Source organism: Triticum aestivum, chromosome 4D (genome assembly GCF_018294505.1).
Source record: "Triticum aestivum cultivar Chinese Spring chromosome 4D, IWGSC CS RefSeq v2.1, whole genome shotgun sequence".
Taxonomy (NCBI): Eukaryota; Viridiplantae; Streptophyta; class Magnoliopsida; order Poales; family Poaceae; genus Triticum; species Triticum aestivum.
In genome coordinates this window covers 175,338,853-175,410,941 of record NC_057805.1, presented here as the reverse complement: position 1 = coordinate 175,410,941, position 72,089 = coordinate 175,338,853, and the positions used below count along the sequence as shown (strand labels likewise).

General features: G+C 46.0%; 2 protein-coding genes across 2 annotated transcripts; both read left to right on the top strand.

Annotated features, from left to right (window-relative positions):
- The first annotated feature begins 25,058 nt into the window (after positions 1 to 25,058).
- LOC123097129 (inositol monophosphatase 3) lies at positions 25,059 to 55,100 on the top strand. Its single transcript, XM_044518879.1, has 10 exons — positions 25,059 to 25,290; positions 25,423 to 25,473; positions 25,590 to 25,777; positions 32,726 to 32,810; positions 32,930 to 32,984; positions 33,113 to 33,156; positions 54,231 to 54,299; positions 54,474 to 54,574; positions 54,660 to 54,716; positions 54,835 to 55,100. Exons 1-10 carry the CDS (start codon positions 25,234 to 25,236, stop codon positions 54,929 to 54,931), a joined length of 804 nt encoding a protein of 267 aa, XP_044374814.1. The 5' UTR covers positions 25,059 to 25,233; the 3' UTR covers positions 54,932 to 55,100.
- On the top strand, positions 51,858 to 53,584 carry LOC123097128 (uncharacterized). The gene is made up of 2 exons (XM_044518878.1): positions 51,858 to 52,527; positions 52,588 to 53,584. The coding sequence occupies exons 1-2, from the start codon at positions 52,314 to 52,316 to the stop codon at positions 53,094 to 53,096; spliced, it is 723 nt and encodes a 240-aa protein (XP_044374813.1). The 5' UTR covers positions 51,858 to 52,313; the 3' UTR covers positions 53,097 to 53,584.
- Positions 55,101 to 72,089: the final 16,989 nt, after the last annotated feature.

Sequence of the window (72,089 nt, the reverse complement as noted above, 5' to 3'; positions counted from 1 at the left end):
TGACACTCCCACTATTCCGAGTGAGAAGAATTTTGCTTATGTGGAGAGTAATAAAATTTCTATGCTTGTAGATCATGAAAAGAATGCTTCATGTGATAGTTATATTGTTGAATTCATTCATGATGCTACTGAAAATTATTATGAGGGAGGAACATATGCTTGTAGGAGTTGCAATAATATCAAGTTTCCTCTCTATGTGCTTAAAGTTTTAAAGTTATGCTTGTTTTGCCTTCCTATGCTAGTTGATTATTGTTCCCATAAGTTATTTGCTCACAAAATCCCTATGCATAGGAAGTGGGTTAGACTTAAATGTGCTAGTCATATTCTTCCTGATGCTCTCTTTGTGTTTCAATTCTTATCTTTTATGTGAGCATCATTGAAATCATCATGCCTAGCTAGGGGCGTTAAACGATAGCGCTTGTTGGGAGACAACCCAATTTTATTTTTGTTCTTTGCTTTTTGCTCCTGTTTAGTAATAAATAATTCATCTAGCCTCTGTTTATATGTGGTTTTATGTTTTAATTAGTGTTTGTGCCAAGTAGAACCATTGGGAAGACTTGGGTGAAGTCATTATGATCTTGCTATAAAAAACAGAAACTTCAGCGCTCACGAGATTAGCTGCCATTTTTTACAGAAGAGTGATTTTAAGTTGATTCTTTTTGCAGAAGATTAATAGACAAATTCCTCAGGTCCACCAATTTATTTTAGAATTTTTGGAGTTCCATAAGTATACGTTTGATACAGATTACTACAGACTGTTCTGTTTTTGACAGATTCTGTTTTCTATGTGTTGTTTGCTTATTTTGGTGAATCTATGAGTAGTATCGGAGGGTATGAACCATATATAAGTTGGAATACAGTAAATATTACACCAATATGAATTTAGAATGAGTTCATGACAGTACCTAAGTGGTGATTTATTTTCTTATACTAAAGGAGCTTACGAGTTTTCTGTTAAGTTTTGTGTTGTGAAGTTTTCAAGTTTTGGGTAAAGATTCGATGGACTATGGAATAAGGAGTGGCAAGAGCCTAAGCTTGGGGATGACCAAGGCACCCCAAGGTAATATTCAAGGACAACCAAGATCCTAAGCTTGGGGATGCCCCGGATGGCATCCCCTCTTTCGTCTTCGTTCATCGGTAACTTTACTTGGAGCTATATTTTTATTCACCACATGATATGTGTTTTGCTTGGAGCGTCATTTTATTTTGTTAGTATTTGCTTGCTGCTATTTAGAATAATGTTTTGCATTTCTATTTTCAATAAAAATGTCAAGGATAGCCTTTACCATGCTTATTTTGCAAGTATACATGTTGCTGTTTCAAAACAGAAAGTTTACCGCTGTTGCAAAAATTCCCTAGAAAAGTCAGAATATGATAAAATGTTGAAACTTTTTGCATATTGAGCTCTGTTAAATTTTATACAGTGTGGTAGAATTTCATAATGTTTGGAGTTAGGGAAGTATGATGAATCTTGCATTCTTTACAGACTGTACTGTTTTGGCAGATTGCTGTTATGTTTGCTTGTTTAATGATTCTATTTGAGGATAGGAGTATTAAATATGCCGAGGCATTTAGTATGCAATGTTGAATAATAATATTAGTGATTTGTTACAGTAGAAAATGATAAGGTTTTTGCATTGGTTTATACTAACTTATCTCACGAGTTCTTGTTGAGTTTGGTGTGGATGAAGCTTTCGAGATTTAGGAAACAGTGATATAAAAGGAATTAAGGAGACGCAAAAGTTCAAGCTTGGGGATTCCCAAGGCACCCCAAGATAATATTTCAAGAAGTCTCAAGCATCTAAGCTTGGGGATGCCCCGATAGGCATCCCACCTTTCTTCTTCAACAATTATCGGTTAGTATCGGTTGAGCCTAAGTTTTTGCTTCTTGACATGATGAGTGCTATCCTTGAAATGTCGTTTTATTTTGTTTTGCTTGTTGTTTGAATAATATCCCAAGATCTGAAATTCTTAAATGAGAGAGAGTCTTCACAAAGCTACATAATTATTTGACTACTGATTGATCTTCACTTATATCTTTTTGGAGTAGTTTGTCATTTACTCGTGTGCTTCACTTATATCCTATGAGTAAATGGTTGAATGATTTGAATATCATAAATCTGAAATTATATATGTTTCATATGCTTATCCCATGGGGAGTAATGACTTCACATATAAGAAGTAGATGTGGTAAATTTATTGAAGGTTAGCAAACATTGTATTGGTCACTTGAACAATTCATGAAAGAATATTGAAGGAAGAGAGATTTCACATATAAATATACTATCTTGGACATCTTCTCTGATTGTGAGCCCCATTAATTATTTTCAAACCTTAGCAAATTAGTTGAAGTTGGACAAGGAAGACAACATAATGAGTTATGCTTGGGTATATTTGTATAGAAGTTATATTGTTATGGATCCTCTAACATGTGGTGCTTGCTATTTAGAATCCTTTGCTAGCCAAAATATCTGTACTAAGCGGGAATACTGCTTGTGCATCCAAATTCCTTGAACCAAGTTTCTTCCATGAGTGTCCACCATATCTACCTATATGCGGTATTTACCTACCGTTCCAAGTAAATTTGCATGTGTCAAACTCTAAACCTTCAAATAATAATATGTTTTGTATGCCCAAATCGCTCATGTAGCGACTAGGGGTTGTCAGTATCTTCCATGCTAGGTGGGTTATTCTCACGATGAGTGGACTCTGCTCATCATTCACGAGAAAATGGCTGGTAACTGGGATGCCCAGTCCTATGATCAAAAGATCAAAAAACAAATTCACAAATAATTTAAACAAACTCCCCCAAGATTGTTGATAGTTGGACGGCACCCGTTGTTTCGGACAAGCCGTGGAGTGTGATTGTTGGTGGAGGGGGAGTAAAATCTTTACCTTTCTGTTTGGGAACCGCCTATAATGTATCTAGTATGGAAGATATTGCGAACTCTTGGTCGTTATGTTGACAATGAAAGCATACCTCTCAAAATTATTTTCATCTCTATTTTAGCTTCGAGCTCTGGCACCTCTGCAAATCCCTGCTTCCCTCTGCGGAGGGTCTATCTTTTACTTTTATGCAAGAGTTAGTAGTATTCCTTCTCATTCCAACCTACTTTTTAGTTGGCAAGCATCATGTGGTGGAGAAAGATCTAAGCATATATGGACATTCAAATATATTTGATCATGAATTATTATTGTTGACATTACCCTTAGGTAAAAGGTTGGGAGGCGAAACATTAAGCCCCTATCTTTCTCTGTGTTCGATGAATACTATTTGTTCTAAAAATATGCTTTGAGTGGTAGCAATCATGGAAGACTATATGATAGTTGAGTATGTGGGATTTTCTAAATCAAAGCTCTTACATAGACCCTTCCTGAAAATAAGATGAATTGCAATTGTTTGATGACTGAGAACTGTTTGTTAGTTTTCAAGAAAGTTTATGATCTATACTTTAACATGTGAATAGCTTGTTACTTGATCATGAAAAGTTTTATGAGTTGTTATTACATATAATGATGCTAGAAAAGGTGATTGAAATTATCATTGATCAAACTTGTGCACCTGCTAGCATTCACACTTCATAAATTATTTCTTTTATCATTTACCTACTCGAGGACGAGCAGGAATTAAGCTTGGGGATGCTGATACGTCTCCAACGTATCTATAATTTATGAAGTATTCATGCTATTATATTATCTGTTTTAGATGTTTATGGGCTTTACTAAACACTTTTATATTATTTTTGGGACTAACCTATTAACCAGAGGCCCAGCCCAAATTGTTGTTTTATTGCCTATTTCAGTGTTTCAAAGAAAAGTAATATCAAACGGAATCCAAACGGCATGAAACCTTCGGGAGAGTTATTTTTGGAAGGGAAGCAATCCAGGAGACTTGGAGTAGACGTCAGGGAAGCTTCGAGGAAGCCACGAGGCAGGGAGGCGTGCCCTACCCCCTGGGCGCGCCCCCCACCCTCGTGGGCCCCTCGTGGCTCCCCTGACCGACTTCTTTCGCCTATATATGTCCATATACCCTAAAAACATCAGAGAGCACAATCGATCAGGAGTTCCGCCACCGCAAGCCTCTGTAGCCACCAAAACCCAATCGAGACCCTGTTCCGGCACCCTGTCGGAGGGGGGAACCCTCACCGGTGGCCATCTTCATCATCCCGGCGCTCTCCATGACGAGGAGGGAGTAGTTCACCCTCGGGGCTGAGGGTATGTACCAGTAGCCATGTGTTTGATCTCTCTCTCGCGCGTTCTTGATTTGGCACGATCTTGATGTATCGCGAGCTTTGCTATTATAGTTGGATCTTATGATGTTTCTCCCCCTCTACTCTCTTGTAATGGATTGAGTTTTCCCTTTGAAGTTATCTTATCAGATTGAATCTTTAAGGATTTGAGAACACTTGATGTATGTCTTGCATGTGCTTATCTATGGTGACAATGGGATATCACGTGATCTACTTGATGTATGTTTTGGTGATCAACTTGCGGGTTCTGTGACCTCGTGAACTTATGCATAGGGGTTGGCACACGTTTTCGTCTTGACTCTCCGGTAGAAACTTTGGGGCACTCTTTGAAGTACTTTATGTTGGTTTGAATAGATGAATCTGAGATTGTGTGATGCATATCGTATAATCATACCCATGGATACTTGAGGTGACATTGGAGTATCTAGGTGACATTAGGGTTTTGGTTGATTTGTGTCTTAAGGTGTTATTCTAGTACGAACTCTTGAATAGATCGATCAGAAAGAATAACTTTGAGGTGGTTTCGTACCCTACCATAATCTCTTCGTTTGTTCTCCGCTATTAGTGACTTTGGAGTGACTCTTTGTTGCATGTTGAGGGTTAGTTATATGATCCAATTATGTTATTATTGTTGAGAGAACTTGCACTAGTGAAAGTATGAACCCTAGGCCTTGTTTCCTAGCATTGCAATACCGTTTGTGCTCACGTTTATTACTTGTTACCTTGCTGTTTTTATATTTTTAGATTACAAAAACCTATATCTACCATCCATATTGCACTTGTATCACCATCTCTTCGCCGAACTAGTGCACCTATACAATTTACCATTGTATTGGGTGTGTTGGGGACACAAGAGACTCTTTGTTATTTGGTTGCAGGGTTGTTTGAGAGAGACCATCTTCATCCTACGCCTCCCACGGATTGATAAACCTTAGGTCATCCACTTGAGGGAAATTTGCTACTGTCCTACAAACCTCTGCACTTGGAGGCCCAACAACGTCTACAAGAAGAAGGTTGTGTAGTAGACATCAAGCCCCCCCCCCCCCCCCCAAAAAAAGAGAAAACAAAAAAATGAGATAAAAAGAGAGAAGGGGCAATGCTACTATCCTTTTACCACACTTGTGCTTCAAAGTAGCACCATGATCTTCATAATAGAGAGTCTCCTGTGTTGTCACTTTCATATACTAGTGGGAATTTTCCATCATATAACTTGGCTTATATATTCCAACAATGGGCTTCCTCAAATGCCCTAGGTCTTCATCAGCAAGCAAGTTGGATGCACACCCATTTAGTTTCTTTTTGAGCTTTCATACACTTATAGCTCTAGTGCATCCGTTGCATGGCAATCCCTACTCACTCACATTGATATCTTTTGATGGGAATCTCCATAGCCCGTTGATATGCCTAGTTGATGTGAGACTATCTCCTTCTTTTTGTCTTCTCCACAACCACCATTCTATTCCACCTATAGTGTTATGTCCATGGCTCACGCTCATGTATTGCGTGAAAGTTGAAAAAGTTTGAGAATACTAAAGTATGAAACAATTGTTTGGCTGAAACCGGGGTTGTGCATGATTTAAATATTTTGTGTGATGAAGATAGAGTATAGCCAAACTATATAATTTTGTAGGGATAGCTTTCTTTGGCCATGTTATTTTGAGAAGACATGATTGCTTTGTTAGTATGCTTGAAGTATTATTATTTTTATGTCAATATTAAGCTTTTGTTTTCAATCTTATGGATCTGAATATTGTTGCCACTATAAAGAGAATTACATGGATAAATATGTTAGGTAGCATTCCACATCAAAAATTCTGTTTTTATCATTTACCTACTCGAGGACGAGTAGGAATTAATCTTGGGGATGCTTGATACGTCTTCAACGTATCTATAATTTTTTATTGTTCCATGCTATTATATTATCCATCTAGGATGTTTTATATGCATTTATATGCTATTTTATATGATTTTTGGTACTAACCTATTAACCTAGAGCCCAGTGCCAGTTTCTATTTTTTCCTTGTTTTTGAGTTTTACAGAAAAGGAATACCAAACGGAGTCCAATTGACGTGCCAATTTTTGATGATTTTTATGGACCAAAAGAAGCCCCCGAAGTAAAATAGTTGGGCCAGAAGAGTCCTGAGCCATCCACGAGGGTGGAGGGCGCGCCCTACCCCCTAGGCGCCCCCCTGCCTCGTGGATGACTCGGAGACCCTCCTGACATGAGACCGACGCCAAAAATTCCTATAAATACAGAAACCCCCGAAAAGAAACCTAGATCGGGAGTTCTGCCGCCGCAAGCCTCTGTAGCCACCAAAAACCAATCGGGACCCTGTTCCGGCACCCTGCCCGAGGGGGGAATCATCACCGGTGGACATCTTCATCATCCCGGCGCTCTCCATGACGAGGAGGGAGTAGTTCAACCTCGGGGCTGAGGGTATGTACCAGTAGCTATGTGTTTGATCTCTCTCTCTCTCTCGTGTTCTTGATTTGGCATGATGTTGATGTATCGTGAGCTTTGCTATTATAGTTGGATCTTATGATGTTTCTCCCCCTCTATCTCTTGTAATGGATTGAGTTTTCCCTTTGAAGTTATCTTATCGGATTGAGTCTTTAAGGATTTGAGAACACTTGATGTATGTCTTGCATGGGATACCCGTGGTGACAATGGGGTATTCTATTGATTCACTTGTTGTATGTTTTGGTGATGAACTTGCGGGTTTCGTGACCTTGGGAATCTATGCATAGGGGTTGGCACACGTTTTCGTCTTGACTCTCCGGTAGAAACTTTGGGGCACTCTTTGAAGTTCTTTGTGTTGGTTGAATAGATGAATCTGAGATTGTGTGATGCATATCGTATAATCATACCCGCGGATACTTGAGGTGACATTGGAGTATCTAGGTGACATTAGGGTTTTGGTTGATTTGTGTCTTAAGGTGTTATTTTACTATGAACTCTAGGGTTGTTTGTGACAATTATAGGAATAGCCCAATGGGTTGATCGGAAAGAATAACTCTGAGGTGGCTTCGTACCCTACAATAATCTCTTCGTTTGTTCTCCGCTATTAGTGACTTTGGAGTGACTCTTTGTTGCATGTTGAGGTATAGTTATATGATCCAATTATGTTAGTATTGTTGAGAGAACTTGCACTAGTGAAAGCATGAACCCTAGGCCTTGTTTCAACGCATTGCAATACCGTTTTCGCTCACTTTTATCATTAGTTACCTTGCTGTTTTTATATTTTCAGATTACAAAAACCTATATCTACCATCCATATTGCACTTGTATCACCATCTCTTCGCCGAATTAGTGCACCTATACAATTTACCATTGTATTGGGTGTGTTGGGGACACAAGAGACTCTTTGCTATTTGGTTGCAGGGTTGTTTGAGAGAGACCATCTTCATCCTACGCCTCCCACGGATTGATAAACCTTAGGTCATCCACTTGAGGGAAATTTGCTACTGTCCTACAAACCTCTGCACTTGGAGGCCCAACAACGTCTACAAAATGAAGGTTGCGTAGTAGACATCAAAGATCAATAAGGATAAATTCGTAGGCATGGGATCAGTGACTTGTTGGATGATATTCATCATGTGACAGTTATAACCTAGGGCGATACGGCACTAGCTCCAGTTCATCGATATAATGTAGGCATGTATTCCGTAAATAGTCATACGTGCTTTATTAAAAGAACTTGCATGACATCTTTTGTCCTACCCTCCCGTGGCAGCGGGGTCCATTTTGGAAACTAAGGGATATTAAGGCCCCTTTTAATAGAGAACCGGAACAAAGCATTAACACATAGTGAATACATGAACTCCTCAAACTACGATCATCACCAGGAGTGGGCCCGGTTGTTGTCACTCTGGGGTTGCCGGATCATAACACGTAGTAGGTGACTATAACTTGCAAGATCAGATCTAAAACATGGATATAATGATGAATTCATAAACGATTCAGATCTGAGTTCATGGCACCCGGGCCCAAAGTGACAAGCATTAAGCATAGCAAAGTCATAGCAACATCAATCTAAGAACATAGTGGATACTAGGGATCAAGCCCTAACAAAACTAACTCGATTAAATGATGAATCTGATCCAACTCCTCACTGACCAGCGAGCCTACGAAGGAATTACTCACTCCCAGTGGGGAACATCATGGAATTGGCGATGGAGATGGGTTGGTGATGATGAAGAACGAAGATTCCCCTCTCCGGAGCCCCAAACGGACTCCAGATCTGCCCTCTCGAGGAAGAACAGGGCTTGGCGGCGGCTCCGTCTCGTGGATCACGATAATTCTTTCTCCCTGATTTTTTCTGGAATAATGTGAAATTATAGTATCAGGGGGGGTCGTCATCGGGGCCACCAGGTGGGTACAACCCACCTGGGCGCGCCAGGAGAGGGGGGCGCGCCCTGGTGGGTTGTGCCCAACCAGGGGCCCCTCTCTAGTGGGTCTTGGCTCCAGAAATTCTTATTATTGCTATAAAAAAATCCTCACAAAGTTTCGTTCCATTCCGAGACCTTTTATTTCTGCACAAAAACTACACCATGGTAGTTCTGCTGAAAACAGCGTCAGTCCGGGGTTAGTTTCATTCAAATCATGCAAATTAGAGTCCAAAACAAGAGGAGAAGTGTGAGAAAAAGTAGATACATTGGAGACGTATCAACATCCATTTGCCAAATTTCATAATCATAAAATGCGGCAATTGCTAACATGATTCAGACAGACTTAAGCATCGCTACGGGTGAGAAGGTCTCATCGTAGTCAACTCCTTGAACTTGTCGAAAACCTTTTGCAACAAGTCGAGCTTTGTAGACAGTAACATTAATGTCAGCGTCAGTCTTCTTCTTGAAGATCCATTTATTCTCTATGGCTTGCCGATCATCGGGTAAGTCAACCAAAGTCCATACTTTGTTCTCTTACATGGATCCCATCTCAGATTTCATGGCCTTAAGACATTTCGCGGAATCTGGGCTCATCATCGCTTCCTCATAGTTCGTAGGTTCGTCATGGTCAAGTAACATGACCTCCAGAACAGGATTACCATACCACTCTGGTGCAGATCTTACTCTGGTTGACCTACGAGGTTCGGTAGTAACTTGATCAGAAGTTTCATGATCATCATCATTAGCTTCCTCACTAATTGGTGTAGGAATCACTGGAACTGACTTCTGTGATGAACTACTTTCCAATTCGGGAGAAGGTACAATTACCTCATCAAGTTCTACTTTCCTCCCACTCACTTCTTTCGAGAGAAACTTCTTCTCTAGAAAGGATCCATTCTTAGCAACGAATATCTTGCCTTCGGATCTATGATAGAAGGTGTACCCAACAGTCTCCTTTGGGTAGCCTATGAAGACATATTTCTCTGATTTGAGTTCGAGCTTATCAGGTTGAAGTTTTTTCACATAAACATCGCAGCCCCAAACTTTAAGAAACGACAACTTGGGTTTCTTGCCAAACCACAGTTCATATGGTGTCGTCTCAACGGACTTAGATGGTGCCCTATTTAACGTGAATGCAGCGGTCTCTAAAGTATAACCCCAAAACGATAGCGGTAAATCAATAAGAGACATCATAGATCGCACCATATCCAATAAAGTACGGTTACGACATTCAGACACACCATTACGCTGTGGTGTTCTAGGTGGCGTGAGTTGCGAAACTATTCCACATTGTTTCAAATGAAGACCAAACTCATAACTCAAATATTCACCTCCATGATCAGATCGTAGAAACTTTATTTTCTTGTTACGATGATTTTCCACTTCACTCTGAAATTCTTTGAACTTTTCGAATGTTTCAGACTTATGTTTCATTAAGTAAATATACCCATATCTGCTCAAATCATCTGTGAAGGTCGGAAAATAACGATACCCGCCGCGAGCCTCAACACTCATTGGACCGCATACATCATTATGTATTATTCCCAACAAGTCTGTTGCTCGCTCCGTTGTTCCGGAGAACGGAGTCTTAGTCATCTTGCCCATGAGGAATGGTTCGCAAGCATCAAGTGATTCCAAAAGCCCATCAGCATGGAGTTTCTTCATGCGCTTTACACCAATATGACCTGAACGACAGTGCCACAAATAAGTTACACTATCATTATTAACCTTGCGTCTTTTGGTTTCAATATTATGAATATGTGTATCACTACTATCGAGATTCAACAAAAATAGACAACTCATCAAGGGTGCAGGACCATAAAAGATATTACTCATATAAATAGAACAACCATTATTCTCTGATTTAAATGAATAACCATCTCACATCAAACAAGATCCAGATATAATGTTCATGCTTAATGCTGGAACCAAATAACAATTATTCAGGTCTAAAACTAATCCCGAAGGTAGATGTAGAGGTAGCCTGCCGACGGCGATCACATTGACTTTGGAACCATTTTCCACGCGCATCGTCACCTCGTCCTTAGCCAATCTTTGTTTAATCCGTAGCCCCTGTTTCGAGTTGCAAATATGAGCAATAGAACCAGTATCAAAAACCCAGGCGCTACTACGAGCATTAGTAAGGTACACATCAATAACATGTATATCAAATATACCTTTCACTTTGCCATCCTTCTTATCCGCCAAATACTTGGGGCAGTTCCGCTTCCAGTGACCAGTCCCTTTGCAGTAGAAGCACTCAGTCTCAGGCTTAGGTCCAGACTTGGGCTTCTTCACTTGAGCAGCAACTTGCTTGCCGTTCTTCTTGAAGTTCCCCTTCTTCCCTTTGCCGCCCTTCTTGGAACTAGTGGTTTTGTTAACCATCAACACTTGATGCTCCTTCTTGATTTCTACCCCCGCGGCCTTTAGCATCGCGAAGAGCTCGGGAATTGTCTTATCCATCCCTTGCATATTATAGTTCATCACGAAGCTTTTGTAGCTTGGTGGCAGTGATTGAAGAACTCTGTCAATTACACTATCATCAGGAAGATTAACTCCCAGTTGAGTCAAGTGATTGTGGTACCCAGACATTCTGAGTATATGTTAACTGACAGAACTATTCTCCTCTATCTTGTAGCTGTAGAACTTATTGGAGACTTCATATCTCTCAATCCGGGCATTTGCTTGAAATATTAACTTCAACTCCTCGAACATCTCATATGCTCCATGACATTCAAAACGTCGTTGAAGTCCCGATTCTAAGCCGTAAAGCATGGCAGGCTGAATTATCGAGTAGTCATCAGCTTTGCTCTGCCATACGTTCATAACATCTGGAGTTGCTCCTGCAGCGGGTCTCGCACCTAGCGGTGCTTCCAGGACGTAATTCTTTTGTGCAGCAATGAGGATAATCCTCAAGTTACGGACCCAATCCGTGTAGTTGCTACCATCATCTTTCAACTTAGTTTTCTCTAGGAACGCATTAAAATACAAAGGAACGGTAGCACGGGCCATTGATCTACAACAACATAGACCTCCAAAATACTATCAGGTACTAAGTTCATGATAAATTAAGGTTCAATTAATCATATTACTTCAGAACTCCCACTTAGATAGACATCCCTCTAGTCATCTAAATGATCACGTGATCCAAATCAACTAAACCATGTCCGATCATCACGTGAGATGGAGTAGTTTTCAATGGTGAACATCACTATGTTGATCATATCAGTTATATGATTCACGTTCGACCTTTCGGTCTCAGTGTTCCGAGGCCATATCTGCATATGCTAGGCTCGTCAAGTTTAACCCAAGTATTCTGCGTGTGCAAAACTGGCTTGCACCCGTTGTATGTGAATGTAGAGCTTATCATACCCGATCATCGCGTGGTGTCTCGGCACGACGAACTGTAGCAACGGTGCATACTCAGGAAGAACACTTATACCTTGAAATTTAGTGAGAGATCATCTTATAATGCTACCGCCGTACTAAGCAAAATAAGATGCATAAAGGATAAACATCACATGCAATCAAAATAAGTGATATGATATGGCCATCATCATCTTGTGCCTTTGATCTCCATCTCCAAAGCACTATCATGATCACCATCATCACCGGCTTGACACCTTGATCTCCATCGAAGCATCGTTGTCGTCTCGCCAACTATTGCTTCTACAACTATCGCTACTGCTTAGTGATAAAGTAAAGAAATTCCATGGCGATTGCATTTCATACAATAAAGCGACAACCATATGGCTCCTGCCAGTTGCCGATAACTGTTACAAAACACGATCATCTCATACAATAATTTATATCTCATCATGTATTGACCATATCACATCATAGCAAGCCCTGCAAAAACAAGTTTGACGTCCTCTACTTTGTTGTTGCAAGTTTTACGTGGCTGCTACGGGCTTCTAGCAAGAACCGTTCTTACCTACGCATCAAAACCACAACGATTTTTCGTCAAGTGTGTTGTTTTAACCTTCAACAAGGGTCGGGCGTAGTCAAACTCGATTCAACTAAAGTTGGAGAAACAGACACCCGCCAGCCACCTGTGTGCGAAGCACATTGGTAGAACCAGTCTCATGAACGCGGTCATGTAATGTCGGTCCGGGCCGCTTCATCCAACAATACCGCCGAATCAAAGTAAGACGTTGCTGGTAAGCAGTATGACTATTATCGCCCACAACTCTTTGTGTTCTACTCGTGCATATAACATCTACGCATAGACCTGGCTCGGATGCCACTGTTGGGGAACGTAGTATTTCAAAAAAATCCTATGATCACGCAAGATCTATCTAGGAGAAGCATAGCAACGAGCGGGGAGTGTGTGTCCACGTACCCTCGTAGACCGAAAGCGGAAGCGTTTAGTAACGCGGTTGATGTAGTCGAACGTCTTTGCGATCTAACCGATCCAAGCACCGAACGTACAACACCTCCGCGTTCAGCACACGTTCAGCTCGATGATGTCCCTCGAGCTCTTGATCTAGTTGAGGACGAGGGAGAGTTCCGTCAGCACGACGGCGTGGCGATGGTGATGATGATGTTACCGGCGCAGGGCTTCACCTAAGCACTACGACGATATGACCGAGGTGCGTAACAGTGAGGGAGGCACCGCACATGGCTAAGAGAAGACTTGGTGTGTCTTTGGGGTGCCCTCCTCCCACGTATATAAAGGAGGGGGAAGAGGAGGCCGGCCCAATGTAGCGATCCGACCTCAGACGGTCAAGTCTCTGTGCTTAAGTGTCATCCCTGGATCGGTATGCTGACACACACAGTACTCGAGGATTTATAACAGAGTAGCAATCACACACTTATTACATCGAATGTCTCAAGAGAGAGAACTTATTACAATAAATATGGCTTAAGGCCATCTAAATAAGATAATAGCGGAAGGCTTGGAAGATAAAGAGAGTCCATCAACTCCAACGGCATAGCTGAGTGCACGACAACGACCTAGCGCACCTTACTGTTCGTTTGAAAAGTCTGCAACATGATATGTTGCAGCCCGAAAACAGGTCAGCACATGGAATATGCTGGCAAGATAACACAGTAGAGCAATGATCAAGTAAAACTATCACTACATGCATATATGGCTGGTGGAGGCTCTATGGTTATAATATTTTGCGAAAAGCCAATTTTTCCCTACAGCAAAGGAATATATTTTATTTAACTATCATGGTGTTTGAACCATTGAGAAGGTTCCTCCAACTCAATCCCAATTAAAAAAATAGTTATCAACCCAACAAATTAATTTAGAGTGATGAGATCAAATCAATAATTCAAGTACTAGATACTCAAGATGTCCATAACCGGGGACACGGCTAACCATGATTAGTTTGTACACTCTGCAGAGGTTTGCACACTTTTCCCCACAAGACTCGATCTCCTCCGTTGAATTTCTCGCACTACATGGTGTTTGAGAAACGGATGACCGAGACACAGTCTTTCAGAAGCAATAACTCTAACCCTAGGTAGACAATACCAACCTACATCCCCTACATCTGCTAGCCTACCACTGGAAGAGGTCATGCAACATACTCAACTATGCTAGAGCCCATAATAGCTTGTGGCTGCACACGGAAGTTTCTAGCATGAATAATCTTATGATCCCTTTGAGCCTGGGTGGCGAGCCATAGGATGATCACACGGGTACTCCGGGATATCCTAGGACAACACTGGATTCTCCAGGTGCCCGCAACCAATCCACCCAGATGTGTATTTAAGTAGCCACCTTAAGTATACCATTAATTAACAATCTCACATCTGTCATGGATACACTCAAACCCAATCCACGTCTACGAGCATAGCATGGCAATATAAGCATAGCGTAGAAGTAACTCCCAAGGGTTTGGTAATGAAAGGGCAATAGGTTCTACCTCATCATCTAATTCCCCAAACCCACAAGTTAATCACATCCTAATCATGCAATGTTTGAGGATTGTATCTAATGCATAAAAACTGGGTATGAAAAGAGTATGATCAATTGTTACTTGCCTTGCTGATGATCCGCAAACCCTAGAGACTCGTAGTAGCACGCTTCGCACTCCGGGAATTCTACCGCAAACAAACAATAGCATACATAAGCACTCAAGCAATGATGCACGGGTAAAACTCAAATAAGAAGATCGAATCTGAAAGCTCAACTGAAGAGATTCGATCTGCAAAACTAATCAATCAAACCGGAGCTACGGAACTGAAACTACGGTCAAAAGAACTTCGAATTCAAATCTACTTGAAACCAAATTTTAAATTGTCAAAACCTTGTTCAAGTTGTTTTAATAGAAAGAGGGGCTCGAGACGAAGATTTTAGCGTTGGTTTCACTAGATTTGGACAAACGGTTGAAAAGTTACGAGGGTTTGAAGATCAGGGGGCTAATCTGTGATAAAAATAATCGGGGATAGGTCCCTGGCTGAAAAAAATAACAGAAAAAGAAAAAGCTAAAACGCGAACATTCGCTAAACAGATCTATAGGACGAAAATGTTCACTAAAACTTCCTAAACAGAAAGCGTTCATTAAATAACTAATCTAAAAAAACCGGGTTTCTAAACAAAAACCGAACCTTAAAAAAACCGTTCGGACCGGGTTTGGTTTATCTCCGGTTCAAGAGGGTTCGACGCCGGCGGCGGTTTACCACAGAGGTTGGAGTCCAGCGACGGGCGGCGGTGGAGCGGCAGTGGCGCGGATGAGGCGACGGCAACACGGCAGCGGCGCGGCGCAGGTGGCGAAGTGCGGTGGCGGCGCAGCAGCGACGCGGCGCAGTGGAGTGCGGTGGTGGCGTGCAGCGCAGCGGCGGCGGCGTCGATCTGCGGCGGTGGCGCGGCGAGGAGAGGCAAGGCGAGGAAAGAGAGGGGTCGGGGATGCGAGATTTATAGGAGGAGGGGGCGACGGTGGCGTGGAGGAGGGGCCAAGGCGGCGGGGTGGCCGGGTCGGTCACGGCGGCGAGGCGGCGTGCGGGCGGCGGACTCCCGCTGGAGCTCAGGGACGGGCGCGCGCGCGGCTGGGCTGGCTGGGCCGGCCCAGTCGGAGGAAGGTTTTTTTTTATAAAACATTTTTTACACAAAACCAAAAATAGAATAAACCATACAAAATAAAAATAAAATAGGCATATTATATATCAAAATTTTCAGAAAAAGATTTCCTACAACCTAAACATATTTATAGCATCAAATGAAATCCAAAAAATTCAAATAAAGCAAAGAGTGCTATAGCTCTAATAAAATCAAATAAAAATCATTTTAAAAAATACCAAAATGATTTCAAATTTATTTCTCTCCAATTTTCTAATGTAGTGAATCATTTTACCCTATTTTCCATATATTTTATTTTTGGTGAAAAATAATTTGAATAAAACCCAAATAACTCCAAATTGAAAATAATTTAAAAGGGACATTAAATTTGATTCTTTGAAACTCCCAACTCATATTTCATATGTTTTGAAAAAGTCATTTTATCTTCTCTCATGAAAATCATTGAGTTGCTTAAAGTTTCTGAATTTGAAATATTTCCAAATGAAATTCAAATATTTTCAAAAACCCTTTTCAAAATGGAAGAAGTCATGTCATCTTCTCTCTAGGGTTTTGTATTTGAAAAGAATTTGAATTCATGGAGATCATAAAAGCAAAAATGAAAGTTTGGGAAAGTCCTTTTATTCCCTCTCATTTAACTTTCAAAAAGTTTCAAATTTCACTCACTTTCAGTCAATCAATCACACAACAACCAAACAATCAATCAAAACTATCTATTTAATATAACATTCCAAAATTTAGAATTTTGGGATGTTACAAACCTACCACCCTTAAAATGAATCTCGTCCTCGAGATTCGGAGAGGCTAGAAAGAAATAGGGTAGGTTTGGGGGTCTTATCAAAATCCATCGACCGTCTCAGGGGTCTGGGGTGCTACCACCCTTAGAAGCATTGCTACGGTTCCATCAAAACTCATATACTCCATCCATTATTGTTGACAGTGTCGATCTTTTCAGATTTTCAGCAAAAATTTCCTTCTCTGGCTCTTCCAGTAGTGGCATAATCTTTTTCCTCAATTCTTCTATCCTTTCATCTTGGTAAGGTTATTCTGTGATCGGGTCTTCTGAGCTGACGGGTCTGGCGTCAATACTAAACAAATATCGATATCTCATGGTGGTCATCAATTTATGGTTTCTCCTGCAGGAAATGGGTCTGGGTTGAACCTCGCCGTATGACCTACGATTGGCAACAACTGCCTTGTATAAAAGGAAGATTGCTATACCATTCTAAGGTTCAAACAAGGTTTAATATCGCTGTCTCTCTACTATAGGCAAGTCACTCAGATTTACCATCCCACAAAGCAAGGAGAATAATAAGAGTAAGTCGGTATGGTGATCAATCCATCCCGCACCCAAATCATTACCTTGTATATGGTTTAGTGAATCTCGTATTCTAACACTCGGCCATCCTCACAAGCATTGCAGAATTTCTCTTGTCCACGAACTGGGTTCGGAAAAAATCCATTAATTCTGCAAGCCAAAGCAACATCTATCATTCCTTCACAACTCTCAGGTTTTGCGTTACTCCTATAAGATCATCTGTTGATAAAGTCGTATCTTCTTCCAGGGTTTTTCCTTTAGCAAGAGTGTGCTTGCTTCTTGGCAGGTCCCGGGGCCTGTGGGTTATGGCCCGTCTCGTCACTTGTAAACCTTGAACTCATCATCGGGGCCACTGATCATTATTCCAACATCCAGCTTCGTCTTCATAATCATCATCACTACCATCAGGGTCGGAGCCCGTGTCATCGATGATGATGTAGTCCTCAGGATGGTCGTCATCTCCTCCTGGCGCGGGGTCTCCCATGAATACTCCTAGCTTCCTTGTCAGGTCGTCATTCTTCTCCTATAGTATTGCGATTTCCTCCTCGTATCCGTCGCGTGTAGACTTGAGTTCCTCTTCTAGCTCCGTGTTCCTGGTCATCGCCTTCTTCAAGTCTATCATGCTCGCGCACATCGGTTCTCCCGACGACGAATATGCTGGTTTAACTCCTGGATAAAAGCTGCAATGGACCTGTCCCTCCTGGTGCTGATCATCTCCCATTGCTCATCTCGGTGCCCACATATCTGATAGATGGTATCCTTAAGCTCCTTGTGATAAACTTCGCCAATGCCTCCCATGGTGATGTGGGCTGCCATGCTCTTACCTAGACTCCAGGTTGGTGCATCGAAGGAAAATTCTATGGGCTCAGTGACTGGCGTGAATGTCCTTCCTAGAACTTGAACTCGAATCATCCAACGCTCCTCTTCTGGTAAAGTGGCGGTGTAGGCCCCGGTGAAGCTTGGTATTCCTATGTTCAGGTACCTAGTAACTTCCTTCAAGTGTCGTCCAAATGGTGTGTCTTCATCCAGTTGTGCAACTTGTTCCTTGAGTCTGCCATCCTAAAGAGTAGAAAATGGAGAGGAGTCAGAAATGAGTAGAGAAGAGTGACCTATGGCTCATCATAGTGGTCGTGTCCTACATTCAACGTGTGCTCTAATACCATCTTGTAGCGACCCGACCTCAGACGGTCAAGTCTCTGTGCTTAAGTGTCATCCCTGGATCGATATGCTGACACACATAGTACTCGAGGATTTATAACAGAGTAGCAATCACACACTTATTAAATTGAATGTCTCAAGAGAGAGAACTTATTACAATAAATATGGCTTAAGGCCATCTAAATAAGATAACAACGGAAGGCTTGGAAGATAAAGTGAGTCCCAACGGCATAGCTGAGTGCACGACAATGACCTAGCGCACCTTACTCTTCGTCTGAAAAGTCTGCAACATGATATGTTGTAGCCTGAAAACGGGTCAGCACATGGAATATGCTAGCAAGATAACACAGTAGAGCAATGATCAAGTAAAAGCTATCACTACATGCATATATGGCTGGTGGAGGCTCTATGGTTATAATATTTTGCGAAAAGCCAATTCTTCCCTACAGCAAAGGAATATATTTTATTTAACTATCATGGTGGTTGAAACATTGAGAAGGTTCCTCCAACTCAATCCCAATTAAAAAAATAGTTATCAACCCAACAAATTAATTTAGAGTGATGAGATCAAATCAATAATTCAAGTACTAGATACTCAAGATGTCCATAATCGGGGACACGACTAACCATGATTGGTTTGTACACTCTGCAGAGGTTTGCGCACTTTTCCCCACAAGACTCGATCTCCTCCGTTGAATTTCTCGCACTACATGGTGTTTGAGAAACGAATGACCGAGACACAGTCTTTCAGAAGCAATAACTCTAACCCTAGGTAGACAGTACCACCTACATCCCCTACATCTGCTAGCCTACCACTGGAAGAGGTCATGCAACATACTCAACTATGCTAGAGCCCATAATAGCTTGTGGCTGCACACGGAAGTTTCTAGCACGAATAATCTTATGATCCCTTTGAGCTTGGGTGGCGAGTCGTAGGATGATCACACGGGTCCTCCGGGATATCCTAGGACAACACTCGATTCTCCAGGTGCCCGCAACCAATCCATCCCAGATGTGTATTTAAGTAACCACCTTAAGTATACCATTAGTTAACAATCTCACATCTGTCATGGATACACTCAAACCCAATCCACGTCCACGAGCATAGCATGGCAATATAAGCATAGCGTAGAAGTAACTCCCAAGGGTTTGGTAATGAAAGGGCAATAGGTTCTACCTCATCATCTAATTCCCAAAACCCACAAGTTAATCACATCCTAATCATGCAATGTTTGAGGATTGTATCTAATGCATAAGAACTGGGTATGAAAAGAGTATGATCAATGTGTTACTTGCCTTGCTGATGATCCGCAAACCCTTCGCACTCCGGGAATTTTATCGCAAACAAACAATAGCATACATAAGCACTCAAGCAATGATGCACGGGTAAAACTCAAATAAGAAGATCGAATCTGAAAGCTCAACTGAAGAGATTCGATCTGCAAAAAGAATCAATCGAATCGGAGCTACGGAACTGAAACTACGGTCAAAAGAACTTTGAATTCAAATCTGCTTGAAACCAAATTTTAAATTGTCAAAACCTTGTTCAAGTTGTTTAAACAGAAAGAGGGGCTTGAGACGAAGATTTTGGCATTGGTTTCACAAGATTTGGACAAACGGTTGAAAAGTTACGAGGGTTGGAAGATCAGGGGCTAATCTGTGATAAAAATAATCGGGGATAGGTCCCTGGCTGAAAAAAATAACAGAAAAAGAAAAGGCTAAAACGCGAACGTTCGCTAAACAGATCTATAGGACGAAAACGTTCACTAAAACTTCCTAAACAGAAAGCGTTCATTAAATAACTAATTCTAAAAAAACGGGTTTGTAAACAAAAACCGAACCTTAAAAAACCGTTCGGACCGGGTTTGGTTTATCTCCGGTTCAAGAGGGTTCGACGCCGGCAGCGGTTTACCATGGCGGTTGGAGTCCGGCGACGGGCGGCGGTGGAGTGGCAGTGGCGCGGACGAGGCGACGACGACGCGGCAGCGGCGCGACGCGGGTGGCGAAGTGCGGTGGCGGCGCAGTAGCGGCGCGGTGCGGTGGAGTGCGGCGGTGGCGTGCAGCGCGGCGGCGGATGCAGCGGCGGCGGCGCGGCGAGGAAAGAGAGGGGTCGGGGATGCGGGATTTATAGGAGGGGGCGACGGTGGCGTGGAGGAGGGGCCAAGGCGGCGGGGTGGCCGGGTCGGTCACGGCGGCGCGGCGGCGTGCGGGCGGCGGACTCCCGCTGGAGCTTGGGGACGGGCACGCGCGCGGCTGGGCTTGGCCTGGCTCGGCTTGGCCGGCCGAGTCGGAGGAAGGGTTTTTTTATAAAAGATTTTCTTTTACAACAACCAAAAATAGAATAAACCATACAAAATAAAAAAATAATATAGGCATATTATATATCAAAAATTTCAGAAAAAGATTTCCTACAACCTGAACATATTTCTAGCATCAAATAAAATCCCAAAAAATTCAAATAAAGCAAAGAGTACTACAGCTCTAATAAAATCCAATAAAAATCATTTTAAAAAAAATACCAAAATGATTTCAAATTTATTTCTCTCCAATTTTCTAATGTAGGGAATCATTTTACCCTATTTTCCATATATTTTATTTTTGGAGAAAAATAATTTGAATACAACCCAAATAACTCCAAATTGAATATAATTTAAAAGGGACGTTAAATTTGATTCTTTGAAACTCCCAACTCATATTTCATATGTTTTGAAGAAGTCATTTTATCTTCTCTCGTGAAAATCATTGAGTTGCTTAAAGTTTCTGAATTTGAAATATTTCCAGATGACAAATATTTTCAAAAACCCTTTTCAAAATGGAAGAAGTCATGTCATCTTCTCTCTAGGGTTTTGTATTTGAAAAGAATCTGAATTCACGGAGATCATAAAAGAAAAAAAATGAAAGTTTGGGAAAGTCCTTTTATTCCCTCTCATTTGACTTTCAAAAAGTTTCAAATTTCACTCACTTTCAGTCAATCAATCACACAACAATCAAACAATCAATCAAAACTATCTATTTAATATAACATTCCAAAATATAGAATTTTGGGATGTTACACCCAAGGGGGGGGGGCGCCATAGGGGGGAGTCCTACTTGGACTCCTGGTCCAAGTAGGATTCGGTACCCCCTTTCCTATTCCAAGTAGGAGAAGGAGGGAAGGAGGAAGAGGAGAGAAGGAAGGAGGGGGCGCCGCCCCCACCCCTTGTCCAGTTCGGATTGCCAAGGGGGGCGTGCGCCACCTCCTGGCCGGCCCTCTCTCTTCTCCACTAAGGTCCATGGTGGCCCATTAACCTCCCGGGGGGTCTGTTAACCCCCGGTACTCCGGAACTTATCCGAAACGACCCGAACTATTCCGATGTCCGAATGTAACCTTCCAATATATGAATCTTTACCTCTCGACCATTTCGAGACTCCTCGTCACGTCTGTGATCTCATCTAGACTCTGAACAAACTTTGGTCATCAAATCACATAACTCATAATACAAATCGTCATCGGACGTTAAGCGTGCGGACCCTACGTGTTTGAGAACTATGTAGACATGACCGAGACTCATTTCCGGTCAATAACCAATAATGGAACATGGATGCTCATATTGGCTCCTACGTATTCTACGAAGATCTTTATCGGTCAAACCGCATAACAACATACGTTGTTCCCTTTGTCATCGGTATGTTACTTGCCCAAGATTCGATCGTCGGTATCATCATAACTAGCTCAATCTCGTTACCAGCAAGTCTCTTTACTCGTTCTGTAATGCATCATCGCGCAACTAACTCATTAGTCACATTGCTTGGAAGGCTTATAGTGATGAGCATTACCAAGAGGGCCCAGAGATACCTCTCCGAAACACGGAGTGACAAATCCTAATCTTGATCTATGCCAACCCAACAAACACCATCGGAGACACCTGTAGAGCATCTTTATAATCACCCAGTTACGTTGTGATGTTTGATAGCACACAAGGTGTTCCTCCAGTATTCGGGAGTTGCGTAATCTCATAGTTAGAGGAATATGTATAAGCCATGATGAAAGCAATAGCAATAAAACTAAACGATCATTAATGCTAAGCTAACAGATGGGTCTTGTCCATCACATCATTCTCTAATGATGTGATCCCGTTCATCAAATGACAACATGTATCTATGATTAGGAAACTTAACCATCTTTGATTAACGAGCTAGTCTTGTAGAGGCATACTAGGGGCACTCTGTTTGTCTATGTATCCACACATGTACTAAGTTTCTGGTTAATACAATTCTAGCATGAGTAATAAACATTTATCATGATATAAGGAAATATAAATAACAACTTTATTATTGCCTCTAGGGCATATTTCCTCCAGTATTACCTTGTCTTCCATGATATATGAGCTTGTGCACTTCCTTAGTAAATTTGTTGTGATCTTTCTTGATGGCATATTCATTCACCATGATCATATTGCCTACCATCAATTGCATGATAACTTATTCATATTGAGCATCCATTGCCATATTCATGCTATTGATAAACCGTCTCACTATGGCATCATTTTGCACCGTGGTTGCATTGATCATATTCACAACACAATTGTGTGCACAATGAATGCTTTTGCTCCCATGAACGCTTTGCATATCATTCTATATCATCTTAATAAGCTTCATGCGCTTTGCCACGAACAATCTTGCCGCACAGACTCATTCTTACATGATGGACACCTTGTGTGCGCTAACCATTGTATTTCCAAGTGTCGTTTGTGTTTGCTCTTTTTGCATGTGTACCACTCCGGAGACACCTTGGAGTACTTGGATTGCGCCATGTCTTCCACTTCGTCCAACTACAAGTCCGTCCACGACAACCGTTTCCATGGTGACGAGGTTTTTGATCCGAGGTCGGATATTTCCCAAGGGAGGGGAGATGATGCGGAGCATCCTACGATCATCCCCATGTACACTACGACTACTCTCCAAGCCCCAAGTGCCCACATGTTGAGACCTCAAGCATACGCCATTGGACCTAAGGTGAACTCGCTCCTTTCCAAATCTTCCCTTTCCGCATGTAAGACATGGATGCTACTTCAAGCGCGGACCATGTGCATACTCAGGTACACCCGAGGAGACCATGGAGAGCCCAAGGACCAAGGCCAAGTGTGCGCGGGAGCGAAGGAAGGAGAAGGAAGAAGAGCCAGCTGCTACAGCACCCGGACATCCGGACATGTCCCGGACATCCGGCCCCGGCCGGACATCCGGCCCCTGCCACGGAAATCCGGCATTAGCTATCTAGAGAGCACCGCAAAGGACCAGCGCAGCCTGGACATCCGGCCATCACCCCAGACATCTGGCTCCCCCCCGAAGCCTCGGACATCCAGCCCTGCCTATCCAGAGAGCACAGGAGCATGCAAGTCTAGCCCGGACATCCGGCTCCTCACGAGCCATCAGACATCCGGCCCCCAGCCCGGACATCCGGCGCCCCTACGCAGATGCAGGCCAAGAGCCCATGTAAACTCTCTCCCACTTACCCCTTCGTGGCCCTAGACTATATATACTCCCCCACCTCCTCCTAGTTAGGGTTAGCGTTGTGATAGCTCATATGTGAGATAGAGCCTCGCTCATCCATCCGGATCTACTCCACCGCGAGGGACCGACACCTCTTCGGAGAAGATCCACTTGGATTCAAGACCCCTTACGGGAAGACCTCAAGACCTCCTTACGGAGAAGAACCGGTTACCCTATGTATCGTCCTTTGCTGGATTCAGACCGTGTGATCTCTATGTGTACTCGGATCTAGCATATGTGTGACCTAATCTCGTTGGTTTGAGTGTTTCTCTTGTGTTTCCTTTCGTGATTTCCCCTTGTGTTCTTCGTGTTCATCGCGGTATCCGCTCCTTTCATGAAAAATTGGCCCTCTAGGGTTCCACCCTACATCAAGAAGGAGAAGAGAAGGCATCCAGCTTGTGTTCCCATCATCGTCTTACTCGTCGGCATCTCGTCGACCCTGTCGTCCTCAACCCACAAGGCCGCTCCCACCCGTCCTCCTCCTCCCCTTATATCTTATGAGTCTGGCCACCGCCGCCACCATAGTCGCGTCGTCCGCCTGCCTGTACGGCCACCCGCTGCTGCCGGCTTCTTGCCGCCATCGTCCTTTACTGCTGGTTCATGCAAGACAGGGCGCAGGGCCCCGCCACCGAGTAGCAGCGCGGCCGAGGGTGGCCTGCAGCTCGAACCAATGGCGGGGTGCGGACCTGTGGCTGCTTCCACCGGCGTGCACGAACGCCGAACTGAGGCACCCGTCGGCGTGCCTGTAGGCTAGGGTTTGTGAGGCCGTGGAATAACACTTTTCCTGCAGGAACTGGGACTCCGATCAGTATGGAAAGTTCTGACCTGTTCCATTAAAAGTCTACATTACTACCAACTGCTCCATTAAAAGTCTACATTACTAAATAACTTGCGTCAGTATGGAAAGTTCTGACCTGTTCAGATTTCTTTCGTTGTGTGAGGGAGTGACGTGAAAATAAACCGATGAAGTGGAGGGAGGGGACGAAAAAAGATCTACGAAAAAAACCAGCGGAGGTGGGAGGAGGTACCAAAAAAATCATGGAAGGTGGGATGAAAAAAACCTGGAAGCGATACTACCAACTGCTCCATTAAAAGTAGAGATTAATATTAAACTCTTAAAGTTAATGTGGCCACGTTGCAACGCACAAGCGTTCTTCTAGTAAAGATAAAGAATCAGAGGGAGGGTATCGAGGGGAACGATTAGGAAAGTCATTGTTCAGTAACATGCCGGTTTGTAACATGATTGATTAGGAAAGTTTGGAAAGATTAAGTAAGTTTTATTGCCCTTAAAATAAGGAAAACTTTTTATTGTGAGGGTAAAAAAATCAGTATGAGGAGATATGTGATGGGATGTGAGACGAAAATAAATAAATCAGAAGAAAAACCTAGACGCAATCCTACCACGTTGCGTGGGAGGCGCATTCAACGCGAATGATTGCTTCAACGGGACCACACACCGTGAGCGCTCCTTCACCTTGGCGCACCACCCAGCCGAGCGTTCCTGTACAGGTAACATCAAATTCCCTCTTCGTAGTCTGGAGGCGGGAGATTCGGAAGCCATGGCGGAGGAGCAGTTCCTGGCCGCAGCTGTGGGCGCCGCCAAGAGCGCCGGCGAGGTAATCCTCCTATACCATGAACTCGATCCTTCCCTCCATCCTCCTGCCGCAACTGTTTCTCAGGCCCACTGCTCGTGATGGATTCGCGATTTCCTGTTCGCTCATTCTGGGACCGATTTGTACCCTATGCAGATTATCCGCAAGAGCTTTTACCTAACCAAGAATGTGGAGCACAAGGGCCAGGTCTTTCCTATCGCCTCTTTCTTTTCCCCACGCATCTTGCCTCCTTTTGATACGCTGTCTGCCTTGATTGGATTGCGATCTAGTCGTCATGGCGCTATGGATTGTTGCTGCTGCAGGTGGATTTGGTGACGGAGACGGACAAGGCCTGCGAGGATCTCATCTTCAACCACCTCCGGATGCTCTACCCGGACCACAAGTTCATCGGCGAGGAGACGTCTGCAGCCCTCGGTTCCACCGATGACCTCACCTACGACCCCACCTGGATAGTCGACCCCCTCGATGGCACCACCAATTTCGTTCATGGGTAACGACGATGTTCTAGTATGCGCACTGTGTTGTGGACCCTTGTTTTCTTGCTTTTCTTAGAACAGAAGGCGCAAGGAGCGCTTGGCCTTATATAGTAGTACTATATAAAGTGCTCAAACAGTGGCAAAATAACATAAAGTCTTACAAACCAAAACACATACTCCTCGCACAAAGTGCAAATCAAGCACGCACCTCGCACAAAAGGACTAGAGGCTAAGCAGCTCCTGAATTGCCTAGGACGTTTCAGTTTGTAGCATGAAGATCTATAAGCCTCTGTAACCCATCCAATGAAGTTTCCTTGTCCTTCATTCTCCCTGGAGGCATCCAAAGCTGAAAGAAGGTCGAACATTTAAACACAGGATTGGATGGAAACATCATTTCAATGGCCATTTGTTACGAATATTCCATAAGGCTCAACACATGGTTGCAATGCAACGCCATGCGACTGTTCGTTGCATACCCCCAACACCCAGGACAAGCCCCAAGAGCTCAGAGCAACAGATTGGGTTCCAGGATCATCCCAGTCTCTCCCTCATAGAGTTCCACATGAATTTCTCCATTGGGCAAAATAATATATGATTTCTATCTTCTCGCTTACTTCACAAGGCATAGGAGCCATCACTCGGGCCGTTGTGTTTGAACTTTCAAGATATTGCAAGCCGAGCTAGTCTCCCCCTAATCAGCTGTCTGATGAAGACCTTAATCTTCATGTGCATGGCCGCTTGCCAAAGAAGTTTAGCATGCTGAACAACAGGGTCGGAAGAGAGTTTGGCGTATAAAGATTTCACCGACCAGTTGCTTCTAGGTCGCAGGAGATTTTGTTGGATGAGTTCAATAGCAGGACATTAATAACTTTGGCACCAAGGGCCTCCCATAAGTTTGCCTCAACCTGGTCAAAGGTATGATGAAACAACACGTTGAGCGACCCCTGTCTAATTGCTGAGCTGGCTAACATCTCTGGATCAGAGGCCATGATGAAGAGCCGGCGGTATCTGATGTGGGGCGGCGCCCACCAATCCAATTGTCCAACCAGAATCTGGTCGATTGTCTGTCCCATACAAGATGCTTTGCTCCTAAATCAAAGATTGGCTTGATGTCCTGGATTCCATCCCAGAAAGGGTCCTACGCCTAGTCGAGGTGAAGAAGTTGGACCTTCTAGTATCTGTCTTTGATGAGATCCAACTGTAGACCTAGAGAGTTTTGACTAATCTTCCATATAAATTTGCTTGGTAGAACAATGTCCATAAGTTGGGAGTTTAGCACTCCTAGACCCCCATGGTCTTTAGGTTTGCAAATAGATGCCCATTTCACTATGTATGGTATTTACGTTTGAGTGTATGTCTTTCCTAGAAAAAAATGAGCCTCACTTTGTTGAAACTTGTGTGCACATTGTTGGCTAACAGAAAGCGACCCATGGTGTAAGTTGGGACTGGCGGGAGACACACATTATTGAGAACCAATCTTCCTCCTAACACGAGAAAATTTGCCTTTCCAGGGCTTGGATACTTTATTGCATAACAGGTTTTTAGTCAAGGCATAAAACTTTCTCACTAATAGGAATATCGTGGTATGAGATCGAAAAATTGGCAGATTTGCAATTTACTCCCTCTGTTCCTAAATATAAGACATTTTAGAGATTTCATTATGGACTACATGTGGAGCAAAATGGATGAATCTACACTCTAAAATATGTCTATATACATCCGTATGTAGTTCATAATGGAATCTCTAAAAGGTCATATATTTGGGAATAGAGGGAGTAGAAGGTTAGCAACCCTTCTACTCCATGATCGACAGCCCCATAACAACAATCCCATATTCTTGAAAAATAATCTTCGTATAAGACATCACCTCAAAATAGAGTAGCAACCCTTTGCTACTGCACTATCGACACCCCCATAACAACAGTCTCACATTCTTAAAAAATAATCTTCATACAATACATCACCTCAAAATAGAGTACCAATTGGACCATGGCAATGCTTTGATTGCTAGGCTAAAAGGGAGCATGGTGTCATCCGCATATCTGCTTCATTGGTCCCGACTTCATTGGTCTGTTGCTAGACCAACCTCATTCGGAGGGGCATCGTGACCATGTTGAAAAACTATTGCCAGCGGTGGAGAAGTTTGTGAACTAGTTGGACATCGGTACTCCGGTCTAGATGTATCTTTTGAGTAGAGGGCTTTTGTACTCTCCTGAAAAGCACTATGGAAAAACTCCTTAGGTGTTTAATGATTTTGTGCAATAAAATTACCATTGAGCAAGTTGTTTTCGTCTCTAATGTTTATCTCCCGCCCCCGAGCTTGGTGAGGTCCTTGTGTGTCCTACAAGAGCTTTGCAAGTTTTAGTCTTGATCTGCAAAGAAGGGTCAGGACCCTGAGCGTTTTCTTCCCCTTCTCCAGTCCCTCCAACTGCGCCAGGGAGGCTTATTCAGGTGGGCACTTTGTTCTTGCAATCAAGAAAGTGGATCTCCCAGTTTTTTTATCTCGGGCCATACCTATAGGTAGCATACCTAGAGCGCTTCCGAAGAAACTTCCCCTAGAGATGAAAAAAGCGTCGGAAATGCTCAACCTTCTTTTCATTCATCGAGGAAGAAGTGCCGAGGTAATGCACTACACCATGGTTAGCTCCTATGAGGACCTGGAATGTTTTGCTCGGGCTGCACTTATGGGTCTCGTCGATCCATGGCTTCTCGGCAACCCCTTGACATTTATGTGTCCCTGGGGAAAGCATACGTGGGGTGGAGAGGCGATGACGGTCGCCATAATTCGTTCGTTACTTGAGGGGAGTCCATTGCTCCTGCTGAGCCAACATAGGAGTGCTTAAAGGCCATGACGGGTTCTGATGGAAAGGCGAAGCATAAAAGAGGATCATGTTCGAAAATAGTGAATACGGTCTTTATATTTTCCATATAGTAAGGTTATTGTGAACACGTTATTATGAAATAGGAACTTGCGTTGTTGACTGAAGGCATGGAATTGAGATCTTTCACCTTCGAGCCCCGAGCCAGATCTTCGACCTAGGCGAGACTCTTGGAACGTTCATAGAGTCGACAACGAGCCGTATCTCCCGACCAGTGCCGGGGAAGAGTAGCCTTTTATTTCTAGACAACCGTATCATCCTCTTTCGCGAGATTTATCCGATGGTCTGGTGGTCAAACTCTGGAGCAGTTACCCCTAGGTTCGGTTAGTAGGACGTTCCCCAGCTGGTACCCTTTCATGAGGTTATGGATGTCACTCATAACTTAATTAAGGATGTTTCTTGGGGTCAAGAGACCGCTCCAAGGGAACTCTTGACCGTAATCATGCCCTTGGTCCCCATGTTCCGAGGCACAGGCGGTCATGAAACACTATTGCACTTAGCGAGAGAAGTGTGGGTTTACCCAAGATGGACATGAACGTTGCGCAAAACTTGATAATGCTTACGTGGGTGGGAGTGGGAGTAGTCAGATATTTCCCTCATCCCATGCGTATGGAGAGGATAATTCGCCCGACCACCAGGTAAGGCGCCCCGACGAATATCTTCCGCAACGGCGAGTCCTTGGGGCGAAGGGCGAAGCTCATTTCTTCATATATGGAGTGACTTCAGATTACTTGCAAAAAGAACATTGAATGGAAGATCATCTTAGAGGAGGCTTGTCGAGAGGATATGATGAGTAGAGGCTTCAAAGACGACTTGGGATTTTGAAGCATCGGCTACATGATGAATGGATAATCCGGAGGTCGAACAAAGTCTTGTGGGTGGTCCCCAGTCCACTAGGAGTGGTGGTCCCTAACCACCAAGAGGGAGTTCGGTGGTGCAGGCCGACATAGATCGAGGTGCACGGCTCGGATTTACGAGTTGGATGAACCAGTCTCTAGATAATCCCAACGTATGGTGAAATGATTCCTTGATGATAGTCCGATTCACAACAGTGTGGCGGGATCTGGGCAGCTCTTTGGCGAGGGGATTTGGCACCTTATTCTCCACAAGGGTTTCTGCCTGAACGGTAATCGGCTATGTTGAACCAACGGGGTACCCCAGCAGTAAGAGATCCTCCTCCACTACTCAAGTTGACCTGGGTGGGTGTGCCGAAGCGAGACGATCTAGGAGGACCCAAACCGACACTTGAAGGTTTCCGCCCCGAGGAGCGAGGTTGATGTACGCCTCCTTTGGGTCAAAGTGGGGGACTAGCCCCAACCTTTCGCTTTTGTTAGTATGTTTGTGTTTCGTGAGAAGGTTTGTTGGTGACGAAGATCCGTTTGGGCCCCACAGCGGGCGCCAAATGTTGATGAATAATGGTCCGCTGATCTTAAGATCTGAGGTTTATCATGGAAGTAGAGAGAGAGAGAGGGGTGGTGCTCGAAGGGTTCTCGTCGGCGATGAAGGTGAAACCGTGGTTTTACACAGGTTTAGGCCTGTGGATGGGTAATAACCCTACTTCCTTCCTACCCATCTTTATAGATGATCAGAGAGGATTACATTTGTCTTTTCCTATCTACTGAGCTAGGGTGGAAATGAGCTCCCGTATATCTTCGTCCCCTTGGTGGGGATTGGTACCGCCCTTATATAGCTAGTCTTAGGTCGGTAGTTTGGTCCCGATCTTCCAGGGATATGATACAATCAGGTGATCTTGTAGTTACGAGGTACAAATCTCCCGCAATCGTAGAATTCCTAAAGAAGCGCTCCTGATCTTATTCCTTACGACCAAGGGCGATGCCATGTGTTCCCTAGGTGGCCAAGTCCAACACCGTTTCGTTGAAAGAGGAGGCAAACAACGGACGACGTAAAGATATGAAACAGGAAAACCATTCGTTTTAAACGTGGGCTAGCACTTACAAAATTAATGCCTAGAACCAGCCGAAATTAGATAGCCTAGAACTGCCAAGCAAGTAGCAGGCAATCCCAAAAATCCCCAATCATGCGTAGCTCCGGCTCCCTGGACATCGACATCGGGCACCTGATGAATGGGAAAACAAGAAATAGTCCCCCGCTTGGCCTGCATGGGTGGCAGCAGCGGCAGTGGCACGACATCGAGCTTGCGCAAATGGGAAGTTGCAGTTTGCAAGGGCAGCAAGCGCGACCAACAGGTATACCCAGTCAAATTCATTTTTTTTCCTCATATCAACCTTAAATTTATGGTCTTGTGGCCAATTATTGAACCTGGTGATGTTGTAATGTAGGGAATCTGTAAGAAAATGAAACCAATTGCTGCTTAATTTGGAACTCCCCCAATTACCCAACCTTAATTGTCTAATGAAGCCTCTGATGCAAACATTTTACAAGCTCCTGTTCCTGAACCTGCAGTGTGTAATGAGCGCTCTGGTTATAACATTTTGCAAACTTCTATTCAAGGATTTAGTGAAGCTGATATTCAACCTGATTTGGGGCTCCGGAACAAATTGGAGATTATTCTACTCCAGAAATTAAAGATGCAGTGATGAGGAACACTAGATGAGGAAAAAAATTGTATGTTAGATTTGTTTGGCTACTTCTAGATGCTTCCACTCTAGTGTAGTATTTCTTTTCTACCCTACCTACTGATTTCTAGAGTCTTCTAGTTGTGAGTAGCTATGAGTAGAATGGCGAAAATTAAATAATGTTTTCTAGAGTATTCCAGATATAAGTAGAAGTATGTGAAGGCTTTTCAAAGCCCTATAAATAGAGGTCCTCACCTCTACTTTGTACCCAGACTACTTACCCCACTACCTATAATAGAACTTGGTGTTCTTATCTAACTAGAAAGAGGCCCGTGCGTTGCACGGAACATCAAGATGCATTTATATGAGTAGTTTATCTTGTGGGAGATAAGGATGAACGAGGGAAGGCCTTATCTGCAAATGTGGAGAGAGGTGCGGCTATCTTTTTGCAAAATTGTCATAGTTTCCTTCCTATCCGTCAAATATAGATCGCACGGCCTATATTGCAGGATGGCAGGCACTCCATCATCACCAACTCCGTTTTTTTTATAAGAGTAGAGAGATCTTGGAGTAGATCTTGTGCTCTAGGAGTTCTGGATTGAACTCCTGCTGCCACATTAGCCTACATTCGCCTCTAGAACGATATCTAGCGCAGCACGTTGAAGTTGTTCCTTCAACAGTTGTGCTGTACACATTGTAGCAGCAAGGTGGAGTTGCTCCTCCACAACCTTGTGCTGCTTCATGCAGTGAGGAGGGAATATTTGTCGAGAATCGGGAATGCTTGTATTTTGTGCTTTTTGGTGGTTACATCACCTAGTTGCCGAGAGTCTTGAACTATTTTGAACCATTAGTTATGTTAATTTTTTAGTACATCTAGCTTTGTTTTTGAGTTTTATGAGTTTTGGTTGAGCGGACTTGCATTTGCATATTAAAATGTTCAGACCTTAAATGTGGGGCACTAATAAGTTCAATTCCTGGATTTGTCACTGCTTACAAGTGCATATTCGAGCGTAGTGGGGCGCAAGGCTCGGGGCCCGCTAGCCACTCGGGCGGGTAATATGGTTCGGGTGCGCCTGTACCGCCTCTATCTGAATGGGTATCCATATTGAGAACGATCTCTTCGCCGCCTGAGGTGACCAGCGACAAGGAGCGCATGCTACAAACGGTGACTTGTACGGTTGTCGTGCGCTGAGGGCTTGTCCAGAGCTCCCTTGTCGAATCCCCAAAGTCGCTAGACAAGATAAGGATTTCTCCTCCTTTCGCCTCTCAACCGCAGTCACCTCTGAATCTGGCTCGCTGTCAGACTCTCGGCAGTATCCATGAGCGCCTAGAAGCGGCTGCACTAATCCATGCCCTCAGCAAAGGTCGAGGAGGCGAGACTCCGGTGAGGCAGTGACCCCGATTGTACTCGGCGGATTCACCTTGCCAGCTGCGAGAGCGTGTCGGTACAAGAGTGAAAGCCATCTGTCAAAAAGACAAAGTACCTTTCTTCATCGTGCATTTTTCTTTTCTTATGCCAAGATTGTGCACTTTTTTTATATTTCAGCTTTCCTTTTGTGTGCGTCTCGATTGGCCTCACCATTGGGAAGATTCCCACCGTTGCAGTTGTGTACAACCCCATCATGAATGAGGTAAATATTGTTACTCTATGTAATTTTTCCTTGTTTAATTTGAGGATCGGTGCAATATAATCTGGGCAAAGGAACTCGGAAAGGTTTTGAGTCTGATTTCGTGTTTTTTCTTCAATTAGCTTTTCACAGCTGTTCGTGGAAAAGGTGCTTTTCTCAATGGTTCTCCAATTAAAAGTAAGCACATTTTTGTTGATTAGGTCCTGATTTGTTGTGATTCAACAGAAGAAGCTAGTCAAGATTACACAGTTCCTTTTTCTGATTGCTCGCGTGTGTTAATTTCAATATACACCTCTCATGTGCAGCATCGCCTCAAAATGAGTTGGTGAAGGCTCTTATGGTGACAGAGGTAGGTGACAGACTGTCAAAGATTATCATTTCCATGTCATTCGCACATTCACTAGAGGGAATCATATCATACTCTGAAATAATTGATACTTTGCGGTACATAACTTTCTTTTGATGCATAGTGTTTGAACTCTGTTGCTGGCTTAGCTGCTAACCCCTTTAAGATTTCATCAGTCATCAGAACAGTTTAGTTGTCATAAAATACTACAAGTAGTAAATCAGGGTTAGCTGATGTTTCGAAATTAAATACATGACTACTACTAGTTTTCTTTGGATTCTCCAGGTCCAACACCGACCTTAAAGTTCGACTGGGGGCACTAGAGTAGCCTCTTGCATGAATGAGCAGCAGTAATCTAGGACTTCTTTTCTTTTCCCTCTCATAAAGTTTAACCAGGGTCTTTCAATCCAAGTGCATGAATGAGCAGCAGTAATCTAGGACTTCCTTTTTCTGAATCTTTTGATTCAGCCTAGTTGTGAAATCTTGGAGAAAGTAACAAATACTAGCAAAGTATTATGTGGGTGTCGAATGTATATATTTGGCAAAATAAATCAATTTCTGATAAGTGTAGCTGCACTTTTTAGTTATATGGAGTATAGACCCAAAAATGGGAAACAAGAAAACTTGATTCCTTTACCCAAGATAGCAAAAGGTGATTGGCCCATGCAAGGCAAATGACATGTGGTGTTCTGCGCTGATGCACATGCTGCATCCCCATGCTTGCATGTGAATATCAAAGCTCTGTACTGTCATACTAATTCCTCTTTTCGATATTTCAAAATGCTATAACTTTTGAATTGAGCGTTGGAATTACAATCCGTTTTCTCTGCTGGACCTCTCGCGACGAGTTCTTCAAAACCCGATTCCATATCAGTATGTTCCGATGAACTTTTTCCAAAGCAACTTGGGTGCTACATGAAGCAACTTTTAGTTCTATAGTAAACAACTCATGTTGTTGCCTTCCATGATGCTAGTTAGCCTAACGTCTGCACTAAATTGGCTACCATGACCCTCAAGTAGCTTAACTTTTATTCCTAAATTGCTTAGCATTGAGTGCATTATGCTAAGTTGCTTATGTAATTTTCAGTATGGTAGGCCTACTTTTATAGTACTACATGCAACCAATTAGCTATGTCAGGCAACGGAGCATCATAGGTAGGCAACTTCATAGTGTTGTTGACAACTTATGTTTCGAGATAGGCAACTTAGAAGCCATGGTAGGAAACTCACAGTACTCTAGGCAACTAATCAACAATGGCAGGCAACTGAGCATCACCAGTAGACAACTTCATAAACTGTAAGAACTTAGCTTCCGAGGTAGGCAACTTAAAAACCATGACAGACAACTTTCACAGTATTTCAGGTGATCAATGAGCAATGGTAGTTAACTTTCACATTACTCCCTCCGTTCCACTTTATAGTGCGCATAAGTTTTCTAGCGTTATTCCACTATGTAGTGCGTATAAGCAACTTTGTATAAGCAACTTTGTGCTCTTTGGACGAAACTAACCCTGCAGCCGCATGGACGCACCCATCGCCTTTATCCTTTTCCTCTTGCACACAACACGCATCGCAGGCGGTCGGGACTCGGGATTGGACCAGCAGCGACGAGGGCCACGCCATCATCTTCTCTCCTCCGCGGCGACGAGGACCACGCCATTGCCCCCCGTTCCCCTGCTCCGGCTACGAGGAGCAACGGCCGAGGACCATGACGGCTTGATCTTGGAGCGGACATGGCGGCGGCAGTGTCTACGAGCGGCGGCAAGAAGCGCAAGTGCGAGCTGTCTGCACCTAAGCTTGCGCAGCTCCACGAGGCTGCGGGGTAGCCTGCCTTCCTCGCCGTCTGTGCATGCCTCTCCGCCAGGCCGGATCCAGGAGATTGTGCGGATCCAGGATATTGTGGTGGCGAGGCAGTCAGGGGCGTGGGCACTAGACCTGCATCACTGTCGGCCTGTGTCTGCTACTGGCGTCTTCTGCATCTCCGCATCCGCTGCCGGCGTCACTGTGTTCGCTGCCGCCTTCTCCGCGTCCTCCACTAGCGGTCGGCGTCCACCGCGTCCGACTTTCCCGTGTCCACCGCGGGCGCCAGCATCACCACATCCGCTACGGTGGCCGGCGGCCCCACTCCGCTTCTCAGTGTCCATGGTCAGCATCACCGCGTACACTGTCGACGGCCAGCAGCACCGCGTCTGCGGCCGGCTTCTTCCCTCCGCCGTCGGCGACTGGCGTCACCGCCCCCGCGCCCGGCTTCTTCCCTTCCACCGCCGGTGTCCGGCGTCACTGCGCCCGCGGCTGGCTTCTCCGCGTACAAGGCCGGTGGTCGGCGTCACCGCGTCCCTGGCCCGCATGCACACGCCGGTGTTTGCTAGCTAGTTGAATGTCTGCGAGGGCATGGGACAGACGAAGCAGGGTTATTCTCGTCCAAAGCTAGCCTCTAGCGCATGCATTGTATTAGAGCCTGAATATATGCGCACTAGATTCCGGAACGGAGGGAGTATTAGGTGACTAATGAGCTACGGTAGGTGACTTTCACAGTATTACCGAAAAAGGCTTTCACCCCACTTTATATATAAAGCAAACCACCAGAGCCACAAGTTCCAACATACAAGCACACACCACACACGCCCACAAGTTGCGCATAGTCAAAGCACGGCAAGATCCAGGTTTTGCTGAGGGCACAACTCAACAAGCCCTAAAGAGAATAAAGAGGGGGATGCAAAGGGCCAGAGCCTAGCCATAGGCACTGCCACAGTGAGTCCGAGGGACTAATCCGGCTCCGGACGTGGTGGGGGAAACGGCGGAGCCAAGCGGAAGGCCAACGCACGAAGATCTGCAATGAAGATGTCGATGGCGTCCCGATCCTGCGGGCGGCTAAGCGGCCGCCAAAGCTGCAAGTAACCACACATTTTGAAAATCGCGCAAGTAGATCGTCGAAGAGGCGCACACTGAATCACAAGCTTATTGCGAACTGTCCATAGGGTCCACATGAGAACCCCAGTACCCAAGCACCCTATGTTTTTAAGGCGGTAAGGCGAGGCGAGGCGCTGGGGGGCGCCTCACTGCCTAAGCGCTAAGGCATAAGGCGAGGCGACGCCTTAGAGACTTGTAAGCAACAGAATTAAGTAGAATTTGGTAGGCATTAAGCAACTAGGCATACAGCCATACACACCTTGCAACTGATTGTTGTAGAGCCCATATAGCATCCATTCCTATCCTCTTTGCACTTGCTTTTCTCCCCAGCAGAATTCTGCATCAACATGAAGTCATGAACAAATATGTTAGAATAATGTATCACTTACCAGTGCACATTCCACAAAAAATAGAAATAAAAAAATAGAAATAAAAGTGAGGCAGCGAGCAAAAGTGGAAAGAAAGATAGCAAGTATGAGTGCAACTGCAATCTGCAATGCATGGCATATTACATAACCATTAACCAATTCAAATTACACAAGTCCAGTAGTCCACATAACAAAGGTCCACATAAGACAAACAGAATAATAGATAATTCCAGCATAGCAGAAGGGATAAAGGTGGCCAGCTCAGCTCTCTCATGTCTCTCCACTCTCAAAGTCTCAATCAAAAGTCATCATCATCAAACTCATTGGCATTGGTGCTGTCTTCACCATCTTGGTCAACATTAGTTGGCTCTTAATCGTCATTGCTCACATCATCATCATCCTCAACGTAGTCTGAATCCTCCTCCTCCTCCGCATAGGGCATACTTGAGTGTTGCTCTTGCTCCAAGTCCTCTGCCTCATCTTCTTCAGGAATTGTAGGTCGTGTTGTAGTAGGTCTCTTGCGTGCGTAGTGTTGCAGACGGACATTTGTCTGGCCCCTACGAAGTGTAGTTGCTGTCCTATGCAGATTGCGGCCTCGAAGGTTTGAAGATGCACCAATAGCCACATCAACATCCTCCCATGTAATGTCTTGATTGTCTTCAGGACAACCTCGAGCACCTTGAGGTTGTGATAGTGATGGGTCCACCCACTCATTGCCCCAATAAAAATCCTCAATGACCAAAGCCTCAAAGCTATTCTCGCCCACCTTCTCACGCCTCTTTTGAAACCATTGCATATTCTTCCGGTTGTATGAAACAAAGACAAGATCATTCAACCTTTTCCATTGTAACCTGTTCCTTTTCTTCGTATGGATCTACAAAGTAGAAACAAGTGAAATAAGTAAATTACTTGCTGAAATCATCATTGAACAAACACAAATACTGCTTTACTAGTTGACTTACAAATTCAAACGTGCTCCAATTCCTCTCACAACCAGATGATGAAGCACAAAGACTAACAATGCGCTTTGCAAACCTTTGTAGGTCAATGGCCCAACCACCAAATGAACTCCACCAATCAACTAAAATGATAAAAACTGACACATATTAAGAGTTTGTACAGAAATTACATTGCTGGAACTGGAATTAACATGCTGAAATTAACATGATGCATTTAATATGACTCACGAGGGTTTCTTGTGCTCATGGTCTCGAGTGCCAATGGATTAGAAAAGCCTTCTCGCTGGCCCTCATAGAGCACAGATTGTTGATCAATCTTTTTTCGAACATTGGCATCCGGTACCATTTTTGCAAGCACATCATTAAAGCAGCTCCTAAGCTCCCCAACTAAGGCATCATCATTTCTGCTTACAATAGGAAAGAACTTTCCTGGGTTCAAAAATAGAGCAGCCCCATACAATGGATGATCCATTTGATTCTCCCAACGCTTGTCAACAATGGCCAAGATCTTCTTGAGCAATGGTTGCTTGTTTTGTTGAGGGAAACCTAGATTGAGCCTCTCCTTTGCATAAATCATAAGTGCTTTAATCTCTGGCATGGCAGGCTTCTCATCACCATCCGCTACTCTAAGAACTCTAAGAAGTGGAGTTGAAGCTCTAAGGCAGTCCTCAATTGCGCTCCACCACTCCGTTGAAAGTATAATCTCTTGCACATTCAAGCCAACTTGTGTTTTTGCTAACTTGTTTCCAACCCATTCATCAGATGTAAATAAACTCCTCAATGCAGCCTTGTTCTTGACCAAACTCCTAAGTGTGAGGATGGCTGTGGCAAAACGAGTGGCTGCTGGTCTCACAAGATCCCCACCCGTGGCCTTCCTCATTGGACTAAGAAGTCTTCCATGTCTATAGATGAAAGTTGTGACACGTCTAGCCCCTGCAATAGGCTTCTTAAATGCCTTCAACTTTCCTATATCTTCCAACATTAGGTCCAAGCAATGACATGCACACGGGCTCCAATATAGAGTAGGCATCCTCTCCATTAGAAGGTGACCAGCTTTCTTGTAATTAGCACCATTATCGGTGACAACTTGTACCACATTCTCTTTTCCAACATCCAGAATTCTCTTCTCAAGCAAATCAGCTATCATATCACCGTCATGACATACACTTGAGGCATCAACCGACTCCAAAAAGAAAGTGCCCTCTGGACTATTAACAAGGAAGTTAATCAAATGGCGTCCTCTTTTATCCGACCAGCCATCCGACATGAGTGTGCATCCATATTTTTTCCATGCTGACTCGTGTTGCCTCCTCAAAAGTCCTGTTTCCTTCACACAATCATTAAGCAATGGCTCTCTCAGCTCATGTGCACTAGGAGGCTTGTAACCTGAACCATATTGACAAGAGGCTTCAATTGCGACCTCAAACTGCCTACTACTTGCAGCATTGAATGGAATGCCACACTCGTAAAAGAACAATGCCCACTGCATATTGACATAATGCCTCTCTCCCGGAGTCTTTGTGCTAGACTCCATGTTGCTTTGAGAACACCCAGAGCGTTTTTCATCTACAAGATCCTCAGGTGTTCTTCGTAGCATGGCAACAATTGGCTTGGAACTATTGGCGGCAGCAGCAACATTTTACCTTGCATGTTGGTGATAAACGCTTTCTTATTCTGTTTGGCTGCTGTCCCTGAGCTTGGCCTTTTAGAGGCGATGTTTGCTCCAACTGAACTCACCTCCACAACCTCCTGATCATCATCTACATCTACTACTCCCTTGATCCTCCTATTTTGCTCCAAATATGCTCTCATTTCTCTCCTCAGTTGTGTGGTGGCCTTACGACAACCAATTGCATCTCCCCCGACGCCCGCAAGATGCTCCTTGTGCCTCTTGATCCCTCCAGAAGTTATCTTGCCACAAAGAGCGCACACAACAAGATCCTGATTTGGAGGCTCAGACCAATATCCATAGTTCCATCCCGGATCATTTGACCGTTGTGGCTTCCTTGTTGGATCTTTCATTGGATCGTAGGTGGGCTCACCCCCATCAGCTGCTGCATTTCCATCCATGGTGCTACACTTCTACTACCTGCAGCAAACAACCAAACACAAAGGAATATTAGCATAACTGATAAAAGGGCTGCCATGGCAACAAGGCAACAAACAATAAAGTACTTACTAGATAGACAAAAGGGTACCAGACAGATGAAAAGGCTGCCGTGGCAGCAACTAAACTACTCTACTCATGCAGATATAGCAAACAGCGACAATCAACTAGCCATTAAACTAATCAGCATTCAACTAGTCATTAAACTAATCCATTGTTGAGCACAACACATCATGCATCAGTATTCAACTAGCCTTTATTCTAATCCACCCATCAATCTAAGAGCCATCATTATTCTAATACAAGCAGGAGCCCATCATTCATTATTCTAATCCACCCATCTTCCACTAATATGCTATAAAAGGAGGGGGGAAAAGAGGAGGCAGGAGGGAAGCCCCATACCTTGTTGATTGCTTGTTGCTGCCTGCTGCCTTGGTCCTCTTGGAGAGGTGCTGCTTGCTTGTTGTTCTGGAGAGGATGGAGAATCTGCAGGAGAGGAGGGGGAGGAGGAACTGCAGGAGAGGAGGGGGAGGGGGATCTGCCGGAGAGGAGGGGGAAGCTGCCAGAGAGGAGGGGGAGAAGCTCAGATCCAGCCTGGGGGTGGGGGAAACTGAAAATGGTTACATGTCTCTCTCTCTCTCTCCCTCTAGTACCTGTTGGCGCCAAAACAGACTTTCCCGCCCTTTCCTTCCCTCCTAGTTATCTGTTTCCCGCCTAAACCACCCAGCTCTGTCTAAGGCGTCCTTATTTGCCTAAGGCAGGCAGAGTGGCGCCTAGGTGGACGCCTTGGACGCCTTAAGGACTAAGGCGGACGCCTTAGGCACACATGTAAGGCAAGGCCGATGCCTTGACGCCTAGGCGTCGCCTAAGCGACGCCTTAAAAACAGAGCAAGCACCTAATGTGGCGCGACCGCATCGTGGAAGCCTGGAGTTCCACGAAGAGGTCAGGGAAGTTGGTATTGCACCAATGGCCACCAACCACCTCGCGGAAGCAGCTCCAAAGGAATTGCGCGGACATGCAGGTGAAGATGTGATAGTGTGTGAACATGGACTTCTAACTCCAGCCACACTGCTATCCTATCCTATCCCATCCTTACAGGCTCAATAAATGTCTGCCTTCTTATCCTGCCAAGTACAGGTTATCCTTGACCCTTGTGCTTGCTTGGAGAAGAGTTTCCTTGGAGATTGGGTTGAAAACAACATTCTACCCCTCAACCCTGTCATCGGGATTGGATGTTGACGATCCCGACCTTGTCGCGCAGCTCCTGGAACCGGACGCGACCAAGTGGCTTCGTCAGGATGTCTGCCTTCTGCTCACCAGTCTTGATGGCCTCCACGACCACCGTGCCCTTCTCGACGCAATCTCATATGAAGTGGTATCGGAGATCAATTTGCTTGCTGTGGTCATGCAACACTGGATTCTTGCAGAGGGAAATTGCCTACTTATTGTCGCCAAAGATGAGTGTAGCGGTGGTGTCTTGGTTCAACATCTCGCCGAGAAGACGAGCCAACTAGATTCCCTGACATGCCGCTGTTGTTGCCGTGATGTACTCCGCCTCGCACGAAGAAGTCGCGACAACCTTCTGCCTCATCGATTGCCAGCTAACGGGACTGCTCCCAAGGAAGAACATTATGGCAGAGGTGCTCTTCCTGGAGACAATGTTGCCAACGTGGTCGGAGTCCCTGTAGTCGACCAGGTTCTCGCTGCCACCACGGCGATACACGCATTCGTGCGTGATCGTGCCTGAGATGTACCAGAGCAGGTGTTTGAGGGCAGCGAGATGATCGCTTGTCGGGGCTTCCATGAACCTACTCAGGAACCCGACAGTGAACGAGATATTCGGTCGGGTATGCACGAGATACCTAAGGCTTTCGAGATGGTGCGGTACAACGTTGCGTCCACCGGCTTCTCGGCGCTCTCCTTGCTGAGCTTGAGCCATGCCTCCATCGGGGCTTGCACGGTGTGGCATGTAGACATGCCAGCTCGCTCCAGAATCTTGGCGGCGTAGGCCGTTTGCGTGATTGTCGTGCGACCACGCTCCTGGTTTACCCCTAACCGAGGAAGTACCGGAGCAGCCCGAGGTCGCTCATGCTGAAGAGATGTTGCATCTCTCACTTGAAGTGTTGAACCTCGCCGTGCTCAGCCCCGGCGATGACCAGGTCGTCGACGTAGATGCCGACAGTGAGCAGCGTGTTCGCGGTGTCACGCAAGTACACGCTGTGCTCAGAAGCGTTGCGGGAGAACCCAAGTGATGCGAGGCTCGCATCCAGCTTGGCGTTCCACGCTCTCGGGGCTTGCCGGAGACCTACAGGGCCTTGTGTAGCTTGTACACGCCTTGCTCGCGTCCTTCCGCGATGAAGCTAGGTTGCTGGGAGACGTAGACTTCCTCCTCAAGGTCGCCATTGAGGAACGCCGCCTTGACCTCCATGTGGTGAACTTCCCAGGGCCAGGATAAGTCGAACAGACTCGAGCCTTGCTACGGGAGCAAAGACTTCCTGGAAGTCCACCCCTGTGCGTCGCGCATACCCTTTTGCAATGAGCCGGGCCTCTTGCTTGACAATGGCGCCGTGCTCGTCCTTCTTTACCTTGAACACCCACTTGAGCCCAATAGCTCGATGCCCTGCGGGCAGCGTGGTGAGTGTCCAAGTAGCGTTGTCATCGATCGACGACAGCTCATCTAGCATCATGCGATGCCAGCAATCCTCACGCTCTGCTTCAACAAATGTGGTCGGCTCCTCGCCGGCCATCAGATGCAACATCTCGTCGTCGTCATCGTCGTCGAGATTCACCGCCAATTGTGGTGGCTTGGCGAGGTCATCGACACGTTGGTACCAGTGTGGGACGCCGGCACTATCATCGGCGTCGAACTAGTCCGATCACACTGTTGGTGGAGTTGCAAATTGAATCGGCACAACTTCGCTTGAGGTGTTCGGGGTTGCTAACCGCGAGGTTGTTGTGCTCGTTGTGTTTGGAGCCACTGGGCTTGGGGCCGCAGTGCTCGGGGTGCTGTACGTCTGTACCCAGGGTCGTTGAGCTCGGGGTTGCTCTGCTCGGGGTCTCCATTGTGCTCGGGGTTGCTGCCCCAGCACCATCACTTGTGCACACCGTGTACTCCACGGTGAAGGAGCTGCTTGCTGGCGCCTCCCAGTTCCAACGTGCCTCCTCGTCGAAGATAACGTCGCGGGAGACGTGTACACGCTTCATGACGGGGTCATACATCTTGTACGCCTTGATCCCGTCTCGTAGCCCATGAACACCATCGGGGTGCTCCTGTCGTCGAGCTTCTTTAGCTGTGGGCGCGCCGTCTGACGTGCCCAACACAGCCGAAGGTTTGAAGGAAGCACACATCAGGCTTCCTCCTGTACCACACCTCGTAAGGCATCTTGCCGTCGACGCTCCTTGTGAAGGAGCGGTTGAGGATGAAGGCAATCGTGAGCACGGCCTCCCCCCAATACGTGCCCAGCACCTGCTTTACTTTGAGCATGCAGCGTGCCATCCCGAGCACCATCTGGTTCCTCCGCTCGACGACGCCGTTCTGCTACGGCGAGTAGGGGGCCGTGAGATGATGTTGCACCCCTTTGTCGTCGCAGTGCTTGTAGAACGTGGCCGACGTGAACTCGCCACCACAGTTTGTGCGCAGCACACGCAGCTTGTGGCAGCACTCAACCTCTGTTGCCGCTTGCTGCTTGACGATGCCTCGCTCCGCCTCGTTCTTGGAGCGAGGAGTATCGCCCACATGAACTTGCTATAGTCGTCGACGAGCAGCAGGATGTAGCGATGCCCGCCAGGCGTTGCCGGGGTGATCTGGCCGCAGAGGTCCCTGTGGACCAACTCCAGGGGCTTCTTTGCCCGGTACCTTGCTCTCTCAGGGAAGGGGCAGACGCCGCTGCTTCCCGGCAAGACATGTGATGTAGGTTGGAACCCTATACGGCCGATCTTTCACGAAAGGAGCGGATCCCAACTAAGAACATGAAGAACACGAGGGGAAAACGAGGGAAAACACAAGAGGAACTCTCAAAACCAACAAGATATAGTCACACATATGCTAGATCCTCGAAACACAAGGGGAGATACACGATCCAAAGTCAACAACGGACGATACAAAGGGTAACCGGTTCTTCTCCGTAAGGAGGTCTTGATGGGGCCACCCAAGAGGGGGTCTTGAATCCAACGTGATCGTCTCCGTAGAGGGGCCGCGGTCTCTCTCGTGGAGCAGATCCGTATGGATGAGGAATGCTCTATCTCACATATGAGCTAAACCAATGCTAACCCTAGAAAGAGGGAGATGGGAGAGTATATATAGTCTAGGTGGGCGAAGGGGTACACGGGCCTCGGCCCTTACACTATGCGCAGACAGGGGAGGCCGGATGTCCGGGCGACGGGCCGGATGTCCGGGCTTTCGCGAGGTGCCGGATGTCCGGGCTGGCGGTGCTGGCCTGGATGCTCTCTGGATAGGCGGGGTTCGGATGTCCGGGAGCTCGGGACGGGCAGGATGTCCGGGCCTTTGGCCGGATGTCCGGGCTGAAGTGGTTCAGCTTCGGGTATGTTCTGTGACGGGCGCCGGATTTCCGGGCGGAGGTCGGATGTCCGGGCTGTCGGGCCGGATGTCTGGGCTGAGGCCGGATGTCCGGGGCCTGTAGACTTGGCCGCTGGCTCCTTGGCGCTGGTGACGTTTCCAGGGGCCGGATGTCCGGGGTCCTGGCCGGATGTCCGGGTCCTGGGAGTTGCACTTGACTCCTTCTGTTGGTTCTCCTCGTCCGTGAACTTGGCGGCTTGTCCGTCTTCATGAGCATCTCCAGGAGGGTCCTCTTGACACCTACTCATGCATAGCATATTGGACTTAGGTAGTAGCCATGTCTCGAGTGGATCATATGTGATATCACTAAGGAAGTCACCTCGTTCTCGAGAGCTCTAGCTCGTGCTCGTGTCATAGATCCTCTTGGCTCTTGATGAGACGATGGTAGGTCCATGGGGATGACCGTAGGATGCTCCGCATCATCTCCCCTCCCTTGGGAAAGATCCGACCTCGGATCGAAATCCTCATCACCATGGTGTGGGGAGAGATCTTTGATGTTGAAAATGTCGCTCACGGGAGTACTTGTCGCGTGGGATGTCGATCTTGTAGGCGTTGTTGTTGTAGCGTGCAAGCACCTTGAAGGGTCCATCGGCTCGTGGTAGTAGTTTGGACTTGCGTTCGTTGGGGAAGCGGTCCTTGCGAAGATGTAGCCACACAAGATCTCCATTGTTGAATATCATGGGTTGCTAGTTTGGACTTGCGTTCGTTGGGGAAGCGGTCCTTGCGAAGATGTAGCCACACAAGATCTCCATTGTTGAATATCATGGGTTGCTTGTTGACGTTGAGCTTGGTCGTGAGTCGTTGTACTTGGCGCTCGATTGTGTGCCTTGTATCTTCATGCATCTTCTTGAGGTAGTTGACTCGGGCACTCGCGTTCATGGTTTGTGCGCTCTTGTAGTGGTAGAGGAAGAATGTCCAATGGGGACAACGGGTTGAAACCGTAGACGACCTTGAAGGGGGACTTGCCGGTAGTCGAATGTCTTGCACGGTTTTAGGCGTACTCGGCGATAGGTAGGCACTCCTCCCACTCCTTGATGTTCTTCTTTATCAACACGCGTAGTAGAGTGGAGAGTGTGCGGTTCGTCACCTCCGTTTGGCCGTCGGTTTGAGGATGGTATGCCGAAGAGAACAAAAGGTTGATTCCGAGCTTGGCGCACAATGTGTTCCAAAAGTAACTCAAGAACTTGACGTCGCGGCCCGAGACAATCGTCTTTGGCACTCCATGTAGTCGCAAGATTTCCCTACAAAATAAATTTGCAACATGTGAAGCATCGTCTATCTTGTTGCATGGTATGAAGTGTGCCATTTTGGAGAATCGTTCCACAACAACAAACACGGAATCCTTGCCATTTCTAGTTCTAGGCAAACCAAGGACAAAATCCATGCTAATATCTTCCCATGGTTGATACGGAATTGGAAGAGGCATATAGAGTCCATGAGATTGAGCTTTAGACTTAGCTTTGAGACATGTAGAGCATCGGTTGGTGAAGCGGTTGACGTCGCGAAACATCTTTGGCCAAAAGTAGTCCTTGGAGTGCGTGGCAAATGTCTTGTTGCGTCCGAAATGTCCCATTAGTCCTCCGCCATGAGATTCTTGCAGAAGCAACAAACGAAGAGAGGACTCGGGGATGCATAGTTTGTTAGCTCTCATAAGATAACCATCTTTGATGTAATAGCGTTCCCAAGATGTATGCGTCAAACACTTGGCATAAGGAATAACAAAAGTAGGATCATGCTCATACAAGCCTTTTATGTGCTCAAAGCCAGTGACATTCAATTCAAGTTGAGTAACAAGCATGCATATACGGGAAAGTGCATCCGCCACAACATTTTCCTTTCCTTTGATATACTTGATGACATAAGGAAATGACTCAATGAATTCACTCCATTTAGCATGATGCTTGTTCAGTTTAGTTTGACCCTTAAGATATTTAAGTGTTTCATGGTCGGTATGGATGATAAATTCATGAGGGCGAAGGTAATGTTCCCATTCATGCAAAACTCGCACTAAAGCATATAGCTCTTTGTCATAGATAGGATAATTGAGTTGCGCTCCGGAAAGTTTCTCATTAAAGTATGCTATGGGGCGCTTCTCTTGCGTTAACACACCTCCTATGCCATTACCACTAGCATCGCAATGAATTTCAAAAGGTTTGTCAAAGTTGGGCAATGCAAGCACGAGAGCATGAGTAAGCAAATTCTTAAGCTCATTGAATGCGCTATCTTGCGATGGTCCCCAAACAAAGGGTGCATTCTTCTTGCTCAAAGCATGTAAAGGAGATGCAATAGTGCTAAAATCCTTCACAAATCTTCGGTAGAAACCGGCTAAACCAAGAAAACTGCGCACTTGTTGCAAATTGGTTGGTTGGGGCCAAGTTTTAATAGCATTGATCTTAGATTCATCAACATGAACACCCTTGAAAGATACTACAAAGCCCAAGAAAACAAGCTTATCAACGCCAAAAAGGCATTTTTCCATATTAGCATAAAGACGCTCTTTTCGAAGAGTTTGTAGCACGGTGCGAAGGTGGGTGACATGCTCTTTGAGAGATTTGCTAAAAACAAGGATATCGTCGAAGTAGACCACAACAAACTCACCAATGTAAGGGCGAAACACATAATGCATAAGACGCATGAAAGTACCGGGTGCTTCGGATAAACCCATAGGCATGACTAACCACTCATACAAACCAAACTTAGTGAAAGCGGTTTTCCATTCATCACCCTCTTGTATGCGGATTTGATAGTAACCACTTTTGAGATCAATTTTGGAAAAAATAGTGGCACCGCTAAGCTCATCAAGGCGTGGAATGGGGTACCTATAGCGAACGGTGATAGCATTGATGGGTCTACAATCGGAACACATGCGAAAGCTACCGTCTCTTTTTGGCACAAGAATGACCAGTGGTGATGTTGATGTCGAACCATCCCTAAGTAGGCGAAACACGGTAGGAAACAGAAGCCACAACTCAAATTCTCAAAGCAAAACGGGTCAAAATTGTCGGAGTTGGTAGCGGGAAGGCTATGGTGGTGCTATGCGGAAGTGGTGGTGGTATGCGGAAGTGTATGTGGGCACCGGGACAAAATTGGGCGAAAGTTAGGCGGGAAACGGGGCGGTGGATGGAAGTGCTGCTGTCAGGGGCCGGATGTCCGGGCGGTCGGGCCGGATGTCTGGGCTCTGGATCCGTGGACGAACTCGATGAACACCGTGTGGAGAGGTCAAATCCGGGGCAAAATTCGGAAGATTTTGTGGATGGAAATTGGGGAAAAGATGGGGGAAAGCTAGATCTACCTACAACACACGAAATCCGCGGATCAAATCCAACAAAACTTCATCACACCAACAAATCACAAAAAAAAATTTGGGGCTATTTTTGTGGGGCAATTTTCGAATTAGGAACAAAATCAACAAAACTAGGCTAGAAAACAAAAAGAGGGGGCTCCGAAATCATGATCAACGTGGCTCATGATACCAAGATGATGTAGGGTGGAACCCTATATGGCCGATCTTTCACGAAAGGAGCGGATCCCAACTAAGAACACGAAGAACACGAGGGGAAAACGAGGGAAAACACAAGAGGAACTCTCAAAACCAACAAGATATAGTCACACATATGCTAGATCCTCGAAACACAAGGGGAGATACACGATCCAAAGTCAACAACGGACGATACAAAGGGTAACCGGTTCTTCTCCGTAAGGAGGTCTTGATGGGGCCACCCAAGAGGGGGTCTTGAATCCAACGTGGATCGTCTCCGTAGAGGGGCCGCGGTCTCTCTCGTGGAGCAGATCCGTATGGATGAGGAATGCTCTATCTCATATATGAGCTAAACCAATGCTAACCCTAGAAAGAGGGAGATGGGAGAGTATACATAGTCTAGGTGGGCAAAGGGGTACACGGGCCTCGGCCCGTACACTGTGCGCAGACAGGGGAGGCCGGATGTCCTGGCGACGGGCCGGATGTCCGGGCTTTCGCGAGGTGCCGGATGTCCGGGCTGGCGGTGCTGGCCTGGATGCTCTCTGGATAGGCGGGGTTCGGATGTCCGGGCGAGGGGCCGGATGTCCGGGAGCTCGGGACGGGCCGGATGTCCGGGCTGAAGTGGTTCAGCTTCGGGTACGTTCTGTGACGGGCGTTGGATTTCCGGGCGGAGGCCGGATGTCCGGGCTGTCGGGCCGGATGTCCGAGCTGAGGCCGGATGTCCGGGGCCTGTAGACTTGGCCGCTGGCTCCTTGGCGCTGGTGACGTTTCCAGGGGCCGGATGTCCGGGGTCTTGGCCGAATGTCCGGGTCCTGGGAGTTGCACTTGACTCCTTCCGTTGGTTCTCCTTGTCCGTGAACTTGGCGGCTTGTCCGTCTTCATGAGCATCTCCAGGAGGGTCCTCTTGACACCTAATCATGCATAGCATATTGGACTTAGGTAGTAGCCATGTCTCGAGTGGATCATATGTGATATCACTAAGGAAGGAAGTCACCTCGTTCTCGAGAGCTCTAGCTCGTGCTCGTGTCATAGGTCCTCTTGGCTCTTGATGAGACGATGGTAGGTCCATGGGGATGACCGTAGGATGCTCCGCATCAACATGCATCACACAGCTCGTTGGCGTGCATGATGTGCGACAGCCCACGCACGAGTCCACCACGAGCCACCTTTTGTAGCCCGTCGAAGTGTTGGTGTCCGAGCCGAGCATGCCAACGCCAAGCGTCGGAAACATGGCCCACGACGAGGCACATAGGTTGTATGGGGCAAAAGAAGAACTTGTGCAGGCGATTTGATCCTTGGGTTACCTTGATGAGCAACCGCCCGTCCTCGTCTCGCATGGAGAGCACTCCGCGATGGATGTTGATGTCGTATCGGCTCTCGTCGAGCTGGCCGACGCTCACGACGCTGCTCTTGAGCACTGGGATGAAGAAGACGTTCGTGAACGCCCTGTGGTTAGCCCCGTTGTTGGCGAAGACGACGGTCCCGCGCCCGTGGATGTCCACCACGGAGCCATTCGCGAACCGCACCTTTCCGGTGATCGAGCGGTCCAGCTCCGCGAACGCGTCGACCGAACCAGTCATGTGGTTCGTGGTGCCGGTGTTGAGTAACCAACCCTCGCTGAGCTTGTCTCCTACAAGCGCGGGTGTGGTCATAGCTTTCTCCTCATTGAGGAAGATGTAGCCGCACGCACACACCGTTGTCAGGGAGCCATCTCCCGCCAACCCGGTGGACCTGAACACTTGGTTGTTGGGGTATGGCTGACCTGAGTCACCGTGCGCTCCTGTACGGACTCGACGGTCGCCACCATCATGGTCAGGGAGTGGCCCACCAGATGCGCCGTACCCTCTTGCATGGACTTGGCGGGACTCGACGTTCGCGGTTGCTGGGGCATGGCTTCCCCACGCTTGTGCCTTCATCGCCTCCAAGTCGATAGGCCCCGAGAACAATGTTTTCCGGGCAATTCCTACCACTGTAGAGATGGATTCTGCTGACAGGCTCTGTGCCGCCTTCAAGGACTCGACGTTTGCCGGGACCATGGTTGCGCGAGTCGTTGTGCCCGGTTTGGGCGTAGGCCAGCATCATTGCTGGCCCAGCGTCTACGTCAGCTTGGACGAGGTTTGCCTCGGCTTCGGCAGCCTCGTCAGCTATCCTCTTGCGGCAATCGCGGGCCCAGTGGCCCTTGATGCTGCAATATCGGCAGTTGTCCTGGTCGTCGTTGCCGGCACCTCGTCCAGCCCCGCCAGGCTGCTGGGGCTGGTTTGGCTTGCGCCCGCGGTTGCCGCCACCACTCTGGGTGTGACCGCCGCCTCTGCCGGTGCCGCCTCCGCTGCTATGGGCACCGCCACCACGTGCTTGACGCTTCCTCACCTCCCACTCCTTTGATAGTAGGAGTTGTCCGCCGCCGGAGCTCTCGCAGTCGTCCTCGACTACCCGCAATCGGCCCGTGAGCTCCTCGATGGAGAGCTCGCTCAGGTCAAGCAAGGTCTCGATGGAGACCGCTACCTGAGCGAAGTGAGGTGGCACGACGCGGAGAAAATTTCGCACGACTCGCGTCGTCCATGGTGTTGTCGAGCACTCGGAGCTGCCACGCAAGGCTGGGGATATGCATGGCAAAGTTGTCGACGAGCTCGCCCTCCTTGAAGGTGATGTTCTTGAAGTCCGCCCGTAGCTTCTGTGCGTTCGGCTCGCGCAAGCGGTTGCTACCGAGGCGCTGGGTCCGGATGGCTTCCCATGCCTCCTTGGCGCTTGCCTTCGCCGCGAGCATGCCGTGCATCTCCGGCTGCGTGGAACGCATGAGCGCTGCCACGACTTTCATGTCCTCCTTTCTCTCAACCATGCCGTCCTCCATGGGAACCTAGCGGCTCGCCTCATGGAGGTTGCACGCCATGATCAACGCCCACTCGTTGTAGTTCGAGCGCGTGAGCATTGGGAAGGTGATGGGCACAGTAACGCTGCCTGCGGTCTCGCGCACGATCTCCCTAACCACGACCTCACTGCTATGGTAGCGCCTGGACCGGCTGCGCCCTCACTGCTCCTCCGGAGGCGGCGATTGGGAGCCGTCCTGTGATGGCTGCGACCTGGTACCACCCAAGGCGGTGCGCTGCTGCTCTCCTTCTACACCGACCATGGCTATCGGAACGAGGCTTTGATGCCAATTGTTAGCCCAAACTATTGTGGTAGGGGTGTATTATGGGTGGTAGGGGCTCTACCTTATATGTGGTAGGAGTCCTGATTTGGAGTGCTAACTGTATTTTCCTAGTGGTAGGGGTCCTGCACTATGAGTGGTAGGGTCCTATACTATGAGTGGTAGGGGTGCCCAAACTAGTAGTATTCACTCACACACACACACACACACACACACACACACACACACACACACACACACGTACGCTTGCACAAGCAGTACTTGTTAGGAAGTGTTAGTATTGGTCTAGGAACCCTTATTAGTCTATGTTTGCTTTTCTTGCCCCTGGGGCCTTCAATAGAGATAAGTTGTTTTCCTAACATGGTATCAGAACTAAGAGTTCTTGAGTTCAAGACCCGGCTGACGCAATTAAATTGCAGCCCACTTTCGGTCCACGTTTAGGTCCGAGGGAGCCACACGTGAGGGGTGTGTTGACGTATAAATGTATTGCCTAGTCTCTTCCATCAGATCGGTCTTTTGGTTGCATTGGCTAGAGCATGCAGCGCTTAGTCTAGTTTTTGGTGTGTTTTGGTGATGCGTCCTATAACCCTCCTAGTTTGTTCCTTCTAAAAAAAGTCCAATGTCTTCTGGATACATGATGGCTTTTGCATCTTTGTCTTGTGTGTGCTTCCTAACTTCTTGCTCTATATTTTCCGCTGCACCTACCAAATCCATTGATATTTTGTGTTTCTCATGTCATGCGCGTCTGCCAAACTTTTGTCCGTCAGCCTTTTTCTGGTCGTTGTCCTCTTTGTAGGATTTCTATGGCCTCTCTTTGCATTATTGATCTAAACCCATTCTCTTGGAGCTTCTTTCGCCGTCGGTTTTCATGGGCCATGATTCTTTAAACAATGCTTCATTCTCTTGATGTCATCTTCTATTGACAACCCATCTTCTCTTGTATCTTCTATTGATGCGGTGTCTTCCTCTGATGTGCCATCTCTTCGTTATCCCCTTTGGTGACTCGACAGGTTTTGAAGACTCTTCATGCTATGATGACACTCTCAAGACGCGGATTTGGATTACCATTTTTTTTCTAGTATTACACTTCTTCAAATGCAATGCTATTGCGTAATGCATTTGATTTGTGTGTGTGTGTGTGGGGGGGGGGGGGGGGTGTTAGGAAGTATCACTATATATATATATAGAGAGAGAGAGAGAGAGAGAGATAAGTTGCTTTCCTGACAGTACTAAGCTTGAAGTTGAATATTTTTCTCTGAAGGAGTGGCTTCATTTACAACGGAGGATGCAAGTCCTTTTATAGGACAAAGAACCGACTATAGGCTGCACATTACGTGCACTACAAACTAGTAATAGTGTGTGAACATGGACTTCTAAGTCCAGCCACACTGCTATCCTATCCTCTCCTTACAGGCTCAATAAATGCCTGCCATCTTATCCTGCCAAGTGCAGGTTATCCTTGACCCTTGTGGTTGCTTGGAGAAGAGTTTCCCTGGAGACTGGGTTGAAAACAACATCTCTTGCACTTGGAGGAGTATTCTCAAAGGTCGCGGTCTTATCAAATAAGGCTTGGTATGGCGTATAGATGGCCAAAACATTAATATCTGGGAAGATCCATGGTACCAAGAGGGATTACTAGAAGACCTAGTAGTACAGTTAGAGGCCAAATTTTACTTCAGAAGGTCTGTGATCTGATCGACCCTATTTCTGGACAGTGGGACCAAGATCTTGTTCAACAAGTATTCAATGCTGATGTTGTCCCTCATATTCTGAGTATTCCAAATAAGGAGGGATTTGATGATCTTCCAGCTTGGCATCTCGATCCGAAAGGTAACTTTTCGGTTCGTTCAGCTTACAAACTCAAACTTCAGTTGGACGATGTTGCTGCAGGTCAAACATCAACTTCCACTGTAGCAGTTCTGACAACAAGCACTGCAAAGGTTTGGACCAAGCTTTGGAGGTTGAAAATGCCTAGGAAAATCATCATGTTCCTTTGGAGATTGAGTCACGACACCCTTCCTGTCCGGTTAAATCTTAAAGCTCGTCGTGGAATTGACCTGGATACCATTTGCCCGATGTGCAAACGCCTCGACGAGGATGGCGGCCATGCCTTCCTCAAATGTAAATTTGCGAAGGCCGTTTGGCGTGAAGCTAACCAGGAGCATGTAAGGGGATTGCTGCTCAGTTGCGCTGATGCAAAACAATCAGTCGAAGTTCTGCTATGCTTGGAGAATGTGACATCCATGTTCTGCATTTGTTTGATGTGGAATTTGTGGAAGCTAGAAATGCTGTTAATAATGGTGATAGGTGCCCTTCAGCAGCGGCGATCGTATCCTGTAGTGCTGTACAGGTTACAGAATTTTCTGAACACCTTCGTATACCTTCATGTTCAGTTGTAGCGCCTACTGAGCGCTGGTCTAAGCCTCCTGATGATTTCCTAAAGATGAACATTGATGGCTCGTTCCTAAAAGATAACAGTACAGGAGGTTGGGGCTTTTGTGTATCGGTGCTGGTATGGGCCACATCTTGTCTGAAGGCGATTGAGTTTGCGGCTGAAGTTGGGTTTGGGCGTATCATCATTGAAACAGACTCGACTGTGCTCGCTTGGGCTCTTCTTTCCAATGAATTGGATACTGCTTGTAACGGAGTTTTCTTTCGGGAGGCAAAATTTCTTCTTTTTACTAGCTTTATCGAGTTTAAGGTGCTTGTGTGTAAGCATGGCTGTAACTCAGTGGCGCATGTCCTGGCTACCCCATGGTGCCCATATGTCCCAGGGAGGTACCATGTATTGGCATGATACTGTTCCTGACGTTGTATCTTCTCTGGTGGCTAGCGATCTAGCTGCTTCTGTATGTTAGTAATAAAGCCAGGTTACTGTTTAAAAAAACGTGGGGGTGGGGGCGGGGGCCAGCCTTTTCCTTTTCAGTATGCAAAAGACAAGGATATATTGAGAATTTTAGGTGTGTGCTCAGGTAGACTAGCCAGCCAACAGTTGTTGGTTAGACATGTGCGACCTATGAGCTAATGCTTTGTCGGTACACATACTTATATGACCATTCATGCATTTTCTTGAACTCTCCAATTGTAAATGAGATGAACAGAATTGTGTGTATCAAATCTGTCCATATCATGTTGAATGGCTTTTAAATTGTTCTGCATCTTGAATTATATCGTACTAGCAGAATGCATAAAATAATTGCTCATTTGTTGGCCTTCTTGTTAGACTGGGAGAACGGCATAGAGTTACTCTTTATCTGTTCCATATTAGTTTCAATACAGCACATGGTTCATTGGAGAAAGATAGTTTAAGCCCCTCGTACTTTATGACACACCATTTGCAGCTAGAGTATTTTTTGTGTTCTTTTAAGTGGCAATTGGGAATATGTAGCCACACATTGCACATTTTTCTGCACTAATAATTATATTGCACACGACAGCTGTAGTATTATGCCATGAAGACCTTAAGTCTGGACGTTTTACTTTCAAAAGAATTCTACTGGAATGTTCAACGAATAACCATATTAATTGAGCAGGTAGGGACCAAAAGAGACAAGTCCACTTTGGATGATACAACCAACAGAATTAATAAGTTACTATTCAAGGTAAACCCTGTAAAGTACTCCCTCCGTCCCAAAATAAGTGTCTCAACTTTGTACTAGCTTTAGTATAAAGTTGTACTAGAGTAGAGACACTTATTTTGAGACGGAGGGAGTAACATTTTTATCAGAGTTATTTGTAGCATGTCAATTTTCTAACGGGGTATTCATTTTTTTCAGATTAGATCTATACGTATGTGTGGCTCTTTGGCTCTAAACATGTGTGGAGTTGCTTGTGGTAGGCTAGATTTGTGTTATGAGATCGGTTTTGGTGGCCCCTGGTACGGTTACCAAATTATTAACGATAGTTTCACATGGAAAATATATAAACCAAAAGTCACATCTAATTGTTAAATTTTCCTCTAGGGATGTGGCTGCTGGAGCTTTGATTCTAAAGGAAGCTGGGGGTTTTGTTTTTGATCCGTAAGTTGTCAAATTTAGTCAAAACTATGTGGCTGGCTCTTGCTATCATAGTACATAATTTGATGAGATTTTGTTTTTACATTTCTTGTTGTACATTTTCTTTCATTTTGACTTTCAGGAGCGGTGATGAGTTTGATCTGATGGCGCAAAGAATGGCAGGATCAAATGGCCACCTCAAGGATCAGTTCATCAAAGCATTGGGAGATGCAAGCTGAATAACTTATTTCTCTTTTCAAGTAGAATGAAAGAATGTAAGATGGCCCCACCAATAAGTAATTAAGGGCTAATTTTTGTGTAGTTTTAAGTGGACACTATATGCATATTTTGCAAACATGGCGGATGTAATGACATGTGGATATATTGCTCGTTTTATTGACCATGCAAGTAATGGTGTGATCAAACAGTGGGGCATAGCTAGATGAGCGTTGGGAGCGACTGGAAGGGTGAACGGGAGGGTGACGTGCTTCACGACCGGCCGTTATGCTTGCTGCCGGCTTCCTCCCCGGGAAGGGTGTCTCCCGCGAGGGAACGGGCGGGGCGAGGAGGTGGGTGTGGTGATGGGAACAAGGGAGACTTCGGCTTTGACGGTGCTGTTGCGCTCGAGCCCTCTCTTCCTCTCTACGCTGGCCGACCTGGCAGTGCGGGGGCTCCATGGCCGCCAGGAGTATGGTGGTGCGCGTGCTAGATCTAGCATGGTGGTGCGCGTGCTGGGCCGGATGCGGGGCAGGTGCACATGCCATAGAGAATCCGACCGGGGTATGGTAGATGGTCGTGGTCGCTGGCGAGCAGCTGGAGTACCGTTGGCGGGCACGGGGCCAGCGGTGGTGGTGCTGCCAATCTTAGGGCTCATTTGGTTCTTGGGGATGGTAAACGCTGGGCAGGAAACTCCTAAGGCGAGATTTCCCTGCTCATTTCGGATCCCTGGGCAAATTCTCCAGCTATTTGGACGGGGAGTGGGGGGGTGCCGGGGGAGGGCGTGGGAGAAGCTTGCGCCGTTGCGTTTCGGTCGCCAGAGCGAGCGAGCGAGAGTTCTCTTTCCCGACCTACCGAGTCGTGGAACTGTATCCCGGGGAAAGCCCGTGGAAAGGGTCGGGGGTTCTTCGCCCATATGGGTGCCCAAATGCCATGGTTGACTTTTCGGGCTTGATCCGGCCCATGGTTTCTCAGGCCAGGGGAAGAGCGGGGATCCCGGAGGGATTCTGATGCGGAGCATCCTTTGGTCATCCCTATGGACCTACCATCGTCTCATCAAGAGCCAAGAGGACCTATGACACAAGCACAAGCTAGAGCTCTCGAGAACGAGGTGACTTCTTCCTTAGTGATATCACATATGATCCACTCGAGACATGACCACTACCTAAGTCCGATATGCTGTGCATGATTAGGTGTCAAGAGGACCCTCCCGAAGATGCTCGTGAAGACGGATAAGCCGCCAAGTCCATGGATGAGGAGAACCAACGGAAGGAGAAGAAGGCAGCTCCAGGGCCCGGACATCCGGCCCCAGCCCCGAACATCCGGCCGCTGGAGACATCCACTTCAGGAACGTTCCAGCCGCTGAAGCTACAGTACCCGGACATCCGGCCCCAACCCCCGAACATCCGGCCCGACAGCCCGGACATCCGGCCGCTGCCCGGAAATCCGGCGCCCGTCACAGAACATGCCCGAAGCTGAACCCTTTCAGCCCGGACATCCGGCCAAAGACCCGGACATCTGGCCCCTCGCGGAGGCCCGAACATCCGGCCCCGTCTGTCTGCGGACAGTAAAGGGCCGAGGCCCATGTACCCTTTTGCCCCCCTAGACTACGTATACTCCTCCTCCTCCCTCTTTCTAGGGTTAGCATTGTTTAGCTCATACGTGAGATAGAGCATTGCTCATCCATTACGGATCTACTCCACGAGAGAGACCGCGGCCCCTCTTCGGAGAAGATCCCCTTGGATTCAAGACCTCCTCACGGAGAAGACCCCCATCAAGACCTCCTCACAGAGAAGAACCGGTTACCCTTTGTGTTTCGTGGATCTAGCACATGTGTAATCGAATCTTGTTGGTTTGAGTGATTCTCTTGTGTTTTCCCTCGTGTTTCCCCTCGTGTTCTTCGTGTTCTTAGTTGGGATCCGCTCCTTTCGTGAAAGATCGGCCATATAGGGTTCATCTTGGTACCATGAGCCACGTTGATCACGATTTCGGAGCCTCCCCGTTGTGTTTTCTAGCCTGATTTTGTTGCGTTCTTCCCGAATTCGAAAATTACCCCACAAAAATAGCCCCAATTTTTTTTTGTGATTTGTTGGTGTGATGAAGTTTTGTGGGATTTGATCCGCGGATTTCGTGTGTTGCAGGTAGATCTAGCTTTTCCCCAACTTTTCCTCAATTTTCATCCACAAAATCTTCCGAATTTTGCCCCGGATTTGACCTCTCCACGCGGTGTTCTTCGAGTTCGTCCACGGATCCCGAGCCCGGACATCCGGCCCGACAGCCCGGACATCCGGCCCCTGACAGCAACACTTCCATCCACCGCTTCCTTTCCGCCTAACTTTCGCCCAATTTTGTTCCGGTGCCCACACACACTTCCGCATACCACCACCACTTCCGCATAGCAACACCATAGCTCCCTCGCTACCAACTCCGACAATTTTGACCCGCTTTGCTTTGAGAATTTGAGTTGTTGTTTTCCGTGTCCTATTGTGTTTCGGCTATTTAGGTACAGTTCGACATCAACATCACCACCGCTCATCTTCGCCACGGACTACTACGAATGGCTACATCATTTCGGTATCAACCTCACCTTGGTATCATCTTGGTATCGTGATATCATCATACGTTCTCGCAATTGCATTGATAACCCCATAGCCTTACTTTTGCGTAGCTTACCCATCGAGACTAGCCTTTGAGTATTGCCGGCAACGTGACTTGTGCACATTCATGATCATACTTTCATAGCATACCATATCATCGTGGTGCATATCTTGGTATCATCTCTTGTGTCACAAAGTTGTCATTGCATACACAATTGCTATCTTAGTTCGTGAAGCATTGCATGAGAAAGAGCTCAAACAACAAAGAGCCAAACAAGCTTTTAAGCAAAAGAGGAAAGATAAGCAAAGAGCTCATAAGCAAGAACCATAGCATCATACAACATTAAGATTGTCATACCCGATCATCTTGGATCATATCACCGAAATACCATACATATAGCATACTTGGGATAGAAGTCGTTGCATTTTTGCTTAGTAGGTTGTGCACAAGTTCGTATCCGCCTATTGTGCAATCGTGCTAGCGTCTCTCTAGTGTTGTGCAACACGAGCATTTTCGTGGATTCCACATTTTGGCTCACCCTTGGTTGCACGATCCCACTTATCTATTTGCGTGTGTGTTTCCATGTACCTTATCTTGCTTGGTCTACTTGTTGCATTTGCAAATTTGTGAATCTTTTCCAACATTATTGAAGCTCACTAACGATTGCATCAAATTTTGTGCCACCATCCAAACCAAGCTCCACCATAAGCTTTTACTTGTGTAGGTGTGAGAAACCGACAAGAATTGGTACCAATTGTGCTATTTCCTTGTTACACATTGGAGTGATCATTGATCCATCTTCAACATCGGTCAAGGTACATTTGGTATTGGTTCTTCTCTTTCTCCCACTCACATATCTTTGTTTCGAATGATGGATAGGCCAAGTTCTTCTACCAACTCACTCTTCTTGGAGCAAGACGACGACATGTCATCATATGTCACGAAGAGCCACCTCTTTGGTGCCCAACGAGCTTTGCATCAAGAGCAACAAGCAATGAGCGATCACATCGACCATCTCGCCACCGACTTGCGACTCTCCGAGCAACGTACAAGAGACTACTTCGACCACAAGATCGACAAACAAAAGCAAGAGAGCAATGCAAGAATGGACGAGATTCGCGCCTTGTTGGTCAACCGCTCTTCTACCTCGTCGTCCTACTCAAGACGGAGCCGTGCAAGTCGACACTCCGACGACACTATCTCTGGCTCAAGTACCCCGACATCAAACACTCTTCGTCGTGCCGCGCGTCAAGATCGTCAAGCAAACCGCAATCCTCTACACGACACCGCCTCTCAAGAGCATCGACATCGTCAAAACCAAGCTACATTCGTGCAAGCACAAGAACGAAAACGCCAACGACAACAAGAACAAGAGGAACAAGCGCGACAACATCAAGATGCACAAGACGCCGAAGCACAACATCAAGAACAACAACTACGGGAAGCTCAAGCACTTGAGGCGCAACGTGCCCTTCGAGATTCAAGTCGAGCCATAGCCAACCGAGGCCGACAAGCTCGCCTACAAGACGAAGCTCAAGAACGGATTTATCAATCACGTGTGCATCTTCAAGTTCCACAAGTTCCTCGTCAAGATCGACAAGCGCCTCCTCAAGCGAGACAAGAACATCAAGTCCATCGAGAGCATGAAGACAATGGACCTCCTCTAAGACAAGAGCAAAATGAGTTCGACAACCCTCCTCGCCAAGAGCAACATGAGATTGTCAATCCTCAAAGACATGGGCATCATCATCCCCGACCCCAACACAATGAAGAGCAACGATATGGCAAGCTAAAGTTCACTATGCCCAAGTTCACCGGAAGCAATGACCCCGAAGAGTACATCTCATGGGCATTGAAGGTTGACAAAATCTTCCGCTTGCACAACTACGAAGAAGAGAAGAAGATCGCGATGGCATCCCTTGAATTCCAAGACTACGTCCTCATTTGGTGGGAACAAGTCATTGAGCGCCGAGAGGCCAAAGGTGAACCACCAATCATCACTTGGGCGCAAATGAAGGATGTCATGAGAGCACGTTTCGTGCCTAACTACTACAACCACGACCTCTTCAAGAAACTCCAACTACTCAAGCAAGGAACCAAGAGCGTTGAAGAGTACTACAAGGAAATGGAGATTTCCATGATATGAGCCAATGTCACGGAAGATGATGAGCAAACTATGGCACGTTTCTTGAATGGACTCAATCATCCTATCAAGAAGATTGCCGACTTCCAACCATACTCGAACCTCATCGAGCTAGTGCATCAAGCTACCAAAGCGGAACGGCAAGTGCAAGATGACCTCAAGTATGCCAAGTTCTCATCCAAGTCCTACGGCTTCGCCAACAATCAAGCGTCACCGACTCCAACACTTTCTACCTCAACCAAGCCATCTACAAGCAACGACGACAAGTCAAGTTACAAGAAAACTTCGACAATCTCAAGTCGTCCTCCTACTACAAGAAACTTCAAGCCGAAAGCTTCATCCTCATCTACCCCAACCGATGAGACCATCAAGACGAATTCCTTCAAATGCTTCACATGCGGCGGCCGAGGCCACAAGTCCTTTGAGTGCACAAACAAGCGCACCATGATCCTCAACGACGACGGAACATACGACTCCATGAGTGAAGGAGAAATGGAAGCCCTTGAGCAAGTGGCCATGCACCGGCAAGTGAACAACGAAGATGAAGATGATCAAGTCTTTTGTGACGAAGATTCGAGCCCCGCTCTTGTTGTCTCCAAGGTCTTGACTCTTCAACATCAACAAGAAGAAGACCAAAGATGCCATATCTTCCACACCAAAGCCGACATCAATGGAAGGTCCGTCCAGGTCATCATCGATGGAGGAAGTTGCCATAACTTAGCAAGTGAAGAACTATGTTCCAAGCTCCAATTGGTCAAGATGAAGCACCCGCACCCTTACAAAGTTCAATGGCTAAGCGACAACGGCACCATCCAAGTCGAGCATAGAGTACAAGTCTCTTTCAAGATCGGAGCTTACGAAGACACTTTGGAGTGTGATGTCCTTCCGATGACCGTTTGCCACCTCCTTCTTGGACGGCCATGGCAATTTGACCGAGGTGTCATCCACAATGGGCGTACAAATCACTATTGCTTCAAGATGAAAGGGAAGGAGTATGTCCTACGACCTATGTCTCCAAGCCAAGTGATCGCCGACAAGCAAGCCACCCATCGTGGAGAGAATAGTGAACGAGCAAACCACCAAAACGAGAGTGAGCGCCACAAGCCCAAATTGAGTGGCTCCACGATGAGCGACAAGACAAACTTAGTTCTATTTGCCACCAAACGTGAGATGAGAGAAGTGTGTGAGAACCCATCAAGTGTCCGACACTATGTCATATTGTGCAAAGATGAGGCACCAAAAGCTAACACCTCTCACAATCTTCCTCTAGTGTTATATTCTCTTTTGCAGGAATTCCAAGATGTTTTCCCCGATGAGCTACCTCCGGGTTTACCTCCACTACGAGGCATCGAGCACCGCATCGACCTCATCCCTGGAGCACCACTTCCAAACAAAGCTCCCTACCGAGTCGACCCCGAAGAAACCAAAAACATACAAAGGCAAGTAAAGCATCTCATAGATCATGGACATGTGCGTGAAAGTTTGAGTCCTTGTGCCGTACCGGTCATTCTTGTGCCAAAAAGAGACAGTAGCTTTCACATGTGCTCCGATTGTAGATCAATCAATGCTATCACCATTCGCTATAGGTACGCCATTCCACGCCTTGACGATATGCTAGATGAACTTAGCGGTGCCACTATTTTTTCCAAAATTGATCTTAAAAGTGGTTACTATCAAATCCGCATACAAGAGGGTGATGAATGGAAAACCGCTTTCAAAACAAAGTTTGGTTTGTATGAGTGGTTAGTCATGCCTATGGGTTTATCAGAAGCACCCGGTACTTTCATGCGCCTTATGCATTATGTGTTTCGCCCTTATATTGGTGAATTTGTTGTTATCTACTTCGACGATATCCTTGTTTTTAGCAAATCTCTCAAAGAGCATGTCACCCACCTTCGCACCATGCTACAAACTCTTCGAAAAGAGCGTCTTTATGCTAATATGGAAAAATGCCTTTTTGGTGTTGATAAGCTTGTTTTCTTGGGTTTTGTAGTATCTTCTAAGGGTGTTCCTGTTGATGAATCTAAGATCAATGCTATTAAAACTTGGCCCCAACCAACCAATTTGCAACAAGTGCGTAGTTTCCTTGGTTTAGTCGGGTTTTACCGTCGTTTTGTGAAGGATTTTAGCACCATTACATCTCCTTTACATGCTTTGAGCAAGAAGAATGCACCCTTTGTTTGGGGACCATCTCAAGATAGCGCATTTAATGAGCTTAAGAATTTGCTTACGCATGCTCCTGTGCTTGCTTTACCCAACTTTGACAAACCTTTTGAAATTCATTGTGATGCTAGTGGTAATGGCATAGGAGGTGAGTTAACGCAAGAGAAGCGCCCCATAGCATACTTTAGTGAGAAACTCTCCGGAGCGCAACTCAATTACCCCATCTATGACAAAGAGCTATATGCTTTAGTGCGAGTTTTGCATGAATGGGAACATTACCTTCGCCCTCATGAATTTATCATCCATACCGATCATGAAACGCTGAAGTATCTTAAGGGTCAAACTAAGTTGAACAAGCATCATGCTAAATGGAGTGAGTTTATTGAGTAATTTCCCTATGTCATGAAGTATATTAAAGGTAAGGAAAATGTTGTGGCGGATGCGCTTTCCCGTATATGCATGCTTGTTACACAACTTGAGTTGAATGTCACTGGTTTTGAGCACATAGAAGACTTGTATGAGCATGACCCTACTTTTGCTTTTCCTTATGCTAAGTGTTTGAAGCATACTTCTTGGGATTGATATTACCTCAAGGATGGTTATCTTATGAGAGCTAACAAACTTTGCATCCCCGAGTCTTCTCTTCGTTTGTTACTTTTGCAAGAATCTCATGGAGGACTAATGGGACATTTTGGGCGCGACAAGACATTTGCTACACTCTCCAAGAACTATTTTTGGCCCAAGATGTTTCGTGACGTCAACCGCTTCACCAACCGATGCTCTACATGTCGCAAAGCTAAGTCTAAAGCTCAATCTCATGGACTATATATGCCTCTTCCAATTCCGTACCAACCATGGGAAGATATTAGCATGGATTTTGTCCTTGGTTTGCCTAGAACTAGAAATGGCAAGGATTCCGTTTTTGTTGTTGTGGACCGATTCTCCAAAATGGCTCATTTCATTCCTTGCAACAAGATAGATGATGCTTCCCATGTTGCAAATTTGTTTTGTAGGGAAACCTTGCGCCTTCATGGAGTGCCAAAGACGATTGTCTCGGACCGCGACGTCAAGTTCTTGAGTTACTTTTGGAAGACATTGTGCGTCAAGCTCAGAATCAAGCTACTCTTCTCTTCGGCATACCATCCACAAACCGACAGCCAAACGGAGGTGACGAACCGCACGCTCTCCACTCTACTACGCGTGTTGATAAAGAAGAACATCAAGGAGTGGGAGGAATGCCCACCTATCACCGAGTACGCCTACAACCGTGCAAGACATTCAGCTACCAGCAAGTCCCCCTTCGAGGTCGTTTACAGCTTCAACCCGTTGTCCCCATTGGACATTCTTCTTTTACCGCTACAAGAGCGCACAAACATGGACGCGAGTGGCCGAGTCAACTACCTCAAGAAGATGCATGAAGATACAAGGAACACAATCGAGCACCAAGTACAACGACTCGTGACCAAGCTCAATGTCAACAAGCAACCCATGATATTCAACAATGGAGATCTTGTGTGGCTACACCTTCGCATGGACCGCTTCCCCAACGAACGCAAGTCCAAACTACTACCACGAGCCGATGGACCCTTCAAGGTGCTTGCACGCTACAACAACAACGCCTACAAGATCGACATCCCACGCTACAAGTACTCAGTGGGCGACATCTTAAACATCAAAGATCTCTCCCCGTACCATGGTGATGAGGATTTCGATAAGGCGTCATTCGGGCGAAACCTCCTCTCCTCTCCTAGGCTCTGCTAGGCCCCTCTAGGGGACTCCCCGCCGGTGTCCACTCCGGCCCCGGCGTCCACCTCCCTCTGCGCCGGTGGCCACTCCGGCCCCGGCGTCCACCTGGTCTCCTTGCTTCTTCCATGATCATCTTTTCTCGGTGGAACAATGGCACCTTTTTCTCTCAACTTTGAGAGGGGCAAGAAGTTTCAAGCATTCATGAGGAGCACATTTGGGCACCCTGTGGTCTTCTCTCCTGGCTTTCGGCAAAAGGAATTCATCTTGGTCGTGTCATTCTGCCGGGCTACATTCAAGTTGGACACGCATACGGTTAGTATTGCTCTTCAGTCAGCTTTTGGAGGTTATCCTCAAGGTTTTAGGGTCTCCTATCTCAAGGATCGTTCTTTCAAGTTCTCGGTTGCTTCCAAATCGATGGGTTTTCATATTTACAATGCGGGGAAGGTGGTTGAGAAAGATTTTGAGATGGTTTTTAGTCTTTGGGGTAATGGAGGTCCTAACTGGCGTCGTGAAGAGTTACTGTTTTACAAAGAGTTAGATGCTGAGTGGACCGTTGTTGGTCATAAGGGCAAAGCCATTGTTCATTGCTCCGGCGATCGTCGGAGTGCATCTCCGGTGAGGGATCATAGGTCGGTTTTCCAACGGTTATCCAGGGCAGTGGATACGGATCGTGATTTGAATCAGCCTTCAATTGAGAATTTTACTACAGCAGTTAATGGGCCCATTATTGAGGGTCAGGAGCGCATTTTGGAATTTGATAATAGCACACATTATTTTGAACGTGCATGCTTTGCATGTGGTGACGTGGGTCACCTGGCGCGCTTCTGTCCAAAGCCCAGGCTAACTGGGTTGTGGCCTTTTATCCCAGTAGCAACATTCAGTAGCCCACCAGCAGAGGCCTGGGCCGAGGGGGTGGTTTCTAACTGGTTCAGACACATTGGGCCGGCCCAGGAGCCAAGATTGGTTGCCTCTTTTAGGGAGCTGGTCTCGGGTCATTTCCTAAATTTTCAACCAAGACCACAGACAGACTCCTCGCATTCCACTCCTACTTCCCTTTCTGTGCAAGCTCGTTCAACCTCTCTGCCATTGCTGTCAGACCCCGAGCTCCACTCATCTGCAGAGGCCATTATGGCGAACATTCCCATCGATCCTCAACCGTTTGTGCTGCACGGGTTCCAGATTCAGCAGATTGAGGGGAGGAATGGAGTTACCAAGGTGGTTCTTCCGCCTCGACCGCGTCGCCATGAGGATTGGGCCATCGCCACCATCCAACCTCTTCCAGATGAGGTACACTTCCCCAACGTCCGTGATGTTCTAGAAGATTTTGTGCAGAATGATCCAGATGCTCAAGTTGGCTTTAGAGAGATTCAGCCTTGCCCATTTGGGGAGGCATATGTTCAGTTTAGGCATATCCGTGATAGGGACAGGATGGTCAGAGACAGCCCTCATGCTTTTGGGGATGTTTTCATCACATTTACTAAGCACAACGAGGGCATGAATTGGTGGAGGGTGCAATTTAACAGGGTGTGTTGGCTGCTGATTGTTGGCGTTCCTTTCGACCACTGCAACACTGAAGATATTGCCACAGCAATAGCAAAATTTGGGAGAATCATAACCTGGGAAAAGGAAGATGCTCTCAAGGGTAAGATTCTGGTCAAGGCAAGAGTAACTGACTTGATTGAAATACCTAAGAGCATTCGTTGGTCTGAAGGAGAAAACTTTGAAGAAGGATCTCTAACTAGCTCTGTTGAGGTCCTGCTGGAAGAAATGCACGGTGGTGGTTCTGCAGATGAAGACCCTTTCCCCCCTCCAGGAGTTGATCCACGTCCCATTCCTCAGAATGCTAATGACTTTCCTGGATTCCATAACATGCAGTTTAACAATGCACCTGCAGATAATGCAGAGTGGGAGGAGTGGGATGAGCAGGGCCACTGGGCTTTTCCTCAGCCAGCAGCTCAGCCCATGGATATAATCTAGCAGCAACAGCAAGAGGAAGTTCAGATGGATGCTAATGAAGTTCTGCCCAACAACAGCATTACCACAACAGTTTCTTTATCTGAAGGTTTGTCCTCACACAATGGTGGACTTAATATTCAGAATCAAGAGGTTAATCAAGTGGCTTTGGCTAATGTGGAGGCCCCTCTTGGTGATGGTCTTCATAATTTACTGCAAGCTTATCCATCTGATGCTGAAAATGAGGTGGAATACGGTGAATTCATTGCACCTGTGAATCAACAGGTGGCTCTTGCTGATCAGATGGTTCAGGTTGATGCTCCTACCCCTGGTATGAACTCTATAAATGACATCCAGAATGACACTGATTTCATCCATCAGGAGGCCCAGCAAGTTCAGGTGCCTGAAGCTTTTCAGAATGACTCTGGCCCTATTCAACAGGAGGCTCTGCAAATTCAGGTGCCAGAAGCAGTAGAAGTCTTTGGTGATGTTGCTGTGCAAAAAATTCCAGATGACCCACAGCTAGCTGCAGAACAGAGCTTTCTCAAGGAAGTGCCTTCAGCTATTGAGGAGAATGCTGGTCCTTCTGCAGGTATATCTAATGTTAATTTGGACATTTCTTCTAATTCCTTGAATTCACAAGAAGTGTTCCAGTTGGCCTCACAACATGCTTTTTCTGTTATTGATGGTGACCATCTTATGTCTGAGGAAGGCATTGAGCTCTGGGGGAAACATTTTGCACCTTCTCCCACACAGGTGGCTAGTTCTTTCACTTCAGATATCCCAGTAAGTTGGTTTAATTTTATTCTACACTTGCTCCTGACTCTAGACAAATTTGATTGGACATTGCAACTTCTGAAATCACCCTTGTGGCAAATCTTGATTGGGAACTGCAAAGAGGAAGATACTATGACTTTTTGTATCCCTGATAAGTGCTCTGTCTCCCAGGCCCCATTATGCAAGCTACAGTCACCTGCCGGCTTTAACAAGGAAAATGCTGGATGTAGCCCAGCAGCTCAGTCTTCTTCTAGAGCAGGCAGTCCTCTGAAAATGGTCTTTCCAACCAATGTGATACTCTTGCCTACTGGTGAAGATATTTCCAGGAAAAGGAGGGGAAAGGGACCCCTAGTTGAAACCCAGGTAAGGAGAAGTGGAAGAATTAGAGAGGAAAACAAAGGTTTTAAAAGAAATTCTTACTCTGGATATTCATGTCTTCCTTGCAATGCTGCTCCTCCAGTTTTGCACAGTAAAGTAGTTAAAAATCTCACCTCATCCTTTTGCAAGGTGGCTGGAGAGGACCTGCAAGAGAGCATGGCAAAGAGGGATAGAAATAAGGAGTCTGATGGAGAGGTCAAGAATTCCAAGGCCAAGGAGAACAACAACTCCAACTCTAGTGCAGAATGATTAGTACACCTTTTATATATGTTGGCTGCATAGCCAGGGTCCATGGGGAAAATGTTACTAAGTTAGTTTCTCAAATACTGAAATCTATGTACTGCCTGAGGCATTTTGTTATGTGTATGACTGGGATCTTTCCTGCTAGTCTGTCTGACTCTTGCTATAATGATTTGCTCTTCTGGATGACTTGTATGATGCTAATTTGGGCACATGGATTTCTGCAAGTAATCTGTTCCACTCAGTATTTACTCAGTTTCTATGGGTGCTGTATGGTGGTCTGTCAAAGGCTGGTCTTTGACAGCAGTTTAAAATCAACCATGTTACATAATGAATAATAAGAGATCTTGGAACATACTAAATTGGAACATTAGAGGCATAAATGCAGAAGTCAAGTGGCTAGCTTTAAAGCAAAAAATAGAAGAAAGTGCAGCTGGGATCATATGTTTGCAGGAGACCAAAAGAGAGGGGTTTGATTTGTCTTATGTTCACAACTTCTGTCCACACAGATTTTCTAAATTTGAGTACCTGCCTTCTGTTGGGGCCTCTGGAGGTTTAATTATAATCTGGGTTGGCTCTCTTTTTCATGGAGAAGTTCTGTTCCAAAACAAGTTTTCTCTCTCAATGAAATTCACTTGTAGCATTTCCAACCAGTCTTGGGTTTTGACAAATATCTATGGTCCTAGCAACCAGGAAGACAAAGCTGAATTTCTGCAATGGTTTAGTAACATCCAAATGCCCCCTGATGTGGATTGGATAGTGATGGGTGACTTCAATTTCATCAGATCTCCTAGTGACAGGAACAAACCAGGGGGAGATGTCAATCAAATGCTCCTCTTTAATGAAGCTATTAGGAACTTAGGTTTGCTTGAACTACCCTTAAAAGGTAGACAATTCAGTTGGAGTAATATGCAGGAGAACCCACTATTAGAAAAACTTGACTGATTCTTCATTTCTGCTTCCTGGATGATTTCATACCCAGATTCCATGGCTCTTCCTCTTGCAAGACCTATTTCTGACCACTTGCCTTGTTTGATTAAAGTGGGAACTTCTATTCCAAAAGCAAAAGTGTTTAGATTTGAGAATTACTGGTTGAAACACAGCTCTTTTAAAGATATAGTCAAAAAAGCCTGGGACATTCCTGTGGGTTACACTAATCCTGCCAAGTTGATCAATGCTAAGTTTAAAAACCTAAGGAGGGCCCTAAAATTATGGTCAAAGAATTTGACATGTCTTAAGAAGCAGATTGCAGACATCAATGAGTGCATTTTTCTCCTTGATTTCTTTGAGGAATTTAGACGACTGGATACCATAGAGTGGAATTGTAGAGCCTTGCTAAAAGATCACTTGCTGACTATCTTGAAGAACCAGAAGATTTATCGGAAACAAAGAGGAAAAGTCAAAGGAGTAAAATTTGGAGATGAAAATACAAAGTTTTTCCACACCAGAGACTCAATTAATTACAAACATAATAAGATTGCTATGCTCCTTAATGAGGATCAAATTGAAATCACTGATCATGATGGAAAGGCTGGCTTACTTTGGGAAGCCTTTAAGCAGAGATTAGGAAAATCTGAGGGACATACTATGCATTTTGATTTGGAAGACCTTCTTGGCAATCAGATCAACCCAGATATTTTCAAGGACATTGAACAGCCATTCTCAGATGAGGAAATAAACAATGTGGTTAAGGACTTGACTACTGACAAATCTCCTGGGCCAGATGGTTTCAACAATGAGTTTATAAAAGCATGCTGGGACATTATTGGAGCTGATGTAAGAAACTTGGTGCATGCCTTCCATGAAGGTAATATTTCTCTAGAGAGCATCAACACCTCATATATCACACTCATCCCTAAGAACTCTTCTCCTCTTACCCCTAGTGATTTTAGACCCATTTCCTTGCTTAATGGGGTGCTCAAGATCATCACCAAGTTATTGGCAAATAAATTGCAAAAAGTTATTTTGCAAATGATGCACATTAACCAATATGGATTTCTTAAGGACAGGGTTATCCAGGACTGTTTGGGGTGGTCCTATGAATACATTCACCAATGTTACAAATCCAGGGAAGAGTTGCTTGTGCTGAAATTAGACTTTGAAAAAGCTTTTGATTCCATTGAACACCAAACAATTATAGATATTCTCAGAGAAAAAGGTTTTGGCAACAAGTGGATCTCATGGATAGAAATGATCTTTAACTCTGCTTCAACTGCTGTAATGCTGAATGGAGTACCTGGTAAGAAGATTTACTGTAGAAGGGGAGTTCCACAAGGAGATCCTCTTTCACCACTGTTGTTTGTTATAGCTGCAGACCTGCTTCAATCAGTAATCAATAAAGCAATGGGAATGGGCCTTCTTCATGCACCTCTGCAAATAAATTCCAACACTGACTTTCCAATTGTCCAGTATGCAGATGACACCTTGTTAATAATGCAAGCTGATTCTAGACAGCTCATCTGTCTTAAAGCCCTTCTGAACACTTTTGCATCTGCCACTGGTTTAAAGGTAAACTACCAGAAGTCTACCATGGTACCTATTAATATTCAGGGAGAGAGGGCTCAAATTTATGCTGGAACTCTTAATTGTCAGATTGGACACTTCCCATTCACATACCTTGGGCTTCCTTTAGGACTTCACAAACCAATAGTGGAGCAGTGTTTACCACTTGTTAACAGGATTGCAAAAAGATTAGCTGGCATTGCCACATTCATGACCTATGCAGGCAGATTGTTAATGGTTAAATCAGTCCTGGCATCTCTCACAATTTTCTATATGAGCTGCTTGGATGTTCCAGTCACTATTAAACAACAAATTTTGAAATACTTCAGGCACTGCTTGTGGAGAGGACCAGATATGGAAGACCATAGACCAGCTTTAGTAAAATGGACCACAGTCTGTAGACCAAAGTGCCAGGGAGGGCTAGGAGTCATGCATATCTTCACACAGAACAAGGCACTGCTTATGAAAAACTTACACAAGTTCTACAACAGACATGACATTCCATGGGTAAATTTGATTTGGGAAGCACACTACAATGAGGACAAGTTGCCAGGAGATGAGTTAGTAGGTTCTTTCTGGTGGAAGGCAAACTTGCAATTAGTTCAACAGTTTAAAGGCTTAGCAAGGTGTAACTTGGGAGATGGCAGAAGTGATTTTTTCTGGTTTGACTTATGTCTGAGCAAATACTGCAGCATCAGTTCCCACATCTTTTCTCCTTTGTGATTAATGCAAAACTTACAGTGCAGCAGGTCCTGGTCACAGAGTACTTTGAAGATCTTTTTCACCTTCCACTATCAATGGAAGCCCATGAACAATTCTTGCAGCTTGAAGAGATGTGTTACTCCATGAGGCAATCACAGTACCAGAACCACAAAGACACATGGAGTTACATCTGGGGTAATGAACAATTTTCCTCTACCAAGGCTTACAATGTTATGATTGGTTTCAAACAAACTCCACCACACTTCAACTGGATCTGGAATTCATCATGCCAACCCAAGCACAAAATGTTCTTCTGGATGCTTTTACATGACAGACTCAATACAAGAAATCTTTTGAGAAGGAAATCATTTGTTTTAGAAGACTATAACTGTGCTCGCAGGGGGTGCCAACAGGAGGAAACCCTGTATCATTTGTTCTGGGGATGCACTTTTGCTGAGAGATGTTGGGATCACATCTGCCCCACCAGATCTCCAAATTTATCTGTTCTTGAGGCATTTCAGGACATTAAAGAAAAGCTAGGACTACCTTTTTTCATGGACATAGTTATACTTACCTCTTGGGCTATCTGGATTTCCAGAAACAACAAGATCTTTGAACATATCCACCCCACATTCCAAGGATGGAAAAACATATTCTTGATGGAGCTGAAGTTACTAAAGCACAGGATGAGACCAAAGCATGCTAACCAATTCAACTCATAGCTGGCTCTTCAATGATAGCTTCTTTTATCTGTTTTGGCAGCTACTTCTTGCCTAGTCTCTAGCTTTAGTCTTAGTTCTAGCCTTTCTCTTAGTCTTTTTTTGGTTACTCCTAGCTTCTTTAGCTTCTTCTCTTTTTTCTTTTTTCTTCTTCTTTTCTTTTCTCTGTTCTTCTTAAGGGGCTCCTCTCAAGCCCTTGTAGTCCTTTTTTTCTTTCCTTGTACTGCTGGACCTTGCCTGGTTATTTATAAAAATTGCAGTGGGGTGTTTTGCCCTACTATTTATAGTCAAAAAAAAGATGAGGATTTCGATCCGAGGTCGGATCTTTTCCAAGGGAGGGGAGATGATGCGGAGCATCCTTTGGTCATCCCCATGGACCTACCATCGTCTCATCAAAGGCCAAGAGGACCTATGACACGAGCACGAGCTAGAGCTCTTGAGAACGAGGTGACTTCTTTCCTTAGTGATATCACATATGATCCACTCGAGACATGGCTACTACCTAAGTCCGATATGCTGTGCATGATTAGGTGTCAAGAGGACCCTCCGAAGATGCTCGTGAAGACGGACAAGCCGCCAAGTCCATGGATGAGGAGAACCAACGGAAGGAGAAGAAGGCAGCTCTAGGGCCCGGACATCCGACCCCAGCCCCGGACATCCGGCCGCTGGAGACATCCACTACAACAACGTTCCAGCCGCTGAAGCTACAGTACTCGGACATCCGGCCCCAACCCTGGACATCCGGCCCGACAGCCCGGACATCCGGCGCCCGTCACAGAACATGCCCGAAGTTGAACCCTTTCAGCCCGGACATCCGGCCAAAGACCCGGACATCTGACCCCTCGCGAAGGCCCGGACATCCGGACCCGTTTGTCTGCGCACAGTAAAGGGCTGAGGCCCATGTACCCTTTCGCCCCCCTAGACTACGTATACTCCTCCTCCTCCCTCTTTCTAGGGTTAGCATTGGTTTAGCTCATATGTGAGATAGAGCATTGCTCATCCATTACGGATCTGCTCCACGAGAGAGACCGCGGCCCCTCTTCGGAGAAGATCCCCTTGGATACAAGACCTCCTCACGGAGAAGACCCCCATCAAGACCTCCTCACGGAGAAGAACTGGTTACCCTTTGTATCGTCCTTTGTTGACTTTGGATCGTGTATCTCCCTTTGTGTTTCGTGGATCTAGCACATGTGTAATCGAATCTTGTTGGTTTGAGTGATTCTCTTGTGTTTTCCCTCATGTTTCCCCTCGTGTTCTTCG

What these genes read in the sequence shown, in the direction of transcription:
- LOC123097129 (XM_044518879.1), top strand. Translation starts at nt 25,234, where the DNA reads ATGGCGGAGGAGCAGTTCCTGGCCGCAGCTGTGGGCGCCGCCAAGAGC. An exon ending in ACCACCAATTTCGTTCATGG is followed by an intron (nt 25,778 to 32,725) that starts GTAACGACGATG and finishes TTTATATTTCAG; the next exon opens with CTTTCCTTTTGTGTGCGTCT. An exon ending in ATCGGTTTTGGTGGCCCCTG is followed by an intron (nt 54,575 to 54,659) that starts GTACGGTTACCA and finishes ATTTTCCTCTAG; the next exon opens with GGATGTGGCTGCTGGAGCTT.
- LOC123097128 (XM_044518878.1), top strand. Translation starts at nt 52,314, where the DNA reads ATGGTACCAAGAGGGATTACTAGAAGACCTAGTAGTACAGTTAGAGGC. An exon ending in TTGGCATCTCGATCCGAAAG is followed by an intron (nt 52,528 to 52,587) that starts GTAACTTTTCGG and finishes ATGTTGCTGCAG; the next exon opens with GTCAAACATCAACTTCCACT.